Genomic DNA, 72,089 nt, shown 5'->3' with positions numbered 1-72,089 from the left:
AGGTGCTGTCTAAGCTACAAGTAATTTTTCTGATTGAGAGGCAAATAGAACCTGATAGAAGGGGCTTGATAATAATCTGGTGGGCTTTAGGCCTTGTAAGTTAAGAGGCCCAGACCTATCTATCTCTTCCCATGGGGTATATCCTAAGGGAGGTGTGAACCTCCTAGGGGAAGGCACTCTGTTGACTTTCATTCCTTGGCTGGCCTGGGAGGAGAGCTGGCCAGTCTATTTAAATAGACTATTGCAATAAAGATCAGGACAATTGCACCAGAGGAGAGTGGCTGAACTCAATCATGCTGAATGGATGGAAAAATGATTTTCAAGTACTAAGGCGCTCTAATGGAAAACTAGTGGAGGACATGGAGGGAGGCTGAAAAGAGTGATTAGGTCATCTATGTTTTCCAACTGGAGCTTATTGAAGTAAGGTGCCTGGTCTCCAGAGAGACAGGGAGAAATGGGTGCCACTTCCTTACATTATGATCATGTTGTAAAGGGATGAATTCAATATATTTAAGAAAGACATTTATGAGGGATGGAAGATGTATATTCCTAAAGGACAGAGAAATAACAGAACTGCACATTTTCTAAAATAAAATCTTCAAGGGTGGTCAGGGGCCTACGCTCAGGAAGAGGCCTGCCTCAAGTATTTCTTCTTGGTCACTGATAACCATGATGGAAAAATTGAGACTAAACTGAGCTTTCTTCCAATCCAGGGACTGGAGGCTGGAGGCTGGGGAAATTGGAGAGATGTTGCTTACAAGGTACAAATGTTCAGTTATGCATGGTGGATCACTTATAGATATATAACTATAGAACATTAACCATAGTTAGATATACTGTACTATGTACTTGAAATTTGCTAAAAAAGGTGATTTTATGTGTTCTTACCCCCTCACCACACACACACATATGTACATTGTTCCTAAATAAGGTGATGGGTATGTTAGATTGGTTTTGAGTCATTTTTTCTAATGCATGTGTATATGAATGCATCACTTTGTTCACCTGAATAATGTACATTTTAATTCTCAATAACACTGGAAAAAAACAAACTTATCTTTGCTAACTATATCAGGTCCTTTAAAATTCCAGGGCAACTATTTTGATCAATAAGGTAGATGTGAACGGAAGACCATAGAGATATTCTGGTTTACTGGGGGGGAAAGTGACGATGTTTGAAAATGAATCCATCAGACTAATTCTTGCTTGTAGGTTCTTTGCTGGGGAGGAAGGCACTAGAGATGGCATGCGGGGATAAGGATAGACATTAGATGGCTAATTGAGGGAAAGAAAGAGCAGGAAAAATACTTCTTTATTTGAATTTTTACTTATGCTATTCCCAGGACTTTCATGATTTCTAACTACAAAATGTTTTAGAAATGCATTTTTTACTTCAGTATTTAAAATTTTACTAGGTGAATATTTTCCTTGGGATATTTCAAATGATTCTACTAAAATGAAATTGTATACCTCTTTTATGGTGCAGCATGAATTCTAACACAGATCACACACAATAGTCTTAGATGTGGGTTTTAGCATCAGAGGAGGGACCATCAAATACTAACCCCTATTTTGTAATTTTTCAGTTCTCAGACACAAACAGCCATAACTCAATAAAGTGATATATCCAAAATCTTATTCATTTATGTTTTCTATGCATGTGAATTCCTTCCCATGAGGGTTAAGCAGTTTTTAAAAGCATCAACTTTCTCTCTCTCTCTTCTCTTTCTCAGGTTTATTTATTTATTTGAAAGTTAGAGTTAGAGACAGAGAAAGAGACAGACAGATAGACAGAAATATCGCTACCTAGATGGCTGCAAAGGCCAGGCCTGTGCCAGGCTGAATCTGGGAGCCCAGAGGTTCATTCTGGTCCCCACATGGCCACCATCTTTTGCGGCTTTTCACAAGCCATTAGCAGAAAGCTGGATAGAAAATGGAGCAGCTGAGACTTAAACCATCTTGAACTGGTACCCAAATGGGATGCTGGCATCACAAGCAGTGGCTTTACCCACTACACCACAATGCCAGTCCTGAGAGCATCAAATTTCTCATGCCACTAGGGAATCCTGCACTGCACACATGGTGCATCCAGTCCTGGTGGATAAGAAGTATTGATGCGCTTTTTAAAAATGCCATATTTGTTACAGTGGAATAAATCAGGACATTAGAAGAATGTAAAATTCAGCATTGATTATCTGATTTCAGTGTTGAGCTGTGTAACTGGACTACCAGAATCATAAAGATACTTTTCAATTCAAATGGACCTAAGACTGCATGCTCCATCATTTCAGTAACTATTCACTTCGTGTGAACATTCTGCCACATCTTTTGAAAAGCATAGTATATAGAATTCACAACATCTTTTGGTAAATTATTATTTTTCAGTTATTTTCATGTTTTCCTTTCAGTTACTGATAAATATGTAATAGAAACTTAATATGGTGTTATTTAATAGAGAAAATAATTTTAGTGGCACACAACTGATGAAAAGCATTTAACGATTGCAGGTTTTACAAGAATGTAAATGGAAGGTGAACCAACGGCAAAGGAAGACCTCTCTCTCTCTCTGTCTCTCTCTCTCACTGTCCACTCTGCCTGTCAAAAAAAAAAATATTGACTGAAAATGTTGTAGGCAGGCATATAGAATAAAATTGATCAGGTTTGTGAGCTGTAAGACCTCATGTAAGACCCTGTGTGACATCATGCCCCTACCTGGCCATACCTGGGTGCCCACCGGCCAATCAGGCTAATTAACCACTCCCCTTTGGAAGTGGATTAAAAACCTGGGACACAGTGTGCTTGCTCTCTTCTTTTGGCTTTTTGGCCTTTTTTTATTTTTTAAAGATTTATTTATTTATTTGAAAGTCAAAGTTGCACAGAGAGAGGAAAGGCAGAGATACAGGTCTTCCGTTCATTCCCCACTTGTCCCTGTTTGGCTGCAACTGGAGCTTTGCAGATCCAAAGCCAGAGCCAGGAGCTTCTTCCGGGTCTCCCAAGTGGGTGCAGGGGCTATCTTGTACTGCCTTCCCAGGCCACAGCAGAAAGCTGGATTGGAAGAGGAGCAGCCGGGACTAGAACTGGCATCCATATGGGATGCGGGTGCTTCAGGCCAGGGCGTTAATGTATTATGCTGCCTCATTCATTTGTGCTGGTATTCAGAATTCTCTGAATATTAGGCAAGAACCCACACAGGCTTAGTAATATTGGGAATTTATTAATAAGCATACCGTGATATCATATGGTACCCCATATTCTGATATCAAAAACTTTTAATTACAACTAAATTTCCCTGGGTTTTATAAGTTCTAAATATTGTCACTAGGTGCTATTTTACTATAAATAGATGTGTGTTTATCACCTTATGAATGAGGATTCACAACCTAATAGATTCTCTTTTAACAATAGGAGAATACCATTAGCTTTGTTAGGAGACTCAGCATCCAGAACACATTTTAAATAGTCTTCCCAGTTTCACAATCACATACAGATGAGATAGAGGACATTCCTGATAAAGAGAAAAGTGTTGTGGGTCACATTTCCTATCCCTTTTTGGATTGTTTTCTGGCCAGTAGTGCCACTTCTGTTTGTCCTGATCCAGTTTTTTCCAGATTATATATCAATACAGTTTTACTTGACTGGTACAATAAGCTAGAATGAAAAACCTGAGGTTTTCGAATCATCTATAAACTTAAATTTACACCTAAATATGGTACAAATTAAGAAAAATGAATGAACAAAATAATATGGAACAACATTACCCAAAGGCAATAATAATAGGATTAAAAAGTTATTGTATCAAGTCATTTTATTAATATTAAAAATGATTTTTAAGTTGGAAAAGGTATTGCCAATTGTTAGTTACATTTTGATCATTGCTACATTTTTAGTAAACAAAATTAATCCCCCTTTTATACATCACAACCTTTTGATTATACTATAGCATAATTATCATAAAACAAATGTGATTAATTTTCAATTTTGTCATTTTACTCTGAGAGTATCTGGATTATCAGGTTTGTGAGGACATAATTATGCAGAAGTATTTCACTTAATTGTAAATAAAAGAAAGTAGTCAAAGAAAAAGTTAGGTATACAAATAAACTTAAAGCTCTTCTTGGCAGCAGAGAGGCCTTCCAAGCAAAGTGGGAGAGATATCAGCATTCAGTCCAAGAATATCAAGTCAGAGAAGTCAGGTGTTCCCTGGAGTACATGGAGCTCCTTGAGGGATGGGCTCCAACCCTGCTGCGGAAGTGGAACAGTACACCACCGTTTTTCCAGGAGATATTTTTTAAGTTCTTTATGACTCTTTGTCTTACCTTTAACTTTACAATCAAATACCCTTGGAAAGCATAGAATTCATCTTTGCCTGTGTTTATAGCTCAAATATGTACTTGGAATTTCTATTAAGAATAAAACATTATCCCCACTTTGCCTGAATTCACACAGGAGTGATTGTCTACAAGACTACACTTCATTTACTTTTTAAGTGTGCCACTCTGGAAATGATTTGAATATAATGAAAATATTATTAAATTCACTTTTGTTGAGCAGCATAATAAGCCTCACTTTAATAACCCACATGTAATCCAGTCATTTGCCTCCTTGAAGAACATTGTATGCGTGGTGGCAAAGGTAAAAGAGCTCTGAATGTGCCATTTCTCCCATTTCAATGTCTAACCAAAGCCAAGAAATAATTGTAGCTATGACACATACACTGTTTATTAAGACCAACTCATAGCACTATATTTATACTCTGGGTGGGGAAATACTAAGTGGATTGAAGCTTAAGAATGCCTTTATTTTACAACTTTCCTGGTAAGAATAGCATAAAGGGATGTAAAAGTGGTAGAAATTCTAAGAAATCCTGGGTAATTATAAAGAAAGGTACACTAAATTATAGTGTAGTGTGAGGAAATTTTAGAAAAAATGTTCCATGTTATTCAAACTGGCAAAACCCAGATTGAAAGGTTGTGCTCATTCAGACCTCTTCAATCGCAAAATAATAATTAGTTTTATTTTGCTTTTGTTTAAAGTTCTTAACACAGATTTTCTTGGGGAGAAACCCATTCTTTGCTAAAAACTCTTGAGATTTGAAAATCCAATAATTAAAACAATGTAGGAATCAACACAAAACAAAGATATCTTTTTACAAGGAACATGATTTCACTATTCCATATTCCAGACTTAATCTCTCCCCAAATAAAGCATATTATGATGTTAATTTTTCTTTCAATTTGAATGCCATCCTTCAGAAGCACTCACCATTGTTAGAGCTGACCATTCTTCCAGAACAGGAACAAAGACATCTTTGCACACAGGAAGCTTCCCTAGGATCCCCCTGGGTTCTCAGCTTGATTGGTTCAATTTTGGGCTTTCTTCTTTGTCCCAGTAGAATCCAGTTGGAGGAAGAATCCTGCTGAGTCAGTTTATCAAAAAGGCCCACCGCTGGTATCTGAGAACACTTAATATCTTACCCCCTGCCTGCCTTCAGCAATAACCTTATCAAGGCAGTGTAGCCAGAAACCATTCATTCTTGATGTTTCCTCTGTAGTTTTCTATCCATAAATCCCCACCTTGCTTCTTGGTTGTAAATCCCTGCTTGTCCTAGTTGCATTCAGAATTAGGTTCAATTTCTTTTCCCAGTGCAAGGCTCTATGGCAGAGGTCCCTACCCCTATGATGATCATCTTCCTTGAAAAATAGTCAGCCTTAACATCTTTAGCAAGTGTCACAAATAATTTTTTTCTTCAGAGGGTCACATGGCCTCTGATTGCTTTCATTTCATAAATAATAAAATTAAGTTCATTCTTACAAAAATCTTTGCTTCTAAAACGATTTGGCTTCATTCCCCTGTAGTCCTCCAACAATCCCTGGTTCTAACAAACATATTCTTGATTATACATAACTACCTATATTCAGGTGTAGATACCAAACTTCTTCAAACTTTTGCACTGCTCCTAAACCTTCCTTCCCTGGATTTCTTTTCTAAGTGAATACTAGAGCTTTCTTTTCAACCCAGAACATGCAAGATTGCTTTTGATCCCTTCACATCGCAAATCTGTCAGATTTTCTTTCTTGATCACATTCAGGAAACTATCAGATTTGACCTGGTTTGCTTGGGAGGAGCTATGAACTGAAGCTTTCTATAGAGGTTATGCAGGAAGCACACGGCGTCCTGTTTTGAGTTATTGACCAGATTTAGGTTTGCTGAAAGTTCTGAAGCAGTGGTCCTCAACCTTGTCTATACATAGGAGGTACCCAGGGAACTCTAAAAAGTACTCATGCCTGATTCCCACCTCCCTGGGATTCCGATTTAATTGATCTAGGGTGTGACCTGGGCAAAGGACTGTCTCAAAAGTCCCCCAGGTGATTCTAATGTGCAGCCATGTATGAGAAGTATGTCTCCTAGTTTGTAATTATCTTACAGAGAGGAACTTGGAGTTGGGAGGCCATGTGGATGATAGAAAGGACTCTGGAGAACTTCAGGCAGCTTTTACTGTATGGAACTGTCACACAGCTTCTCTCTGCAACCGTACTTTGCAAACCTCAGAGATCAGTTACTTGGGGAATCGTAAAATGTTGACTGAGATGATGATCTACCTTTATCAATCTCCCATTCATAAGCCAAGATGTCCTTTGAAGGTCCATAGCATAATTAATTGTAAATCTTCTTTAAATTGGATCTCTTTTAGAGAGATTTCTATTTTTCGTAACACTGTGTCTTCAGAGCCTTGTGGTGTCCCTGGCAGATAGTTAAAATTCCCTACAGATTTGTTGAATGGATATTAAATCATAAGCAAGTTTAGTGAATTATTTAATGTTTATTCATTGTCATGTATTTGAAGGGCAGAGAGAGAGAGCTAGAATGAGAGAGAGAGAAAGAGAAAGAGAACTTCTATCTGACAGTTCATACCCCAAATGCCTACAATGGCTAGGGTTAGGCCAAGTCAAAGCCAGGAACCTGGTACTGCATCTGGGTCTCCCAACATGTAGCAGGGGTCCAAGCACTTAGGCCATTATCTACTGCTTCCCAGAATGCATTGGCAGGCAGATTGATTAAAAGTGGAGTAGCTGGAACTCAAACTAACACTCTGCTATGGGATGCACATGTCCCAGGTCATGGATTACCCCACTGTGACCAATCCCTTGCCGTTATTGAATTATTTAACATTGTGTGTGTAATGTACTCAGTCTTTATTAGATGAAATAAATAAAATATTTTCACATGAATGAATGCTAAGTTTTCTTTTGTAGAGTTTTAAAAATGAATATTTCTCTTGCATGGCCCCAGATATACTCATTTGAGACCCAGGACTCTGATATGGCGTCTCTATTTTCTCCTTTCCTCTTTCCCAGGAACTTCTGAAGTCAGTCACATGAAAGGTGGCCTGAAAGATGATAATTACACTGAATTATAGGGAAGCATTGCCATGATAAAACTGCGTAGACTTAAGCAGGTCGTCTCTATCTAAAAGCTATTACCTCGGGGTTACTTCTGCCCTCTGGAGGAACCAAATGATGCTATCAGGTTATGGTAGTTGCGGCACTGCCAGATTACTTGAGGACAAGTTCCCCTTACAGCAGCCAGGTCATTTTCTCATCAGTATACAGTCAAAGACTCACATCTGACAGTTTACCTGGACCCTTAGTATGTCTGGATCTTCTAATTTGGAGAACAAGGGTTATTCTGATTATTGCAGCTGCCCTTTTTCTGTTCTTACGTGATTCCTATTAATGCTCTCTGTCCTCTTTTCCACCACTCTCCCTGCACCATCGTGATGAATTTTCTAAAACCCACATTGACAGTTGTGCTAAAGTCTTGCACTGGGCAGGTGATGCATTCCAGAAGTCACCCTCTGGATTACACAATTATCATGTATTAATCTGAGGGTCACTCCCTGTCCTTGACAACACGGGCAACATGTGTGATTCACAACCACACCTGTAATTTTCCTAGATGACTGTGGCTACTCAATTTATATTTTTGCCAGTACCATCTTCCTTTTCACCTTTGTGTATAGGATCTCTGATCATCATGTTCTATTTTTAAAGATGGTACAGTCTCTTAATCCCTTGATGTATTTATCCCTTGATGTAATGTTGAACTGCCCCCACAGTCCACCTGCTTCTGTCCTTTTCTCCTATAGATGCAGCTGGCTTCATGTTACATCATTTTAACAAATTGTCTTAGTTTCACACTCAATTTCCTCCATTTTATGTCTTTCAATTAGAACCAATATATTTCCAACTCTATATTTATCTAGATGTACACTTGTCTAGGAGAGTAGTCATAAACTACATGGTCTATTGAGCATATGAAATGTGACTAATTTGAATTGAAATGTACTAGATATGTGAAATAGATCCTAGAGTTAGGTGATTAATCTGGAAAATAATAATGTCAAATCTCATCAATAATATTTTATATTAATTACATGTCACATGATAATCTTTTCTGAAAGCTGAGCTAAAAAGCATACACTGTTAAAATTAATTTCACATTTTTAAAATTTTTCTTTCTATTTATTTTCACATGGGTCAAATTCTGACTTTAAAAACTATCACTGCCTTGTAGTACAGAAAGTTCAGTCACTGTCTACAATGCTGGCATCCCATGTGGGTGTCACTTGAGTCCCAGCTGCTCCACTTCTGATCCAGCTCCCTGCTAATGCACCTGGGAAAGCAGCAGAGGATGCCTCAAATGCTTGGTCTCCTGAACCCATGTGTGAGATATGGATGAAACTACTGGCTCCTGGCTTCTGCCTGGTCCAATTTAGGCCTTTGCAGCCATTTGAAGAGGGAACCAGTGGGTGTAAGATCTCTCTGTCTTTCCCCCTCTCCCTCTGTAACTCTGCCTTTTCAAAAAAAAATTTCAAATATATTATCAAAGCCTGGGTCTCACCCTGAGTTTCTCTTTGGAAACAGAATATTTTAAAAACTCTCCATGAAATTTTAGTATACAATTAGGTCTGAGAATGACTCTTCTGCACCAGTGTTTCTTAACCTTAATGTGAAAATGAATCACCTGAGGGTTCTATTAGAATGTTGGATTCTTGTTCAGCTGAGAAGTCCACATTTACAAAAATCACCCAGATTAGCCAGATGATGCTGCACCTTGCTGACATTTTAAGTAGTACATTTCTACAATACTAGACCACTGTTCATAGAAGCAGAACCTCCAACATCTCGTTTACTATGCAAATTCTAACATCTCTAGCATCAACAGAGCCTTCCTCTATTGATCCTAACTCCTTTGCAAAAGTTCATCCCTCAACTTAGATTTCATACTCAGAAATCCTAATGAAGTCTCCACATCTGCCTTGTACCATTGCTTCTTCCTGTGTACTCCTGGAATTGTCCCACCTGCAGTTAAAAACAATACTCTGTGTGACACTGAACAGATGAACTCAATGGGGGTGGTCTTGAAATCAATAACAAAAATTGCTAATGAAGAGTAAGTACTGAAAACCAATCCTGCTAGAAATAGTATCACTCCCCTACTTCAAAATGGACATTACAACAAAGAAATATATACACCATGCATGTATTTCACCTTCTCTTCCATTGTTATATTAGCCAGAAAAGCAAAAAGAACCAACAATACGAGGCTGTATTCATGCCATAGCTGTCAGAGGCTTGCTCTTTTGTCTTTTCACTGCCTTTCCTTCCAACTCCAAAGGAGTAGAGGCTTACAATAAGAAGGAACAGATGGGATCTGAGATCCAGACGCTTCCCCACACACACCTGCCAACACACATCCTCGAATCTCAGGTTTTAGGGTGCATTTTGAGAGAAGCCTTTTGACCTATCTATAAAATTATTGGCTTAAAATAAGTATAACTGGGTTTTAATACAAGAATAGTGCTGCAGAGATAGCACATTGAGCCATACAGTTAAGTAATTTTGCAAGGATGTCTTGAAGGGGAGGGGATCATACAGCGCAAAAAGAAGGAAGCATACCAATTTGGGGAACAGAAATCGTTTTTTTCTTTGAGACTTTGCAGTTTGCCAGTGATGCTGATCTGACCACGGATTAGTCTTTTGATGGTTACATCGATCCTTCTAATTACTCTGCTCCAGCGCTGGATGTCTTTACCTGGAGCAGCACAACTTTCTGCACCATTATCCTGCCTGTGTTTGAAAGAAATGTTATTAGTGATAGATGTATAGATTCTTATTAGTGATAGATGCATAGATTCTATATTTCCCACTATAATTTCTCTCAGTCAGACTATTTCCCTTCTATTCATGTCATCCACTTATACTTTTCCATTAAATTTTGGATTTCAAGAGTGTTATTTCAAATTTTTTTTTAGTTAATTCATTTAACCATTCATGAATTTATTTATTTATTTATTTATTTATTTATTTTTGACAGGCAGAGTGGACAGTGAGAGAGAGACAGAGAGAAAGGTCTTCCTTTGCCGTTGGTTCACCCTCTAATGGCCGCCGCGGTAGCGCGCTGCAGCTGGCGCACCGCGCTGTTCCGATGGCAGGAGCCAGGTGCTTATCCTGGTCTCCCATGGGGTGCAGAGCCCAAACACTTGGGCCATCCTCCACTGCACTCCCTGGCCACAGCAGAGAGCTGGCCTGGAAGAGGGGCAACCGGGACAGGATCGGTGCCCCGACCGGGACTAGAACCCGGTGTGCCGGCGCCGCAAGGCGGAGGATTAGCCTACTGAGCCACGGCGCCGGCCCATTCATGAATTTAGTTGCAAATCCTTACTAAATCCCAACCTATAACCCAGGAACTAAAAATCAGAAATAAATAAAACACATTTCAAGAGACTTAGGTTCTCCATTAAAATTTTTGAAGCTTTTTAAGTCAGGACTTATTTTTGTCTTTTAAAGACAGAATGATGGGGCCAGCGCTGAGGCGCAGCACGTTAATGCCCTGGCCTGAAACGCTGGCATCCCATATGGGCTCTGGTTCAAGACCCGGCTGCTCCACTTCTGATCCAGCTCTCTGCTATGGCCTTGGAAAGTAGTAAAATATGGCCCAAGTCCTTCGGCCCCTGCACCCGCGTAGGAGGCCCAGAGGAAGTTCCTGGCTCCTGGCTTCAGATCAGCCCAGCTCCGGCCATTGTAGCCAGTTAAGGAGTGAAGTATCAGATGGAAGACCTCTCGCTCTCTCTCTGTAACTCTGACAGTCAAATAAATAAATATTTCTTTAAAAACAGAAAAGACAACGACATGCAGAGAAAAAAGAGGGAAAAGAGAGATATGTTTCATCCATGGTTCATTCCATGTAACAGCCCAGGCTGTGCCAGTCCCACGCCTGGATTCAGAAGCTCCATCTGGCTCTCCCACGTGGGTGGCAGGGACTCAATTATTGGGTCATCATCCTCTGTCTCCTAGGCACATCAGCAGGAAGCTAAATTGGAACACAGGGTATCCTGGACTTGAACTGTCACTCTGATTTGGAAGGTGGGGCTCCCAAGCAGTGGCTTCACACAATGCTCCACCCTCCCAGCTGTTTACAGACATAGCTCCATTGTTCTTCATCCTGTTTTCATTTGGAAATTATCAGTTCTAAAGCATACTTTAAGATGCTAGAATTATTTTAAAAGAGCTAAATAGACATTTTTCTCTAATGTATTTATGAAAGAGCTACAGATATTTAAAAGTAGATGCGTTTCTTATCTTCCTGGGAGATACACCTGTCCATTAAGCACACTTCTTTAAAGATATCATACTCTCAGTTTACCCTTGGTCACAAACTGACATACCACACAAGTAATGGATTTAAAGATTCAAGACCTCTCACCTTTAATGATCTCACTTAGATCCTATCAAACATCTCTATGGTCACAGACTTTTGTTTTAAATTTTAAAGCATACTTTAGCCAAACGTAGTTAAGATTGCTAATTCTATTATAATTTCCCTTCACTACATCTCCTCAAGTGATATTCGACAGAGTAGAACCAGGCATTTTGAGATGAAAATGAGCTGGAAAATCTACAGTTTGAATACACCAATACAAAGCGTTGTGGAAAGTTTCAATAAAAGAAGTAAGAAACTACAAACTCCTGAATGAAAAGTACTTAGAATTATTAAATATACTTAGTGCAGACCTGAGAGAAATGTGGATGAAATTAATGGAATGCAAAACAAAAGTAATAAATTAAAATAATTCTGACTCTGAGACACTAATTATAATGAAAAATTATTTCAGATCATGCCAACACAGTAATTCATGTAAAAGAGGAGATAAATTTGGAATATGAGTAATTCATAGGATTTTGTATTTTTTGATAATCCAATTAATGAAGTGGAGGGAATCAAATAAACACATTAGAAAAATATATTTGAATTTATTGCCAGTGTGGCATGAAATACTAATGTGGACAAGGATAACTTACAACTGAATGCACTGAAACCAACGTATAGACAAACTGGCTAATGGTTATCTCCAATTTAGAATAGAAGGAAATTTGAAGTGCTTGTAAATGCTACATCTTATATGCAAAAGATTCTCCAGTATTTTTCTCAAATTTATAAAAATTTGAAAATATACCTGACATTAAAAATAATTAGAAGTCACTAGAGATGACAAATAATGAAAAACTGCTTACTCTGTGAGACAAAATTTTGAATTAACTTCTATTTTCATAATCGAAGACATTAAAAAATTACAGTCAAATTAGGAATCTTCCAAAGAAAATTAAGTCAAAATTTTGGGACAGAAAATATTATAAAATGTAATGTGAAATTGATTTAAAATATATTTTTGGACTATTGTGATGTGATATTATTTAGCCACTGTTCAGGTTTTTTTTAAATTTTATTTATTAGAAAGACAGAGTTAGAGAGAGCAGTATAGACAGAGAGAGAGAGAGAGAGAGAGAGAGAGATCTTCTTTTTTTTAAATTTTTTTTTTTGACAGGCAGAGTGGACTGTGAGAGAGAGAGACAGAGAGAAAGGTCTTCCTTTTGCCTTTGGTTCACCCTCCAATGGCCGCTGTGGCTGGCGCGCTGCGGCTGGTGCACCGCGCTGATCCGATGGCAGGAGCCCGGTGCTTCTCCTGGTCTCCCATGGGGTGCAGGACCCAAGCACTTGGGCCATCCTCCACTGCACTCCCTGGCCACAGCAGAGAGCTGGCCTGGAAGAGGGGCAACCGGGACAGAATCCGGTACCTGGACCAGGACTAGAACCCGGTGTGCCGGCGCCACAAGGTGGAGGATTAGCCTAGTGAGCCGCGGCGCCGGCTAAGAGAGAGATCTTCTATCTACTGGTTCACTTCCCAAATGACCACAATGGCAAGAGCTGAGCTCATCCACAGCCAGGAGTCAGGAGCATCTTCCAGGTCTCCAAAGAGGGTGCAGAGGCCCAAGGACATGAGCTATCCTTCACTGCTTTCCTAGGCACATTAATAGAGAACTGAATTGGAAGTGAACATCTGGGACTCGAAACAGTGCCCATATGGGATGCCAGTGCTGCAGGCTGGGGCTATAACCTGCTGTACCACAACACAAGCCCATGCCACTGTTCAATTTTAAGCAGTTGCCATCTACTGTCACCACTTAAATAGCCATGAATGACTTCACTTTATAATTTTCTAATATTTTTAATTGTTATTTATATTTATTTATTTGAAAGGTAGAGAGAGGGGAGGGGAGGGGAGGAGAGGAGAGGAGAGGAGAGGAGAGGAGAGGAGAGGAGAGGAGAGGAGAGGAGAGGAGAGGAGAGGAGAGGAGAGGAGAGGATTCCTTTTTAAAGATTTGCCTATCCCTGTAAGCTTCAGTGCTTCAGTGCTTACAAAACTGGATTTGCATTTTCTTTTGTCTTTTTTTTTTCAGGCTTAACTGAGCATATTAAAAACAAGAAGCATGCAACAAGAATATATAAATGTGCAAAAGAATCTCACTTCAGCTTTATAGTATGTGAGATGTTTCCAAAGAGGTGATTTCACATTCAAATCTGACTGAAACCAAAATTAATCCACTGAAGCCCCCTTTTTAATTCAAAAGAGTTTTGTGTTCAGTGGACATGTGACTAATGGATTAAGTTGCTGCTTGGTTCACCTGCAACCTATGTCACAGCACCTGGCTTCCAGTCTCAACTAGCCTGCTTCCTCAGTTTCCGTCTCTCTGGGAGGCAGCAGTATTTGGGTCTGTGCCATCCACATGGGAGATCTCTTTGTGGTTTTTTGTTGTTGTTGTTGTTCTTGTTCTTGTTCTTGTTCACTTGTTTTGTTTTTAAGATTTATTTATTTGAAAGACAGAGTTAATGGGAGAGGCACAGAGCGACAGAGAGAGATCATCCATCTGCTGGTCCACTCCCCAAATAGCTGCAGTGGCTGGAGGTGGGCCAGTAAGAAGCCAGGAGCCAGGAACTACTCCCAGGTCTCCCATGGGGAGGCAGGGCCCGACATACTTAGGCCATCCTCCAATGCTTTCCCAGGCACATTAGCAGGGAGTTGGATCCAAAGAGGAATAGAAGGGTCTTGAACCAGCATCCATGTCAGATACTGACACTGTAGTTGGCAGCTATATCCACCAAGTCACAGCACTGGACCCCAGAGATCCCTTTGAGTTCTAGGCTCCTGGCTTCACTGTTGCAGGCATTTGGGGACAGAACCAGTGGGTGGAAGATATCCGTTGTTTCCCTCTCTCTGTTGCTCCACCTTTCAAATATAATGGAAATAAACACATAAAGATGTAAAGCAATCAATAGTTATTTTAAATATTACTTTATAAAAATATGCAGCAATTAAATTTTGTTGAAATTTTCTAAAATTCCCATTCTGTGCTAGGCACTGTTGAGGGTCTTTTGTAGGTCTCAATGACACCTCCTTGATCTTTTCTTTCAATAGGGCTTGGGAGTAAAGTAAAATAATAAACAAATATAATTGTTGATTGTTGTAATGGAGGAAATAGAGTCTTTTGATGCAGCATAATGGGAAAAGGCAATGGTATTGTAGATAACATGGTAAGACAAGTTTCCCATGAACATAAAGTATGTGCTAAACCCAGAGGACAATCAGGAGACAGTCATAGAAAATCCCAGGAGGGAATTCATACATAGGAATGAGCAAGCACAAAGTCCATGCTAACAGTACTATCTGGATATTTTAGCTTTTATGCGTTCTGAATATTCTTGCTGTTGCATTTTTCATTTGTTTTCATAAACAGAGTTAGATAACTTTTCCCCTATTCATATAATATTCTTCATGAAGGATACCTAAATATGTTGATGAATACCTAATACACATCTACTTTAGCCCATCATCAACACTTCAATTAATAAGTCTCAAAAGACTTCCAGCATCCTGCTTAAATGAACTTCCATGAAACTTAATATTTTCCCTGAGTTAATTATGAGAAAACAACATATGATGAGACCTGACACCTACTTGCATCACTAGCAAAAGAAGAGTCCTTGTTAGGACTATGACAAGACCAATCGTGACCTTAGTGCTTTTTGAAGAAATTTTATACTTGACAGCTTGCTGAAAGAGCTCTTTGAAAAGTAATGCAGCAATTAATCACCTTCATAATTGATAATGTATCCTATAAAATGATTTCATTTGAGGACAGACAAATAAAGGATACCATTTGGAAAAGTGTAATGAATTTGAAAGACCGAAGACATTTGAAATAGAAAAGCATGGTGTGAGCATAATAGGCTGTGCAAAGTCTATTAATATGCAGTTGCTGTTGGTCCCGGGATACAGGACAAGGTCTCAGGAGTCACTGACCTGAGTTAAAATGCCAGTCTTTCCACATACTAGCTCTTTGTCCTTGAAAAAGCATTCAAATCATCTGTGCCTCAGTTTCTCAACAACAAATTCTGAATTCTGATAAGAATACTATTTACCACAAAGGTTTATTGGAAACATGTAATACTGAACTTTGTCAGCCATAGCTATTATTGTTAGTATGATTTTTATTTAAATGCCAAATATCCTGATTTTTTTTAGCTGTTTGGAACAACTGCAAAAAGTGAAAGTGCACGCTCTGCTGAGGGTTTGCAAAAGCATGTAGTCTTCAGGCAATGATATTATCTTGGTTAGGGTTCTCCGGAGAAGCAGAACCTGTAGGAGAGAGAGTTTCCTATCTATCTACCTATCATCTATCTACCAATCAATCATCTGTCTATCCATTCACGTGTATCATCAGTATTATATGTGATTTATATATATTGCAGTAAAATTTATTGTATAGGCTCACATGATTATTAAGACTGAGCAGTCCCACAATTTTCTGTGCTCAAGCTGGAGACCCAGAAAACCAGCTGTGTTGACCAACCGTCTGAGAGCTGGAGGACCAAAAGTTTAGATACCTGGTCTGAGCCTGAACACCTAAAAACCAGAGCACTGAGGGCAGAAGACTGACCTGCCAGCTCAACAAGTCAGCCAGAAGTGAATCCAACCTTCTCTGCATTTTTTTTTCTATTCAGGATGTTAAGGGGTTTAGGAAGCCCCCCTACCTGTGGTATGGCCATTGGCTTTACTGGGTGCACCAGCTCAAACACTAACCTCCTCTGGACACATTGTCACAGAGACACCTAGAAATAGTATTTAACCAGTTATCTGGGCTTCTCAGGGTCAGGATAAGTTAACAAAATAAAATTAACCTTCATAGGTAATGATGGTAATCCTTCATCCTTTGGCTGAAATTATATTTTTAGAATAATCTAAATATAATACAGTACATTTCAAATGTCAAATTACCATAGAGCTTATATCTTCCATTAAAATGACTTTGGTAAATTGGTTCCCCTGAAATTTACCATCGTAACTCACTATTACCGTGGAGATTCTTGGTCCCATAAAAATGCATGTGATCAGACCTCAGGGTCTCTCAAGGGTCTAACCCTCTCCTTCAAAAATCTTGTCCTCCTCTGTACCTCAGCATCTCCACCCCAAGTCAGTTGAAGTCTTTGGATTATCAATAACAACAGCCCCTCTAGAAGCTCATTTTAAAACATCCCACTCTCATCATCATCAGATCACATTCCAAGGCTTTTTCCTTAGTTTCAATGAGAATAAATATTTAAAGTCAACCAGAATTTTTTAGGATTTACAGACTCACTTGTTCATACTCTCTCACTTCTGTCATTTTCTCACTTCTTTCCCCCCAGAGTTTAAAGTCCAATTATTATGACTGTTTCCTGGCTTGCAACCGCAACTCTCTTGCACCTCTTTAGCTTTGTCCTTGTTTGGCTAATATCTTCCACTCCACCTACTGTGCACCTGTACCTGAAACTATGCAACTGAACAGAACATAAGCAAACACACAACCAGGGGGCTGGCGCTGTAGTGTAAAGGGCTAAGCCTCGCCTGTGGTGCCAGTTTTCTATATAGGTGCCAGTTTGTATCCTGGCTGCTCCTCTTCTGACCAAGCTCTCTGCTATGGCCAGGAAAGTAATAGAAGATGGTGCAAGTGTTTGGGCCCTTGTTACCTATATGGGCGAACTGGAAGAAGTTCCTGGCTTCAGCTGTTGCAGCCATTTGGGGAGTAAAACAGAGGATGGAAGTCCTTTCTCTCTGTCTCTCCCCATCTCTGTCTGTAATTCTCTCTCTCAAATAGATAAATAAATATTTTTTTTTAAAATGAAGGAAGGAAGGAAGGAAGGAAGGAAGGAAGGAAGGAAGGAAGAAAGAAAGAGGGAAAGAAAGAAAAAAAAGAGGGAAAGAAAGAAAATATACAACTACACAACTAGCTGACTGGTCTCACCAATCTGGCATCCTCCTGATTGTTAATTCAGTCTTTAATATTCACAGCAATTGCACAGTGTTTTATTTGTTCAATCAAACACATGTCTTTGAGACTAATCCATGATGTCTCATCTCTGCATCTCCAAAATGTATTTTCCCCCTGATAAGGACTTAGCTTTATCTTCCTTTGAGCAAATGATACTATCAGAGTACAAACTCCATAGACTCCATAATGACAACATTATCTACTGGTCTGTAAATATGCTAATATAATAGAACAGGTGTACTCTCTGTGGCCCTAGAAAGGGCCAGCATTGTCATCTGTGCCCTTTTAATTAATTACATAAGGACTTGACTCCAGCAGCTTTCCCTCACCACAGCCATTAACCTGTCACTCTTCTTAAATTCCTGCCATGAGATTACACTCCATTGTATTCACATCATTTTAAATATCTACTAACTTTATTATTCTCTCCAATTATCACCCAAGCCTCTCCTGTTCTTTACAGTTGAGTATATAAGAATATGCCATAAACAGCTGGGTTTTCACTTCTCATTCTTTCTTGAAAAATTCCAGTTATGTTTTCATACCTCCAACCATACCCTCCAACAGCTCTTGCCATGGTCACCAGTTATCTCTACTTTGCTATGTCCAATGTTCCATCTTATAGTTCCTACTCGCTTTTGGCTTCTTAGCCTTTGAGATTCCCAACACTTTGACTTTTCTCACATGGATTTAAACATTAACTTATTTTATTTTTCTTCCCATTTCTTTGCTCTTAACTTCTCTGCCTCTTTTTTCCAATCTTCTGAACTTCTATGTATCCATATTTCTCTGACTCCTTCACCATGGACATGTATAGAGCTTTGCACACTGTATGTCAAAAAACAGAAACCTGAAGTTAACTACACTCCTGCTAATGACTCCATATTTTGTGCATACCAATTTTATAGCTCTAGACTTATTTATCCAAATGTTCCTCTGTATCTCCATTAGGTTGTGTTATAGGTACTTTAAATATAAGTTGATTTCCCCTAGACATAATTCTCTTGAAGTTTGCATTCTGCAAGTGATTATTTATTAATTTCAGTAATTCAGAATTTAAGTCAAATACTTGATTCCTCTTTTTATTTTTTTTTCACATGCACTGGTTCCACTGTCAAATCCTATTTTTTTTTCTGTTTTTAAAATATATTTAAGTTGCAGTAACTTCAAACTGCCTCCATTACTATCACTTTGGTGAAATCTACCATCATCTCTTTGCAACTCCTTACAATAATCTTCTGATTCCCTTAGTCATCCCAAGCTGCCCTCTCTTCCTCTCTTCTCTCGTCAGAGAAATTGTTGGAACATGAGGATGGGCTTTCTCTTCTAAAAATCCTACAATGCCCCCATGTCTCTCCCTTCACCCTTCCAGTGGAGGTCAAAGATATTATAATGGCTTCATGTTATGTGGCATTATTCTCTCCCCCATTGTGTGCCTGAGCTCTTCTAATGCTTTTCTCCATGGCATGCTCTGCTGTAGCCATACTGCCCTCATCCTCATGCCTTCTCCTCTCTAAAAAATAGTTTTAACTCAGAAAATTTTAATTTTCTTTTCCTCCTGCTTTAAATACTCTTCCTATATCTGTTAATGTCTGTTCTGGAGTTCAATCTGGATTTTTTTCTTTATGTATCTATATATCGTCTCTCTTTAGTTATGTTTCATCTCCATTAAAGTCATGAGCTGAGATCTGGGTTTCAGTTATTGTGTTGTTAAAATCTAGAATTTTTATGTGTTTCTTTTAGTGGCTTTTCTCTTATCTGACACATTTCTCAATCTGGATTTTCGTTTTGTGAGTTTGTTAAAGATACTTGCAAGTATGTATCTATTATTTTCTCTCTCCCTTTCTCTCTGATATTCTCTCTTCCTTCGCCTGGCAGGTTTAGATAAATTTGATTGAATGCTGGGCATTTTATATGTAAAATTTTTGAAATAAGTTGATGATTACCTCCAGATATAACTTTAGAAGTTTCTGAATCCATTTAAACATATTTCAGAGATTAACATGGTTTTAATTTGATTTAGTTTCTTCAGGGACCAAGACACTTTTAGTTCACTCTTGCTTTTAAAGTGCATACTTTTGGTGTCTCAGCCAAAAGCTCAAAAGGGAATTAAACAAACATGCCACTTTAAAGGGCCTGACATGTGATTTACATGCTCTTTATCCAATAATATTTTCAAATATGCTGCTGAAGTTGTCAGACTCATGGCCACCTCTTCCACAGCAAGCAACTACTCTCAGGGGAAAACCACTTTCACATGCTAGACCCACCTCTCTAGGTTCTTAATTGTTTTATAGTTTTTGTACACATAGCTTTCACAATCTTGTTCATTCTCTGGTAATATTAAACAAATCTTTAAAAATTCATCAATTTATCTGTATTTTCTTAGTAGGGTTGTTGGTTCTAACTGCTCTATATACATTAGATATATTTTTCTATTATTTCTTTATCTCTTATTTTGCCTTTCTTTCTCAATTTCAGCAACCCTTTCCTACTTTCAGACAAAAAAATATTTTTACATATAATGTAAATGCAAATGAAGTTACATTTTAGAAATCTTATCACTTTGAAGAAAGTGATAATGAACATCTCTGAATTTACATGCTGGTGATATAATACCAGACATCAAGTCACTGAAAAACTGGAAATAAAATTGAAAAAAAATAACTGATTTTTTGAAGGTCTGGGATTAAAGTATAGCTTTTGACTTTTTATCCTTGCTCTCTCCCACAAGTTTAATTTATTAGCAAAAAGAATTGCAAAATTTCTTTTTAAGGCAATAAGTGAAATCATTTTAGATCGCCATAGCTGTGCTTCTGGCAGGTATAGAGTGAATTAGATTTGGAAGCATTAAAGCAGAAGTTCTTTAAGCTTATACAAATGACGCTGTACCCAAAGGTGTTTCCAAAGACAAGGAAACAAATTTCTTTTCATCATGTCCTACTCACCATTCTTTTTTATTTTTAATGAATATCTTAAGTTCCCGATAGTCCCTGTAACCTGAATTGAGATTGAACATTGTGATTTATAGCATATTTGCTAAGATCTGAGTAAAGAGTCAATTAGACAGGCACTCAGCTGTCACTGGGTAAACTGAGAAACAGATTTTGGAAATTTAGTCAAATAATTCAGGACCAAATCTAATGAGACGAGGCTGACACAGTAGAGTAGTATTGCTGTCAACCGTCGTCACTGATATGGAATAAAATTAGGTTGGTATGAGACAGATAATGTATTTTAAAAAGTCATTTAGGATGTTCCAAGATGGTGGAGTAGGGAGGGAACTTACTGCTTTGTTCTAGAAGAGGATAGTTTAAAAAAAAGTAGAGAGAGTATAGTCTTTTGGAAGAGTTGGGAGAAAATGGCAGAGGAAATTCTACACAAATTAGAGGGACACGTTAGACCTACGTGGAGTGCATGGACATTGACGGCTCAGGACTCCAGCAGCCGAGAGCTTCCACACCGGTGTGGGAGAGTGATGGGAGACTAGACTGCAGCAGCCCACGCCAATGGAGATAAAGCTTCAGGAAGAGCCCAGAGGGAACCCGGCTTGGAGCCCCCTAGTGGATAGTGTCCCTACAAAACTAGAGGGAAAAAAAAAAGAGGACAAATTTCTCTCTCCCTGATCACATTACAAGCATACGTTTGGACATTTGTAACAGCTGTGCCAGCTTGTGTCTATGCCCAGCAATCAGCCGAGTGGAAACTCCTGACTCTGGTGGAGAGAACTAAGAGGGGGCTGAGTGCTTGTGACTGTGGGAGGCTTGTGTGCTAGAACTGTAAAAAACAAAAACAAAAACAACCAGGCAGGATGGGAGGACTCACAGTGTGGCTGGGACTTTGGGCAGTCAATGTGGAAGACTCCACATGTTCAGGGATTCCTGGTTATCTGGTAAGGGGCATTTCCAGGGAATTTAAGCTTACACTGACGACTGAACAGATCCTTTGTGTGGTCCTGGGACAGAGCAGACAAATATCACACCCACCAGGGTTAGTGCTCAGGCACTGGTCTCCTTTGATGAGAGGAGCTCAGCTGAGCAGAATAAATCTCCCTTCTGATAAAAAAAAAAAAGAGAAGATCTACCAAGCCAAACCTGGGTGTGTTACCTCAGACATGCCCTTCACCTTGGAAAACTGACCAGAGCTCCCTGACTACACCCACCACACGCCTCTAGATATTCACTGAAGTAGACACTGCACATATCAACAGAGGTATTGTACAAAGATAAAAGCTGCCATGGTGGAAAAAAAAATAAAGAAGAAACCAAAGAGTATCTCTACAAATGCTGAATAAAAATGCACCAATTCAAGAAACAAGAATAAGGAAGACAACATGATGCCCCAAAAAGAACACAACACTCCAATACTAGATTGTGAAGATGATGGGACTGAAGAAATGTCAGAAATGAAATTAAAAACATTGACCATAAGATTACACAGAAGTAATCAGAAGCAAGTGCATTAGCTACTGAATTCTGTACATGATATGAAATAAAATTTCTCCCACGAAACTGAGATCTTGAAGAGAAATCAAAATGAAATGAAGAATTCAATAAAACAAATAAAAAATGCAGTGGAAAGCCTCAGAAACAGAATCAGTGAAGCATAAAAAAGAATATCTAACCTAGAAGATAAAGCACAGGAAATTACACAATCTAATCAAAAACAATAAGAGGAAATTAGAAAACTAAAAAACACTGTTGAGAATCTATAGGATACTAACACAAGACCCAGCATATGGGTTCTAGGAGTTCCTGAATGCATAGAAAGAGAGAAAGAATTAGAAAGCCTTTTAAGTGAAAAAATAACAGAAAACTTCCCTAATTTGGAGAAAGAAAGAGACATCCAAGTACAGAAAGCACATACAACTCCTGACACGACCAGAAAAATCTTCACCATGACACACTGTAATCAAGCTCACCAGAGTAATACATTAAGAAAAGAGTCTAAAATGTGCACTAGAGAAACACCAGAGTACTCTCAGAGGGTCTCCAATTAGATTCACAGTGGACTTCTCTTCAGAAACCCTACAGGCTAGGAGAGAATGGCAAGATATATTCCAAGTATTAAGAGAAAAGAAATGTCAGCCGAGAATATAATCTATCCTGAGGAGCTCTCATTTATGAATGAAGGTGAAATAAAGACCTTCCATAACAAACAGAAATGGAAAGAATTTGTTACCATCCACCCAGCTCTACAGAAGATGCTTAGGATGTGCTGCACACAGAAACACATAAATATTACAAAAGAAGATAAAGGAAGGAAATCCTCAGTAAAAGTTCAAGGAAAATTCCAAGGAAAAAATTGGAATATATTTGGAAAAATGGCAGGGAAAAGTGATTACTTATCAATAGTCACCTTGAATGTAAATGGCCTCAACTTTCCAGTTAAAAGGCACAGATTGGCTGAATGGATTAGAAAACAAAACCCATCTATTTTCTGCCTACAAGAAACATATTTCACTAACAAAGATGCATGCAGACTGAAAATGAAAGGATGGAAAAAGATATTTATGCCAAGAGAAATCAAAAAGAGCTGGTGTAGCCATCCTAATGTCAGAAAATATAGACAAAACAAAAACTGTTAAAAAATACAAACAAGGGTACTATGTAATGATAAAGGGATCAATTTAACAGGATGATGTGACTATTATAAGAGTATATACATCTAATTACAGGGGACCTGGCTATTTAAAAGAAATGTGAATGGATCTAAAGGGAGACATAGACTCCAATACAATAGTTATAGGAGCCTTCAATACCCCACTTTCAGCAACGGACAGATCAACCAGACAGAAATCAGCAAGGAAACTGCAGTTAATTGACACTACAGACAACAAGGAACTAACAGATATCCACTTTTCATCCTAAGTTGCCAAACATACATCCTTCTCAACAGTGCACAGCAAAGGAACACTCAGGAAAGTGAATTGGCACCCGACAGAATGGGAGAAATTATTTGCAAGCTATGCAACTGATAAACAGTTAATTAATAACCAGAATCTACAAAGAGATCAAGAAACTCCACAACAACAAAACAAACAATCCAATTAAAAGATGGGCAAAGGATTTAAAGAAACATTTGTCAAAAGAGGAAATACAAATGACCAAAAGAAAAATGAAAAAAATCTTCATAATAACTAGCTGTCAGGGAAATGCAAATCAAAACCACAGTGACGTTTCACTTCACCCCAGTTAGAATGGCTTTTATACAGAAATCAACAGACAACAAATGATGGAGAGGATGTGGGGAAAAGGGTACTCTAATCCGCTGTTGTTGTGATTGCAAACTGGTATAGCCACTGTGGAGGACAGTATGGAGATACCTCAGAAAATTGACTATAGACCTACCATTTACCCCAACCATCCCACTCCTTGGAATTTACCCAAGGGAAATGAAATCAGTAGATAAAAGAGTTATCTGCACCCCTATGTTTATTGCAGTTCAATTCACAATAGCTAAGACATGGAACCAACCTAAATGCCCATCAACTGAAGAGTGGATAAAGAAATTATGGAATATTTACAGTATGGAATACTACACTGTGTTAAAAATAAAAGAAATCTGGTCATTTGCAACAAAATGGATGAATCTGGAAGACATCATGCTGAGTGAAATAAGCCCCACAGGGACACATACCATATTTTCTCCCTGATCTGCAAGAACAAATGGAGCACCTAAAACATAATCTGCAGAAGTGAAATTGACACTTTGAGCAGGGATGACCTGTGCTGCCCTTGTCTTGACTGTTGGGAAACAGTTCTTTCTTATTTGCCATTTCTTTCTCTTCATACTATATTTTGAACTCATTACTTAACATAGAATTAATCATATGTGTATAAAGTCGATTGAGCTTGGATCTCAGTAAGAAATAAGAGTGGGAATTTGAGAGAGAGGAGGAAGTTTGCAAATGTAAAGCTGTATAGTTCTGCATACATTCCTAAGGGCTAACTTCTAAGGATACAGTTTAAAAACTTGTCATGGGATACCTAATCCCATTAAGCTGGGTGATAAAAATGTCATCTTAAGTGTTAAAGTGATCATATTAAGTGTTAAAGTGAACAAATAGATAGGTTTAAGTATTAGTGACCATATAAATAGGATCAAATGTCAGATAATTATAAAAGACAAATTAAAAAGGAGAGAATATTCCAACATGGGAAGCAGTCCACACAGCAGACTCATAGAATGGCAATTGCTTTAAGTAACACGGTGACCTCAGAATCAGCCCTCAAGGCTTCCTGGTCTGGCTGAAAAGCCCACAAGAGCATTTCAGATATGAAAAGCCAAGACACTGTGGTAAAAAAATATTCTACATGAAGGATCTCTGTGAGTGAGATCCCAACACAAAGAAATGGCCATCAAAGAAGGATGTACTTTTCTCTGAAGAGAGGAGAAAACTTCCACTTTGCTTTTGGCCTTGTCTAAATACTGACAGTTTATGGATTCAAAAGTCTTCCATAGCCTAGGCAGCTCATGTCAAGAGCCATGGGTGATCACTGACATCATACATTAGAGTGTTAATTATTAAACCAATGAGTTTTATTATAAGAGTTAACTGTGATACTTGTTCTCAAAAAGTTTTGTGTATGTGTGTGTACATGTGTGTATAAATTGTTGGAATCTTTACTTAGTATAGAGTTGGTTTTGTGTGTACAAAGTTAATTGAAAATGAATCTTTTTTTTTAGTTTTTTTAACTTTTATTTAGTAAATATAAATTTCCAAAGTACAGTTTATGGATTACAGTGGCTTTCCCCCCATAACTTCCTTCCCACTCGCACCACTCCCATCTCCCACTCCCTCTCCCATTCCATTCATATCAAGATTCATTTTCAATTATCTTTATATATAGAAGATCACTTTAGTATATATTAAGTAAAGATTTCAACAGTTTTAACCCACACAGAAACACAAAGTGTAAAATACTGTTTCAGTAATAGTTATAGCATTACTTCACACTGGACAACACATTAAGGACAGATTCCACGTGAGAAGTAAGTACATAGTGACTCCTGTTGTTGAATTAATAATTTGACACTCTTGTTTATGGCATCAGTAATCTCCCTAGGCGCTAGTCATGAGTTGCCAAGGCTATGGAAGCCTTTAGGGTTCACCGACTTCGATCTTATTCCGACAGGATCATAGTCAAAGTGGAAGTTCTCTCCTCCCTTCAGAGAAAGGTACCTCCTTCTTTGATGGCCCCGTTCTTTCCACTGGGATCTCACTTGCAGAGATCTTTCATTAGTTGTTTTTTTTTTTTTTTTTTTTTTTTTTTTTTGCCACAGTGTCTTGACTTTCCATGCCTGAAATACTCTGATGGGCTCTTCAGCCAGATTCAAATGCCTTAAGGGCTGATTCTGAGGCCAGAGTGCTATTTAGGACATCTGCCCTTCTATGAGTCTGCTGTGTATCCCGTTTCCCATGATGGATCGTTCTCTCCCTTTTTGATTCTATCAGTTAGTATTAGCAGACACTAGTCTTGTTTGTGTGATCCCTTTGACTCTTAGACCTAGCAGTGTGATCAATTGTGAGCTGAAATTGATCACTTGGACTAGTAAGATGGCATTGTTGGATAATGGAACTGGGAAGGAGAGAGCGAGGAGGTGGTGGGGTGGGAGGGTGTTTGGGAGATATGGTAGGAAGAGTAACTGTATTCATAAAGTTGTACATATCAAATTTGTATTCCTTAAAATAAATTATTTAATTAATTTTAAAAAGTAATTTATTTTGACATTTATCATCTATGCAACAAAAAAAGCATTTCTGACCCAAGGTACGTAAAGATGTACAAAGGCTTCAAAATAAAAATAGGATAAAAAGCAAAGAGCAGTAGACTAAACATCTTTGTTAAGAATTACCATATCTCTTTTCTGGAATTTCTTTTTGTAATACACTCTACTAAACCAACAGAAAGAAAGCATTTAAAGCTGAATCATCACTGGTGTGTATAATACAAAAAGCAAAAAAAAAAAAAAAATGCAGAGACCAAGCTACATGAAAATATCAATGAAGAGTGTCAACTAAGACTCAAACACTTAGAAATTAGTATCATAGAGTGAAATATGATGCATTTTGGTCATTCCTTAAAGAAAAAAATTGCTATCTACTGCTGCTTCTCTTATATACTTTCTGTGAATGTGGAAAACAGAGAAAGAAAGCTCGAAAATTCTCTAGGAGTTTTGTGGCTGCATTGTACAGGAGAACTGGGAGAAGATGAAGACAGAAGACTAAAGGGCATCTCCACATATGTTGCACTCAAATGGTGTGTGTGCATTTGTATGTTGTTTGTGCATATTCTTCCATAAAAGGTATTATCTATGTAGCACTAATCATCTTTAGTATCTGTTGACACATGCACTTAGCAAAATGCATTTCTTAGAAATCTGGAAAAAAAAAACCTCTCTACCACGAAAGGAGAAGCAGATTTACTGACGTTTGTGTTAAGGACTTCAACATATTAAGATGGCAAACTTTCAGACAAAGCCAACAATATAATTAACTTTAAAATATTTTTGGGCTTCATTGTTTCTTATTTTGCTTAACTGTTTCCACTTCTGCATATCTTCCTCTATATTTTTTTCTCTGATCATTTTTTTTCATTAACCATTAGTGGTGGTACTTAATATAACTGAAAGTTCAAATAATTGATTAAATTTATTAATTACTCGTTTATCCTAAGAATAGATTGAAGTACATTAATACATTAATTGTTTATGGTTATGTTTGATGTCTTAAGGCTTCCAGATTGGACCGTAGCACCACAAACCTGCTGCTATGAAAAGATAGTGTAGATGAGGTCAAAATCTCTAAGCAATTGACAATAAATCAGCCTGGGTAGGCCTAACTTACTTAACAAGGAAGACTTAGAAGGGGAAATCTTTGCATTACAAACTTACAGTTATTTTCTTGAAATTGAAAACTTTTATGAAATAAAATGAGAACAAATAAACAAAAGCAAAAACAAAAACAAAAAACAAACAAACAAACAAAAAAAAAACAGATGGCGGACCTCCCCGGGGATGGATGGGGACATGCAGGATGAGAGACAGACAGTAAAACAGATGGTGACAGAGAGACACTCTTGCCTCCAGATGACGTTGAATCCGTCCTCCGATGGCTGGTTGGCCATATTGTGTCACATCTGTGCCATTGCTATCTGAGTCTAATCTGCTCTCCTTCCTCTCTACTTTACAGACTACCAGACAACAGACTCATCTTAGGCTTAATTAACTGAAGCAACCAGGTAAGCCAATTTCTCTCTCTCTCTTGCCCCCTCATCCCCTCTCTCTTCTCCACTCTCCATTACCCTCCTTGCTCTGCTTCTTTGGTTAAACCTTGACAGATAATTATGTACTGCTTTTTTTTTTTTGACAGGCAGAGTGGACAGTGAGAGAGAGACAGAGAGAAAGGTCTTCCTTTTTGCCGTTGGTTCACCCTCCAATGGCCACCACAGCTGGTGCACCGAGCTGATCCGAAGCCAGGAGCCAGGTGCTTCTCCTGGTCTCCCATGCGGGTGCAGGGCCCAAGGACTTGGGCCATCCTCCACTGCCTTCCCAGACCATAGCAGAGAGCTGGCCTGGAAGAGGGGCAACCGGGACAGAATCCGGTGCCCCGACTGGGACTAGAACCCGGTGTGCTGGCACTGCAAGGCGGAGGATTAGCATATTGAGCCACGGCGTCGCCTGTACTGTTTTTAATTTAAAAAAAAAAAAAAGCGCTTATATTTAAAGAAAACTGTACTTCGAGTTTAAGCTTCCACAAAGAATTTTTAACACATGTTTCCATTGAATTTCATCAAGAGATAGGGAAATCATTTTCTTTACTTTCCAGATTGACCCTGGTCAAGATCCATCGCAGTGATTTTTTTCAAAGGATCTTAGGGAAGGAGATTATTCTCACATTACCCTCAGGCCTGCTGCCTCGTAATGCAGTCAATTCATCACTCTTCCAGAGAACACTAAATGTGATAGAACTTATGAAACAAAGGAAATGTTCTTTGTAAAATAATTTTCATTTTGCTATAGGGAATGTGATTGAAATCTTTGTCCCAATTCATAGTTATATGTACATTTGTAGAGTAAGTGTATTCCAGTAAATTTACTACAAATTATAATTAAATAATTCATTTTAGTATTTACCACAATAGTATGTAGATTTTGCATAAAACAGGATTAAGCTGAAATATGTAGTGAAATGGGTATGACAGTGGTTTGCTGGCACCCAAAAGAATGTTATGCTGGTCTAGATTTTAGCTGCTGAGATTTTTCTCACCTACGATTCATGTTCCCAGTGAAGCAAGTTCTGACCTCAAAATCTCTCTGTCATTCAGTCCAGTGCTCTTGTGGGCCAGAATAATATCCCACATGCATAATGAATATTTTAATAAGCCTATGATTCCAATTTCAGAAATTAATTTTCTCTTCCTGCTTCATAATAGTGCACATTGCCTAGAGGAATTTAACCCTAACTATTCTAGCCTCAAAAATCTCAAAGATTTAGTATTATGCTTTCATAAAATTCACTAGATTACTATTTCAATACTGTATATAGTATTCACATGATTATTTCTGATGTTTCAGAAAAAATGAATTATCTATATGCAACAATGCACAGGATACTTTGTCAAAGTATGGGTTTGATTACAGTACTCAAATAGTAGCTTTGTTTTGAGTTATTCTTTATGTTGATGAAACACAAGCTTCTCTCTTTGAGGAAAAAAAGAATGCCTTCATATTGGAAATAGTTTTGTCAATTATTCATAGTAGTGAGTCTCTAAAAACTAATAAACACTTTTAAATGATCGCCAATGTGAAAATTTATATATATGTGTATATATATATATATATATATATATATATAGTTTTTCTATGACTTAGTTGTATGAAGAGAAACATGCCATACTCCTTCAGAACAGTTTCAATTCCTTTTATGAAAATATATCCATGTTGTTTAACTGTTATTTAAGAATGATTTTGTCTATAATAACAGAAAACTAATGCAAAGAATGTCTTCAATAAATACTAATTTATTTTTTCCACATAATTTGAAACTTAGGTGAATGTGGCCATTCACCTGTCCCTTAGTGATCAGGCCCCCCATGCTGGGTAGACCTCTATTTCCACAGTTACTAGATTGCAGAAGAGTAAGACTTCAGCTTTTCCTGTGTGTGCTCAAAGAATAATGAAAAAGAAAGCCCAAGGAGAAAAATGCCTCTACAAAGCAAAATTTTACTTTGATTTATTATTGTCATTATTTGATTTTGCAAGATACTCTGCCAGATTCCACTGGTATCTCATGGTGCACTTTTTTTTTTTTTGTACAGGCAGAGTGGACAGTGAGAGAGAGAGAGAAACAGAGACAGAGAGAAAGGTTTTCCTTTTTGCCGTTGGTTCACCCTCCAATGGCCTCTGTGGCTGGCGCATTTCGCTGATCCAAAGCCAGGAGCCAGGTGCTTCTCCTGGTCTCCCATGCGGGTTCAGGGACCAAGGACTTGGGCCATCCTCCACTGCCTTCCCGTGCCATAGCAGAAAGCTGGCCTGGAAGAGGGGCAACCGGAATAGAATCCGGGGCCCCAACTGGGACTAGAACCCGGTGTGCCCTCACCGCAAAGCGGAGGATTAGCCTGTTAAGCCACGGCACCGGCTTCATGGTGCACTTTTACACTGGTGCACTTTTATGGATCCTATTGGGAATGAATATTATTAGATGGAGTATTTAACTACTTCCTACATTAGGACAAAACAAATAAGAAGGTAATAAATGTTGAGTAGTCAGATTGTCAGATCTTGTCACTTTTTTTTTCCCTGCTTTGTAACAAACAACCTCAGAATATGGTGCTTATGACCATAATTATATTTGATGTTTAAGTTGAAAGTCAAGAATTTAGGAAGTGCCAGATTCTTTTGCCTCTGTCCCATAAGGTGTCAGCAAGGATGGCTAGAAATAGGTTATAAAGCTATTGATTAATATACATAGATCATGAGAGAGATCCAGCAAGGAGCAAGGTGAGTCACTTTTTGCACAGCCTTAAACCTGAAGAATCAAGCAGAGCTCTCTGGCCACACCCATCACAGCCTCTAAGGATCCATCAAAGCAGACAGTCCACTTAGAGGCATAGTATAACGAGAAAAAAACACCACAGCAAAAAAAAAAGAAAAATTATCTCCAACATGCCAAACAACAAATGTAGAAGCCGAGGTAACAAGAGCAAGGAAGACACTATGATGCCCCCAAATGAACAAGACACCCCAATCCAAGATTATGAAGATGAAGAGATAGAGGAAATGCAAGAAGCAGATCTCAAAAAATTGATAAGAACATTAAGAAGTTCTCAAAAACAAATTCTTGAACTACAGAAATCCTTAATGGACAAGATAGAAAATCTCTCCCGTGAAAATGAAATATTAAGGAGGAATCAAAATGAAATGAAACAACTAGTAGAACATGAAACTGTGATAGTGACAAAAAACCACAATGAAATGAAGAACTCAATAGATCAAATGACAAACACATTAGAAAGCCTTAAAAACAGAATGGGTGAAGCAGAAGAGAGAATATCGGAATTAGAAGACAGAGAACAGGAAAGGAAACAGTCAAGTCAAAGAAAAGAAGAAGAAATCAGAAATCTAAAAAAATACTGTCAGGAATGTACAGGATACTATTAAAAAACCCAACATTCGGGTTCTAGGAGTTCCTGAAGGCATGGAGAGGGAGAAAGGATTAGAAGGCCTTTTTAGTGAGATACTAGCAGAAAATTTCCCAGGTTTGGAGAAGGCCAGAGACATACAAGTGCAGGAAGCTCATAGAACCCCTAATAAACATGAGCAAAAGAGATCCTCACCACGACATGTTGTAATCAAACTCACCACAGTGAAACACAAAGAAAAGATCCTAAAATGTGCAAGAGAGAAACGCCAGATTACTCTCAGAGGATCTCCAATTAGACTCACAGCCGACTTCTCATCAGAAACCCTACAAGCCAGGAGAGAATGGAGAGATATGGCCCAGGTACTAAGAGAGAAAAACTGCCAGCCCATAATATTATATCCTGCAAAGCTCTCCTTTGTGAATGAAGGTGAAAGAAAGACCTTTCACAGCAAACAGAAATTGAAAGAATTTGTCGCCACTCATCCAGCCCTACAAAAGATGCTTAAAGATGTGTTACATACAGAAACACAGAAACACGGTCACCAATATGAAATAAGGTAAAGAAAGGAAACCTCACAGCAAAGGATCACAGGAGTCTCAAACCATATATTAGAAAATATCTTTGGCAAATTGGCAGGGCAAAGTTACTCCATCTCAATAGTCACATTGAATGTTAATGGCTTGAACTATCCAGTTAAAAGACACCGATTGGCTGATTGGGTTAAGGAACAAAACCCATCTTTTTGCTGCTTACAAGAAACTCATCTTTCCAACAATGATCCATACAGGCTGAAAGTGAAAGGCTGGAAAAAGATATACCATGCCAACAGAAATGAAAAAAGAGTGGGCGTAGCCATCTTAATATCAGACAACATAAACTTTACCACAAACACTGTCAGGAGAGACAAAGAGGGGCACTATTTAATGATTAAGGGATCCATTCAACAGGAAGATATAACGATTATCAATGTATATGCACCTAATTACAGGGCACCAGCTTATCTAAAAGACTTGTTAAGGGACATAAAGGGAGACTTAGACACCAATACAATAGTACTGGGGGACTTCAATACTCCACTCTCAGAGATAGACAGATCAACAGGACAGAAGATCAACAAGGAGACAGTAGATTTAAATGACACTATAGCCCAAATGGATCTAACAGATATCTACAGAATATTTCATCCTACATCTAAAGACTTTACATTCTTCTCAGCAGTACATGGAACCTTCTCTAGGATTGACCACATACTAGGCCATAAAGCAAGTCTCAGCAAATTCAAAAGAATTAGAATCATACCATGCAGCTTCTCAGACCACAAAGGAATGAAATTGGAAATTAGCAACTCAGGAATCCCTAGAGCACGTGCAAACACATGGAGATTGAACAACATGCTCCTGAATGAACAATGGGTCATAGAAGAAATTAAAAGAGAAATCAAAAATTTTCTGGAAGTAAATGAGGATAACAGCACAACATACCAAAACCTATGGGATACAACAAAAGCAGTGTTAAGAGGAAAGTTTATATCAATAGGTGCCTACATCAAGAAATTGGAAAGGCAGCAAATAGATGAGCTTTCAAGTCATCTCAAGGATCTAGAAAATCTGCAGCAAACCAAACCCAAACCCAGTAGGAGAAGAGAAATAATTAAAATCAAAGAAGAAATCAACAGGATTGAATCCATAAAAACATTACAAAAAATCAGCCAAACGAGGAGCTGGTTTTTTGAAAAAATAAACAAAATTGACACCCCATTGGCCCAACTCACTAAAAAAAGAAGAGAAAAGACCCAAATCAATAGGATCAGAGATGAAAAGGGAAACATAACAACAGACGCCACAGAAATAAAAAGAATCATCAGAAATTACTACAAGGACTTGTATGCCAGCAAACAGGGAAATCTATCAGAAATGGACAGATTCTTGGACACATACAACCTACCTAAATTGAGCCAGGAAGACATAGAAAACCTAAACAGACCAATAACTGAACTGACACAGAAATTGAAACAGTAATAAAGGCCCTCCCAACAAAGAAAAGCCCAGGGCCAGATGGATTCACTGCTGAGTTCTACCAGACATTTAGAGAAGAACTAACTCCAATTCTTCTCAAACTATTCAAAACAATCGAAAAAGAGGGAATCCTCCCAAATTCTTTCTATGAAGCCACCATCACCTTAATTCCTAAGCCAGAAAAAGATGCAACATTGAAAGAGAATTACAGACCAATATCCCTGATGAACATAGATGCAAAAATACTCAATAAAATTCTGGCCAATAGAATGCAACAACACATCAGAAAGATCATCCACCCAGACCAAGTGGGATTTATCCCTGGTATGCAGGGATGGTTCAACATTCGCAAAACAATCAACGTAATACACTACATTAACAGACTGCAGAAGAAAAACCATATGATTCTCTCAATAGATGCAGAGAAAGCATTTGATAAAATACAACACCCTTTCATGATGAAAACTCTAAGCAAGCTGGGTATGGAAGGAACATTCCTCAATACAATCAAAGCAATATATGAAAAACCCACGGCCAACATCTTATTGAATGGGGAAAAGTTGGAAGCATTTCCACTGCGATTTGGTACCAGACAGGGATGCCCACTCTCACCACTGCTATTCAATATAGTTCTCGAAGTTTTAGCCGGAGCTATTAGGCAAGAAAAAGAAATTAAAGGGATACAAATCGGGAAGGAAGAACTCAAACTATCCCTCTTTGCAGATGATATGATTCTTTATTTAGGGGACCCAAAGAACTCTACTAAGAGACTGCTGGAACTCATTGAAGAGTTTGGCAAAGTAGCAGGATATAAAATCAATGCACAAAAATGAACAGCCTTTGTATACACAGGCAACGCCACAGCTGAGGAAGAACTTCTAAGATCAATCCCATTCACAATAGCTACAAAAACAATCAAATACCTTGGAATAAACTTAACCAAGCACGTTAAAGATCTCTACGATGAAAACTGCAAAAACTTACAGAAAGAAATAGAAGAGGATACCAAAAAATGGAGAAATCTTCCATGCTCATGGATTGGAAGAATCAATATCATCAAAATGTCTATTCTCCCAAGAGCAATTTATACATTCAATGCAATACCAATCAAGATACCAAAGACCTTCTTCTCAGATCTGGAAAAAATGATGCTGAAATTCATATGGAGACACAGAAGACCTCGAATAGCCAAAGCAATCTTGTACAACAGAAACAAAGCCGGAGGCATCACAATACCAGATTTCAGGACATACTACAGGGCAGTTTTTATCAAAACAGCATGGTACTGGTACAGAAACAGATGGATAGACCAATGGAACAGAATAGAAACACCAGAAATCAATCCAAACATCTACAGCCAACTTATATTTGACCAAGGATCCAAATCTAATCCCTGGAATAAGGACAGTCTATTCAATAAATGGTGCTGGGAAAATTGGATTTCCACATGCAGAAGCTTGAAGCAAGACCCATACCTTTCACCTTACACAAAAATTCACTCAACATGGATTAAAGACTTAAATCTATGACCTGAAACCATCAAATTATTAGAGAGCATTGGAGAAACCCTGCAAGATATAGGCACAGGCAAAGACTTCTTGGAAAATACTCCAGCAGCACAGGCAGTCAAAACCAAAATTTACATCTGGGATTGCATCAAATTGAGAAGTTTCTGTACTTCAAAAGAAACAGTCAGGAAAGTGAAGAGGCAACCAACAGAATGGGAAAAAATATTTGCAAACTATACTACAGATAAAGGGTTGATAACCAGAATCTACAAAGAAATCAAGAAACTCCACAACAACAAAACAAACAACCCACTTAAGAGATGGGCCAAGGACCTCAATAGACATTTTTCGAAAGAGGAAATCCAAATGGCAAACAGACACATGAAAAAATGTTCAAGATCACTAGCAATCAGAGAAATGCAAACCAAAACCACAATGAGGTTCCATCTCACCCCGGTGAGAATGGCTCACATTCAGAAATCTACCAACAGCAGATGCTGGAGAGGATGTGGGGAAAAGGGACACTAACACACTGTTGGTGGGAATGCAAACTGGTTAAGCCACTATGGAAGTCTGTCTGGAGATTCCAGAGAAACGTGAACATAACCCTACCATACAACCCAGCCATCCCACTCCTTGGAATTTACCCAAAGGAAATTAATTTGGCAAATAAAAAAGCCATCTGCACATTAATGTTTATTGCAGCTCAATTCACAATAGCTAAGACCTGGAACCAACCCAAATGCCCATCAACAGTAAACTGGATAAAGAAATTATGGGACACATACTCCATAGAATACTATACAGCAGTAAGAAACAACGAAACCCAGTCATTTGCAACAGGATGGAGCAATCTGGAAAACATCATGCTGAGTGAATTAAGCCAGTCCCAAAGAGACAAATATCATTTGTTTTTCCTGATCGGTGACAACTGAGCACCAAAGGGGAAACCTGTTGAAGTGAAATGGACACTATAAGAAACAATGACCTGATCAGCTCTTGTCCTGACTCTAGATGTACAATGTAATACTTTATCCTTTTTTGTATTTGTTGTTGTTGTTGTTGTTCTAGTACTAGTGGTTGAACTCTGTAATTAACACACAATTATTCTTAGGTGTTTAAATTTTAACTGAAAAGTGATCCCTGTTAAATTTAAGAGTGGAAAAAGAGAGGGAGGAGATGTACAATTTGGGACATGCTCAATCAGACTTGCCCCAAATGATGGAGTTAGAAATGTGCCAGGGGATTCCAACACAATCCCATCAAGGTGGCATGTACCAATGCCATCTCACTAGTCCAAGTGATCAATTTCAGTTCACAATCGATGCCTCTGATAGGTCTAAGAATCAAAGGGATCACACAAACAAGACAAGTGTCTGCTAATACTAACTGATAGAATCAAAAAGGGAGAGAAAGATCCAACATGGGAAGAGGGATACACAGCAGACTCATAGAATGGCAGACATCCTAAACAACACTCTGGCCTCAGAATCTGCCCTTAAGGCATTCGGATCTGGCTCAAGAGCCCATGAGAGTATTGTAGGCATGGAAAGTCAAGACACCATGGGAAAAAAAAAGACCTAAATGAAAGATCTCTGTGAGTGAGATCCCAGTGGAAAGAATGGGGCCATCAAAGAAGGAGGTACCTTTCTCCGAAGGGAGGAGAGAACTTCCACTTTGACTATGACCCTATCGGAATAAGATCAAAGTCAGCGAACTCTAAAGGCTTCCATAGCCCTGACAACTCATGAATAGAGCCAAGGGAGATTACTGACACCATGAACAGGAGTGTCAAATTGTTAAGTCAGCAACAGGAGTCACTGTGTACTTACATCCCATGTGGGATCTGTGCTTAATGTGTTGTCTAATGTGAAGTGATGCTATTACTTGTACTGAAACAGTATTTTTATACTTTGTGTTTCTGTGTGGGTACAAACTGATGAGGTCTTTACTAATTATATACTGAATTGATCTTCTGTATATAAAGATAATTGGAAATGAAAAAAAAAGCAACCTGGTGTTAAATTGGAAATGGAATAGAAAATTAATTTTAAAAAAATATTATATATGATCTCTGTCTTTAATGTGCTGTACACTGTTATTTAATGCTATAACTAGTACTCCAACGGTAGTTTTTTCACTTTGTGTTGCTATATGGGGCAAACTGTTGAAATCTTTACCTAATATATACTAAACTGATCTTTTGTATATAAAGAGAATTGAAAATGAATCTTGCTGTGAAGGGAGGGGAGAGAGAGCGGGAAAGGGGAGGGTTGCGGGCGGGAGGGAAGTTATGGGAGGGGGGAAGCCATTGTAACCCATAAGCTGTACTTTGGAAATTTATACTCATTAAATAAAAGTTTAATAAATGAAAAAAATATACATAGATCATCATTTTTTTTTCTGGAAATTTCGCAAGGTTTAAAAACAAAATTTTGTTTTGGAACACAAAGGAATCTCTAACTTGGAGGGAATGCTAGAGGGAATTTAAGGCTGGCACTTGAGTCTCCCACTGACACAGAGGGATTTATTAAGCTTAATACAGCAAGCAAATACAGTACTAAGCCTCCAGAAAGCATAGGAGAGTTTTTACCAGTATTAGAGTAGTAAAGGAACAAAAAAGGATAATGGAATCTTCCAAAAAAGAAAGAACAATCATTTCCCTGCTCTCAGTGGGGAAGCCTGCTAAAATAGACTATAGAGGTAGGGATTAATCAGAAAGAGAGTCTTTGAAAAACTACACTCAAACTTGAGTCAGTTCAGTTTCTCCTTCATGTATCTGACAAGTAATAGACTAAAGGAAAATAAAATTTAAAAATCTTAAAATTTTCAATGATGAGCATCCTTATAAGAAGACAAGACACACACACACACACACACAAGGAAGAAGGCCATGGGACTGTAAAGTCAGGCTGATTTTGCAGCTATAAGCCAAGGAGTTTCAAAGTTTGGCAGAAGAGGCAAGGAAGGAAAGTTTCTTTCTTAGGAACTCAAGAAGGAGCAAAGCCTATAGACACCATAAGAGTGGAATTTGAGCTTACAGAAATCTGAGAGAACAATTTCACGTTGCTTTAAGCCACTCAGACTTCAGGAGTTTTTCAAGCGAAGCTGTCTTGTTAAGTGAGCACACTAGCATTTAATTATGTGTTACCAGGAGTGTTAGGAATCAGACCTAGGTAGGGATGTTGAGATGGTCGAGATGCTGCTCGGGACAATCACATCCCATATATGAATGCCTGTGTTCAAGTTTTGACTCTGCTCCCACTTCTTGCTTGCTTCTAATATGCAGCAAGAGAAATAGCCAGAGATGACTCAAGTGTTTGAGTCCCTGCTACCTATTTGGGGGAACCAGATTGAGTTCAGGGCTCCTGGCTTTGGCCTGGCACCAATTCTACTATGGCAGGAATTTAGAGTGAACCAATGGGTGGAAGATCTCTCTTTCTTTCTGTCTTTTTGAATATATAAAAAAGAAATGTATAAAAATTTAAAAAGGAACCAGATCTAGAGAAATATCAGTAGTGTATTTAGACCAACAAATGACACAGTAATAATTATTCAAGATAACTATAAGAACATGTGGTAGAAAAATACAACATGCTGGATACTTTTCTCAGAAAATTTAACAAGTTAAAAATGGTCAAGTGGAAAGTCTAAAAAATTATGAAACTAAATAATTTTAACAATATATTTGAGGCCAGCGCCGTGGCTCACTAGGCTAATCCTCTGCCTGCGGCGCCGGCATTCTGGGTTCTAGTCCCGGTTGAGGCGCCTGATTCTGTCCTGGCTGCTCCTCTTCCAATCCAGCTCTCTGCTGTGGCCCGGGAAGGCAATGGAGGATGGCCCAAGTGCTTGGGCCCTGAACTCGTTTGGGAGGCCAGGAGAAAGTACCTGGGTCCTGGCTTCGGATCGGCGCAGCAACCATTTTGGGGGTGAACCAACGGAAAAAGAAGACCTTTCTCTCTGTCTCTCTCTCTCTCTCACTGTCTAACTCTGCCTGTCAAAAACAAAAAAACAAAACAAAAAAAAACAAACAAAAACAATATATTTGAAACAACTGAGTAGAACCAGGAGAAAATTCAGTAGGACACATTCAATTTGAGCAGTATATAGAAAAAGACTATAGTTTAAAAGTTAACTAGACTTTTTATTTTCAATGAAAATAGTAGATGAGCATACATTTGAAATGCATATTTGAGGAGCCTTTAAAAAGTTCACAAATGGAATTAAAAGATAATGAAAATTTTCCATGAACTTTTTTGAAGCTCCAACATATAAGGAAAAAAGTGCTGAATAATACATTTTATGTATTCATGTCAAGAACTTAAAAAAATAAGGAGACACTAAAAATAATGTAAAATAAAGAAAAAAAAGAATTTTTACAAATCAATATAAATCAAGAAGTCTAAATTTTAAAAATGGGTAAAATCATGAATACACATTTATAAAGTGTATATGTGTGTATATGTGTGTATATCTATAGGCATAGATATAGGTTGTTTAACCATATTAGTTAATAGCAAAATATAAAACAAAAAGTCACATGTGATACCACCAATGAAAAAGAATGATAATCAAGATTAAGCAAGTATGGCCAGCGCCGCAGATCAACAGGCTAATCCTCCAACTGCGGCGCTGGCACCCCAGGTTCTAGACCCTGGGTTGGGGTGCTGGTTCTGTCCCAGTTGCTCCTCTTCCAGCCTAGCTTTCTGCTGTGGCCCGGGAGTGCAGTGGAGGATGGCCCAAGTGCTTGGGCCCTGCACCAGCATGGGAGACCAGGAGGAAGCACCTGGCTCCTGGCTTTGGATTAGCGCAGTGCGCCAGCTGCAGCGCGCCGGCCGCAGCGGCCATTGGAGGGTGAACCAACGGAAAAAGTAAGACCTTTCTCTCTCTCTCTCTCTCTCTCTCTCTCTCTCTCTCTCTGTCTAACTCTGTCTGTCAAAAAAAAAAAAAAGGATTAAGCAAGTGTTAAGGATGTAAAACAATTGGAGTATTCAAGCAATACCCATGTTACTTTAAACTTTTTCCTTTTTAATTTTTATTGATTTATTTTCAGTTGAAAGACAGAAAGAGAGAAATTGAGAGACAGAGAGAGATTTTCTACTAGCTGGTTAACTCTTTAAATGCTCACAATAGTGAGGGCTGAGCTTGGAAGAAAGCACATCGTCCCTAACTCCAATAAGGTCTCCAGTATGAGTGGCCTGGACTCAAGCAATTGAGCTTTGATCTGCTATCTCCCAGAGTGCAGAGCAGACAGTGAGATTGAACAAGGCATGCCAGTCCTACATGTGGCTTCCCAAGTGGCAGCTTAAGCAGCATGGCAAATGCGTGCCCCTTACATGTGAAGATTTTGATGCATATTGCAATATAGCAATTTCCAGTGTTAGGCAAACACTGATCAGAATTGTTTAGCAAAAGATATGCACAGGGGTGTTCATAGCAGTGCTAATCATGATAACCAAAACCAAAATCACAATTTTCACAAGTTTGAATCTTATGATCATTATGTTGAGTGGATGAAGACAAATATTTATAAAGTGAACAATTACATTAACAAAATAAACCAAAATTAAAGCTAACCAGAAAATCTATAGTGTTAGAATTTTAAATAACAGTCATTTTCATGTGTGACTTAATTCCTGAGAGAGGCAGAGTTGATTTTTTTGAGCCCTTGCCATATTCGCTTTTTGTTCTGAATGCTCAAACATGTTTGGTTTCATTTTGTTAAAATTTACTTGTGTGCCTTTCTGAATATATATGTATGAATATATGTATGTATCATCATAGAAAGTTTATTTTACAGTTACCAACTGATAGAATTAAAAAGGAGAGAACAATCCAACATGGGAAGCGGGATACACAGCAGACTCATAGAATGGCGGATGTCCTAAACAGTGCTCTGACTCAGAATCAGTCCTTAATGCATTCGAATCTGGCTAAAAAGCCCATGAGAGTATTTCAGGCATGGAAAGCCAAGACACTGTGGCAAAGAAAAAAAAAAAATGACCTAAATGAAAGATCTCTGTGAGATCCCAGTGGAAAGAACAGGTCATCAAAGAAGGAGGTACCTTTCTCTGAAGGGAGGAGAGAACTTCCACTTTGACTATGGCCTTGTCTAAATAAGAATAGGAGTTGGCAAACTCAAGAGGCTTCCATAGCCTTGGCAGCTCACGACAAGAGCCTTGGGTGATTACTGACGTCATAATAAGAGTGTCAATTGTTAAATCAACAAGAGTCAATGTGCACTTACTCCTCCTGTAGGATCTCTGTCCTTCATGTGTTGTACTATGTGAATTAACGGTATAACTAGTACTCAAACAGTACTTTATACTTTGTGTTTCTGTGTGGGTGCAAACTGTTAAAATCTTTACTTAGCTAAGTTGATCTTCTGTATATTATGAAGATAATTGAAAATGAATCTTGATGTGAATTTTATGGGAGAGGGAGTGGGAGATGGGATGGTTGTGGGTAGGAGGGAGGTTATGGGGGGAAAAGCTGCTATAATCCAAAAGTTGCACTTTGGAAGTTTATATTCATTAAATTAAAGTTAAAAAAGAAAGTTTATTTTACAAATAAAATAAGTGCAATATCGACTGATAGCCACAATGACCAAGGCTCATAGGCCAGTGATAGAGAGCAAATCACCAACAATTTGGAGCCAGGTAGATTTGTGTTGGAATCATAGCAGCATAATTTCTGTGGTGTTAGAAAATTATTTAGCATATCTGAACATAAATGTAATAATATTAATAGAAAATATTAATATTTGTCCATGGCATGAATTTATATCTATATTCTTCAATATTATTAGAATTTACATCGTGATGGGCCTAAAATGTGTCCATTTTTTTTAAAAAGTGCAGAAATAAATAAAAACATAATTTTCATTTGGATTACAAAAATGTTTTTATTTCTTCTTTATAGTCAATGCCAGAAACTATGCTAAATTCTGAAATGAATTTATTCATAGCTTTTTCTTAGGAAGAACTTACAACTTATTAGGGGAAATTCAAGAAAAACCTCATGCTTCATTTAAAAATACAAGTTCCATGATAACATGAATCAAGTTTGACTTGTATAAAATCTTAGTCTCATGGTCTGTCACAGAAATGTTTATGGTACTGAGTAACAGGCATTAAATATTCATGAATGAATGAATGAGTGGATGAACAAATGTGTGAATGAAAACTATCCTGACAGAAGACGTCACGTGTTGTAGTAGCAGAATGAGGGATATTGTGTACATGTATATCGAGGAGGGTTAGAAGGCCTCCTGCACTAGAAAGCAAATTTAATTTAAAAATTAAAACACGTAAAGTGTTCATCCCCTTGTGTGGTGAGAGACAAAATTGTGGGGGAATGTAACAAGAATCAAAAAGTATTTAAGCAAAGGAAACATTGTAAATCACAAATACTGAGTTCTTTTTCACCTGCTAAATAACAGAAAATTGTAGCAAGTTAAAAATGAGAGATACAATGTTCCTTCAGCACTCTATCTCTAAGTCCTTCCTGCAATCATGATGAGCTGATTCACCATTTTGAATGACTACCTTGGTCTGCTATTCTGCTTAACTTCCTAGGACTAGGAATCTTGCAAATTCAAAGCTACCTTACTGTTACTCATCCCTTTGGGGTCTGTAATTTGGCTGAACAACTAATTGATGCATTTAAACAAAAATAATAGAAGCTTAACATTTATAATTCATGAGACACTGTTTCAAATGTCCAGACCCAAAAACTGGATACTTTGAGAATCTGAAACTATGTGAGAATTTAGGGATACACAGGACTCTGGCCGGTAAGACAGCTCCAGGGCTTAGCTTTACTGTAATGTCCTCTGCTACGTTTGCTTGATCTTCAAGCACTGCTGGATACTGGAAGAATTCTCTAAGTAGCAGTTCTGCACATGATTCCTCATATATACCTCACTTGGTATAGAAACTCATTGAGGCCGTTGATTTTATTTCTTTTCTTGAAGCCTTTGTCCCCAACAACATTCTTTGTAATTCGTACATTTATTAACTGAATGTGTACAAAATGGCCACAGCCTATTTTAAAAGACTTGATCTGCTGACAATATATGGTTTCTTCAGACATACAGTTTGTAAATTTGTTTTAAATGATCATGCACTTGTTCCATAGTTGAGTTTTGTGGCTAAATTAAGGATTCATGATTCCAGTATGAAATCATCTTTTTTTTTTTTTTTTGACAGGTAGAGTTAGACAGTGAGAGAGAGAGACAGAGAAAGAAAGGTCTTCCTTCCGTTGGTTCACCCCCCAAATGGCCGTTATGGCCGGCACACTGTGCCAATCCGATGCCAGGAGCCAGATGCTTCCTCCTGGTCTCCCATGCAGGTGCAGGGCTCAAGCACTTGGGCCATCCTCCACTGCCTTCCCAGGCCACAGCAGAGAGCTGGACTGGAAGAGGAGCAACCGGAACAGAACTGGTGCCTAAATTGGGACTAGAACCCGGAGTGCTGGCACCGCAGGTGGAGGATTAGCCTAGTGAGCTCATCTTTTACCTAGAAGGTTATACTTTTCACCATTAGTGATTACCAACCACATCAAGCTTGATTGTGGCTGGCTTAGACCTCTTGCAGCTTGGGATGCCTTAATGAAGATGTGATGCAGGTAGAACAATCTGTGGTCTTAAGCCCTTGATGAATCCATTAATAAGCAAAATTAAAGAAACTTTGGAAGACATGAAGCAAGCCCTCCTATTCAGTGAATGGAAAGACTACTTGGAAAAAGGAAAGCTGTCTGACTACTTGGCAGCAGCATCTAGAGGGCCTTGGTGAAGAGACATGGTAAATATGTAATTGTGGCACACAATATTAGAATACATAATTAGCACACTAAATTCATTGATAAACATTAATAATGAATGTAAAAATACTGTTTCAGTACTAGTTATAGCATCACTGCACATTAGAGAACACATTAAGGACAGATCCCACATGGGATGTAAGTACACAGTGACTCCTGTTGCTGACTTAACAATTTGACACTCCTGTTCATGGTGTCAGTAATCTGCCTAGGCTCTAGTCATGAGTTGTCAGGGCTATGGAAGCCTTTAGAGTTCGCTGACTTTGATCTTATTCCGATAGGGTCATATCAAAGTGGAAGTTCTCTCCTCCCTTCAGAGAAAGGTACCTCCTTCTTTGATGGCCCCGTTCTTTCCACTGGGATCTCACTCACAGAGATCTTTCATTTAGGTCTTCTTCTTTTTTTTTTTCTTTCTTTTCCATGGTTTCTTGGCTTTCCATGCCTACAATACTCTCATGGGCTCTTCAGCCAGATCCGAATGCCTTAAGGGCTGATTCTGAGGCCAGAGTGTTGTTTAGGATGTCTGCCATTCTATAAGTCTGCTGTGTATCCCTCTTCCCATGTTGGATCTTTCACTCCCTTTTTGATTCTATCAGTTAGTATTAGCAGACACTTGTCTTGTTTGTGTGATCCCTTTGATTCTTAGACCTATCAGAGCCATCGATTGTGAGCTGAAATTAATCACTTGGACTAGTGAGATGGCATTGGTACATGCCACCTTGATGGGATTGTATTGGAATCCCCTGGCACATTTCTAACTCCATCATTTGGGGCAAGTCTGATTGAGCATGTCCCAAATTGTACATCTCCTCCCACTCTTTTTCCACTCTTAAATTTAACAGGGATCACTTTTCAGTTAAAATTTAAACACCTAAGAATAATTGTGTGTTAATTACAGAGTTCAACCACTAGTACTAGAACAACAACAAATACAAAAAAGGATAAAGTATTACATTGTACATCTAGAGTCAGGACAAGAGCTGATCAGGTCATTGTTTCTTACAGTGTCCAATTCACTTCAACAGGTTTCCCCTTTGGTGCTCAGTTGTCACCGATCAGGGAAAACAAATGATATTTGTCTCTTTGGGACTGGCTTAATTTACTCAGCATGATGCTTTCCAGATTGTTGCAAATTTTCCATCTGGTTGCAAATGACCGGGTTTCGTTGTTTCTTACTGCTGTATAGTATTCTATGGAGTACGTGTCCCATAATTTCTTTATCCAGTCTACTGTTGATGGGCATTTATGACCCTATCGGAATAAGATCAAAGTCAGCGAACTCTAAAGGCTTCCATAGCCCTGGCAACTCATGACTAGAGCCTAGGGAGATTACTGATGCCATGAACAGGAGTGTCAAATTGTTAAGTCAGCAACAGGAGTCACTGTGTACTTACATCCCATGTGGGATCTGTCCTTAATGTGTTCTCTAATGTGCAGTGATGCTATAACTAGTACTGAAACAGTATTTTTACACTTTGTCTTTCTGCGTGGGTACAAACTGATGAGGTCTTTACTAATTATATACTGAATTGATCTTCTGTATATAAAGATAATTGGAAATGAAAAAAAACAACCTGGTGTTAAATTGGAAATGGAATAGAAAATTAATTAATTTTTTAAAGAAAAATATTATGTAGGATCTCTGTCTTTAATGTGCTGTACGCTGTTATTTAATGCTATAACTAGTACTCCAACAGTATTTTTTTCACTTTGTGTTGCTATATGGGTGCAAACTGTTGAAATCTTTACCTAATATATACTAAACTGATCTTCTGTATATAAAGAAGAATTGAAAATGAATCATGATGTGATTGGAAGGCTAGAGGGAGCGGGAAAGGGGAGGGTTGTGGGTGGGAGGGAAGTTATGGGAGAGGGGAAGCCATTGTAACCCATAAGCTGTACTTTGGAAATTTATATTCATTAAATAAAAGTTTAATAATAAAATTAATGAATACAATACTGCATCTGGCATTGCCATTTAGTTTCTAGAATTAATTTCATTTACTCTTTATAGCAATGTTTTTGTTTGGTTGGGATTGATACTTCCCTCTAGGACAAGCTTGGATCCGATTGGCATACTACAGAAAGTACAATAACACTATGCACCCAGCAAACAGCTCCATCGCACACAGCTCTAAGCCATTCATCAGATCATAACAGTCCCCTGACTATTGTGATGAGTTCGTATCATAAAAGCAAAATCAGACAGTTTAAGACACACTGAAAAATAGATAACTTTATGTCTGCCTTGACCAAAATGACTTGTTAAACACATGTACAATGCAATGGAAAAATTTCAGAAGTGTGAAATTTATTGCAAGACACCTGCCTTTGTTGTTTTGTTTTGTTTTGATTGAGTATGAGTCACCATTATTTATACTATGCATTTTTAATGGAGGTGATGCTGTCTCCAGTGGGGTGAAAATTGTTTCTTATGGGAGTGAAAAATAAAATTAGATATTACAACAGTATGTGGCCCTGCAAGAATGTTACTTATGTAGCATAACTGTGAAGCCATACTTAATGGGGAAAGGACAATTAGGAAAGAAAACTTCATAAAAGCAAGTTATTTAAAGTTGGAAGTGATACTGAAGCAAGAAAATCTCAGAAACATTTTTAGAGATCACAGGTGGTAACAGACAAATTCCCTGCTACATTTTGATGGTGTCTTCCCATTCTCCCCCCCCCCACATCTACTTCTCATTTTAGGTGGCATATGCAAGATCCTTTTGTCAATATTTCAAAGAATCCTTTAACTAGGAAGTCAAGTGTACACCAAATAAAATGGTAATATATTCACCAAAAGATTTTATATATTTCTGGGGTCATTCTCAATCACACAGTGGACTTGGCAGACAGGGACAATTTTCCCCAAGAACTGAGCAGTGTGGGGGTTACCAGAAGTGCTAAGTAAAGCCATGTGTTGAGTTGACTGGCTTTGCAGGGGATGAGGTTGTCACATCACATCCCCGTCTGAGTGGTACAAGTCACTGTCAGAAATGTCAGCACGAAAGGTAAGCAGAGGATAAATCTGGTCCTTTTCAGCAGTTTCTTGTCTCTGTGAAGGCCACTGTTATCAACGGAACAGGATCCCTGTCCTTGATTCGTTCATAAATCTTCTGTCATCAAATCCTGATGACTCTAGTTCCTAAATATCCATTTTCATCCCAGTGTTTCACCTATCATAGCACCACTGCTTTAGTTCAAGATGCTTGTCATTTTTTATCTTGGATACTTTGATTGCCTCCTAATGTGTCTCTGTACCAAATCACACAACTCATTCCCCTCATCAGTTTTGTGCACTGCAGCTGATATTCTTACATACTGTTTGATTACATACCTGATTAAAAATCTTACTTCAAAAAGCTCCCAGTAAACATACAAAAGAAATCCAAAGTAAACAATAGGAATATGTATGGAAAAAGGCAGGGCAAACTTGTTACTTATCAATAGTCACCTTGAATTTAAATGGCTCCAACTCTCCAGTTAATAGACTGACTGACTGAATGGATTAAAAACAAAACCCATCTATGTTCTGTCTACAAAAAACACATCTCACCAAAAAAGATGCACACAGACTGAAAGTGAAAGGATGGAAAAAAATATTCCATGCTAACAGAAACCGAAGAAAGAGCTGGTATAGCCATCCTAATATCAGACTAAATAGAATTTAACACAAAAGTATTAAAAGAGACAAAGAAGGGCACTATGTAATGATTAAGGGATCAACTCAACAGGAAGATGTGACTATAATAAACATATATGCACCTAGATACAAGGCACCTGGCTATTTAAAAGAATTGCGAATGGATCTAAAGGAAGATGTAGACTCCAATACAATAGTAATGGGGGCCTTCAATACTCCACTTTCAGCTATGGGCAGATCAAGCAGACAGAAAATCAGCAAGGAAACAGCAGAGTTAATCAACACTATAGACTGAATGGACCTAACGGATATCTACAGAACTTTTCATCCTGCAGTTGCTGAGCATACATTCTTCTCACCAGTGCATGGAACTTTCTCTAGGCCTTAAAGTAAGTCTCAGCAAATTTTTAAAAAAATTTAAAAAAATCAAAATCATACCATGCATCTTCTCCAATTACATGGAACATGACAATATAGTCAAGAACATAAAGATGTTCTTTTAATAAAATAGGTTATTATTCCAAGAAGTAAATATATTGTGTTAATGTAATTATATTTGATTTTTAATTGTGATTTAAAAATTAAGTAAAATAAATCTGCATGTGTTTTTTATTTTACTATAAAAAATCCTGATGCAACTTTTCACTCTTCTTACTACAAAGTTCAGAACAACCATACTGGTCATTTCTTTCAGTATAATAATTGTCCTGCACTCATGGTAGAAAACCACACACCTTTATTACCTAGAGTTTCTGTGGGCCAGGAATCTGGCTTAGGATCTCTAACTGCCATGGCCAGTGCCCTTGTCTTCTCAAACCTTGATGAGGAAGGATTTGCTTCCAACTTCACTCGTGTGGCTGTTTTCAGGCTTCAAGTTTCCACATGTTATGGAGAGTAGATATCAGTTCCTTCTCATGTAGTAGGTGAGCTGAGAAAAGAGACAAGTTGAGGTGGAAGTGATAGCTTTCAATCTAATCTTTTATTTATTTATTTATTTATTGATTGATTGATTTGACAGATAGAGTTAGACAGTGAGAAAGAGAGATAAAGAGAAAGGTCTTCCTTCCATTATTTCACCCCCCAAATGGCCGCTATGGCCAGAACTATGCCGATCTGAAGCCAGGAACCTGGTCCTTCCCCATGGTCTCCCATGCGGGTGCAGGGCCCAAGCACCTGGGCCATCCTCCACTGCCCTCCCGGGCCACAGCAGAGAGCTGGACTGGAAGAGGAGCAACCGGGACTAGAACCCAGCGCCCATATGGGATGTCGGTGCAACAGGTGGAGGATTAACCAAGTGAGCCATGGTGCCGGCCCCTCAATCTAATCTTATAAATAGCATCTTATCCTTCTTATAATAGTCCTAAGCTCAAACTTGATGTCATGAATACCAGGAGGCAGGGGTAACTGGAGATTCTGCCAGTGGCTGTCAACCATACCCTCCTCTCATGACTCTCTATAATCAGGCCCTGACTCTCCTTTGCGACTCATCTTAACACACACATCCCTTGTTCTTCCAGACTGCCTGATGTCTACAGTCCCTTCTGTTCCCCATGCTTTTTGTTATGGTGTCAGTGTTCATATTTTTATCTTCTTGAAAACCCTTCCTTCCAACTGTATGGTAGGTTGTGCTTTAATTTAATTAATACTACTACTCATCATGTTGATTTTGAATTAATTTATTATTTCCTATTTTTATTGATTCCCACATTAGGGCTTATGAGTAAGGTTGCCAGATAAAATACAGGTTACTTAGTTAATTACAACTTCAGATGGAGAAGGAGGACTCCCAAATTTTTGGAGATTTCCTAATTTAGGGTGACATGATAGATACTCATCCTAAAGATTACTTGTTCTCTTTATCCAGAATTTAAACGTAATTGCATTCTTGTATTTTCCTTTGCTAAACATGGCACAACTCCTTGGGAGGGACATCATAAATTTCCCAATTTCGCAAGTGTCTGATCCATAGAAGACATTCCATAAATACTCATTGCATCAATGAGTGATAATAATTTGCATTATTATGGGTTTTCAGAAGAAATGAATTCTATAACCAAAATACAATCTTTATTAATTAGTTTATTAGTTACTTCATTCAGAAAGATGTACTTCCTGCACTTTTAGGCAGATTTTGTTTTTCCAGTGAACTGATATAATCTATTCATCATGAGCTAGTATTTTGTTCTTACTTTCTCTTCATTCAGCAAATCCTGGCTTTATCATTCTCTGTCCATAAGACAAAACAAATTTGCTTGTGAATTCTTAAATTTTTTGTATTTATTTGGAAGGCAGAGACATTATGTGCCTATTTTCCCCAAATATCTGCAGCAACTGAGGTTATGCCAGTCCGGTCCAAGAAGCAGGAATTCAGTCCAGTTCTCCCACATGGGTGATAGGGACCCAACTACTTGAGAGAGCACTGCTGCTTCCAAGGGCGTGTGCTTGCAGGGAGCTGGAATGGAGAACGTAGCTGGCATTCAAACCCTGGGACTCAGCTATGGGACATGGGTATCACAAGCTATGTCTTAACAACTGGGCCAAACATCTGCCCCTACAAATTTATTTTAAAGATATTTGAGGGAAAAAAATTTAAAAATGATAAGTTTTATAATTTTGCGCTAGTGATGTCTTTATGTTAATTTTTTTCATCAAAATGACCAAAAGAAAATACTGATGTGTGGTGTATCAACGAGAAAACAGTAGCACAAAGGTCTCTTTACCCTTAAAAGGTACTAAGGAATCTCCTATTAATCTGTTCTTCTCCCTTATCACACACATATTTTAAAGTTACCAAGACAAAATATGTTGTTGAAGATGAAAATAGGAAGCCTCTAAAAATTACTAAGAATTTGTATTCTTTTACATTTTCAACCTATTTAGAGAACTAGCCAACCCACCATAAATAAAGGTAGTTGTGACTTCGTTTTCTTTCATTTTCTTTTTTTTTTTTATTTGACCTGAAGTATATAAAAACAACGTCTAGGGATAAAATGAATGTGTAGAATATAAAGAAATGTACTGAGCAATGATTTAAATCTTTATCTCTCACAAGAAATCATAATGAGCCTAAACAACTTGAGATTAGGGCATGAAGGCTTAGAAGGCTTGCTGAGCAAGAGTTGGCAAATTTGCAGTGCAACCCCTCCCCAAACAGGCGGCATCGTTTAATTACTGGTTCAACGCAAGGTTAATTACTACTATCATCTGTCACATTCACTTAAGGCTTCTTTGGGAAGATATTAACAATGTACTGACATTGAAGAGCTTGGAATTTCGATCAAGTAAGTGTGCCAAGGCAGGAAGCGTATGCAGGGGACTCCCTTACACAGTACGCAGGCGAACGTAGATTTACTGCAGCACTCTGCCAGGTTTAGCTAGTATAAATAATGTTTAAAACCTCATAAAAATGTGTAATTTCATGGCTGATACTTTATGCCTCCTAATAGAATTCTGGTGAGGAATAATGCAGGTTTGGAAGATTGCTAGTCAAGATAGCCAATAGGTCCCAAATTGAATTTAGGTGAATACTTTTCAGAAGTGAATTTAAGATTATTTTAAAGGATATTCTGAATCATTATAGTAATGCAATTAAGCAATATTTGGTCCTGGGCTAAGGGAAAGCTTCATTCTGGGGTACACTTTAATATGACCCATCCAACCTGGTGTGCCTGTTCTTCTCAGGAAGTGTACCCTTGAATGTACAAATTTCAAATTGATTAAATACTTGGAAACATGACATCAATTTAAAAATAATAAAACACACAACTATGTTTTGATTGATTGGGAAAGAGTCAGCCTTTTTCATCACAGACTCAGGATAATTTAAATGTACTGACTCAAGAAGCCATTATTGCCCCAGATACATCTAGATTCTGTTTATGAGAATATTAAGGGAATAAATGCTCAAATTTGGAAGAAAAATAGATATTATAAGAGGCAGGAAACATGTCACAAAATTCTTACTAGGGCTTTTTAAAAAATACTTGAGGGACTGGCGCTGTGGCATAGTGGGTAAAGCCGCTGCCTACAGTGCCGGCATCCCATATGGACACCAGTTCGAGTTCTGGCTACTCCATTTCCAATCCAGCTCTCTGTTATGGTCTGGGAAAGCAGTGGAAGATGGCCCAAGTGTTTGAACCCCTGTACATGCACGGGAGACTCAGAAGAAACTCCTGCCCCCTGGCTTTGGGATGGCCCAGCTCCAGCCGTTGCAGCCAACTGGGGAGTGAACCAGCAGAGAGCAGACACCTCTCTCTCTCTCTCTCTCTCTCGCTCTCGCTCTCTCTTTCTCTCTCTACCTCTTCCTCTCTGTAACTACCTTTCAAATAAATAAATAAATCTTTTAAAAAAACCACAAGTATTTCATTTGTGAAACTAATGATATAAAATATTAGATATCCAATTGCAGTTCATCTATTATTCTTTTCAGTTAAAATTGTTTCTTTTTTCTGTTTCTGTACAAACACATATTTATATCTTCTTTCCCTTTTGCACTTTATAAGAGAAATTAGATGTTGCTGCTTCTTACTTGTATATTAGAAAGTAATTATATCAGGGCTGGGATTGTACCATAGCAGGTTACGCTGCTGGCTGATATGCCCATGTGGGCATGTGGGGGCTGGTTTCTGTACTGACTGCTCCTCTTTCAATCCAGCCTTCTGTTAGTGTGCCTAGGAAAGCAGCAAGTGCTTGGGCCTCTGCACATGCATAGAAGAGCCAGTTTCTCCTTTTTCCTGGCCCAGCTCTGGTTCTTGCAGCCATTTGAGGAGAGAACCAGAGGCTGGAAGACCTGCCTATTGTTTCTCCCTCTTTTTCTGTAACTTTGCCTTTTAAATAAATGCATAAATCGTTTTGTAAAAAGTGCCACTGTATCTTGATATTCTTCTTAAAGGATTTTTTTCTCTCAGTACATGTAACTGTTCTGAACTCACCTCACTGACTCCTCCTTCACTTTCATTCTCTTCTGAATGTCGGGAAGCACTAGAGCCAGTTGCACAGATCCATACACCTGCCACAATCTCTCGCTGATGGGAGACATGTGTAGAGCTTTCCACTCAATTCTCACTTAATTACCAAGCAGACATAAAAGCTATCATGTCCAAAACAGTAGTCATGATCCTGTGCTTCTCTGCAGAAGATTGCCGTGTGCAAGATCTTCAGGGCTACTGTTTACCCACTTCTTGATTTATAAGGCTAAATATAACAAGTCCTGTTCTCAGTGAGTCTACCTGTAAGCTCAGCCAAATAGGATCACATCTCTCCATAGCCAATGCTGATATTCTGGTATGTCTCCATTATCTCCTGCTTGCCTCGTCAGTTTCTTATATGGTCTGGATGCCCATTTTCCTGCTTTTCCTTCAGTCTGTTTTCCATCCAGAGTAAATTTTTGGAAATAGAATAGAGCATGCTGTTCCCTTAGTGAAAACAGCTTCTCATCTCCAAGTAAAAGTCACATGTTTTAATGACCAACAGGGACTCCCAGGTATGTCTTCCGTAACCTGATTTCTTGTCCCTCACCTGCTGTTTTCTCAGCTACTTTTGATACACTGAGTTTATGCTGTTCATAAAACATGTGGAGTTCATTCCTGCCTCAGGGAATACTTGCTTCCCCTTCTGTCTTGAAGATACCTCCTTGATGTCTTGAAGATATTTTATAATGCCTCAGCTGTACACATTATTCATGTCTTTTCTCAAATGTCACCTTTTCAGGGAAACTTTCCAGACTACTTCATCCAAAACAATATGATCTCAGTCAAAGCGGAAATTTGCACCAGAAATTTGAGCAGGCAAAGGTGTTAGTCAATCATGTGGAAAGAAAGGAGCATGGCCACATTGAATCTGAACTCAACTCCACTGCACTAAAAAGCTTAGGGTTTTTTTTTTTAATTAAACTTTTATTTAATGAATATAAATTTCCAAAGTATAGCTTATGGGTTACAATGGCTTCCCCCTCCCAAAACTTCCCTCCCACCCGCAACCCTCCCCTTTCCTGCTCCCTCTCCCCTTCCAATCACATCATGATTCATTTTCAATTCTCTTTATATACAGAAGACCAGTTTAGTATATATTAAGTAAAGATTTCAACAGTTTGCCCATATAGCAACACAAAGTGAAAAAAAAAATACTGTTGGAGTACTAGTTATAGCATTAAATAAGAACTGGGGTAAAGGAGAGATCACAGGCTGTCCATGTTTACCAGTTGGTTTCTCCTGTCTTCATAGTTTTATTTATTTTTACAAACTGAGGGAGCCTCTACGTGACTGTGTATATCACTTGCACACAGGACAATCAATCTAATTGTGGTTGGGAGATAAAGCATCTTTGTTACTACCTTTTTACACCCTTTGGGGGTAATTACATTCCCTGTGTTTCTTACAATAAGTGCTGCCACCAGGCCTCTAATGTTCTGGGTTTCTATTATCCCCATTGCAATGAGGCAATTTCCCTTAGTAAATTACCAAGGGCATCTTCCACTGAGCTCCTCAAACACTTTTATACTGTCCTCATTAGGTCATTCATGCTGACTTAGTGAAATGATGAGTTCTAGAAAAGTGGGTGAGGTCTCAGATATTGTAGTCAATTTTTTAAAGCATCCATGCAAACCTCCTGACTTTTTGTTCAATACCACATCAAGGATGTTCTTACTGAGGGCCATCTTCATATATGCTTCAAGGCACAGAAGCATTAGACTAGTAGGACTGGTCTTTGCTTTTGGCAGAATATTTAGTCAAGTCCAGATGTATATCCTTTATCAATCAATTCTTCCCTATGCAGTTTATATTGTACCTCTGCTTATTATCCAGCAACATAAAGACCTACCCCTAAGTATTCCTCAAGGTGCTGCATATGATATATATGCTAATTCCTCTTAAAGCAAGACTGAGTTTATCCATAAATACTGAGCCATACATAGTCTCTAGTCATTGGCCTCACCACTACTACACACCCTATCACAATTAAGTACAGATGAAAATTTAGTTATTATCATGCTAGACATTATTTTAGTATTGACTTCAGATTTCTTGGGAAACTCTTAACATCCTGGTTGTATGTTTTCTGGGGTGATTTGCTACTACACTCTTATCCTGGTTGTCTTAGGAAAGTGAAGTAGCTGTGAACATTTATGGGTTGCCAATACTTTATTTAGGTGAAAAATCCCAGGGATGGGATGAAGAAGAGATTTAAAGTAATCAAGGGGGAAGGAAGGGAATATACAAGAAAGTGTATTATTGAGTTTCATGAAAAACCAAAGTCTTCAGTCTGGTTGAATGTCTTCAGAGAGACTGAATAAAGATACTGCATCTCTCATCCATAGTTTGAGGAGAGGAGGGGAAGCAGGAGAAATCCAGTGTTTCTTGTTGGTGCCTGGTATAAGTTCAATGAATGAAAACAGCGCCATCTTGACCCCAGGTGAGAGATGAGGTGGTGTGCACAGTGTAGGTGAAGATCCCAAAGTCCGGTCCCAAGGACACTGCTAACACAGGAAGGGAAACACAGCAAGTGCACTGAGATATGACAGACATAGTCCATGACCCATGTAGGTTTTATCGATAGCAATGCCTGAATTATGTTATTAATTAGTATTCATTAATTTCATACCTAATAACAACAAAATATTGAAAAACAACTTCAACATGACAGAGGGGAACAGGATAATCATAAATAAAAACATAAGGGTTATGCTGGGTAAAAATGTACATAAGAAAAAATGTATGGTAAGGCTATCACACACAGGTAAAGTGCCAAGGTAGAAAGAAGTTAATCACTTAAACTGTTTGCTTTCTTACTATCACCAGGCAGTATCCATCATGTGTGTATTTCACATCTTGCTGAGACTGACAGTTCAGCCATTATGCAGAGTAAACTTGTAATAGTTTTTATAATTGTTATTGTAATATGTAAAACAACAAAGCAAAACACATGTAAGGATAATTAAAAGCAATTATCTGCAGGATATCAACTTTTTTCTCAGTCTTAGTTCAAGTAATAGAAAAATAGCATTTACAGTCTCCATCAGGTAACACTTTTCAATTTCATATAACAACGTATTTATTAGAGCAGAATGTTATCTATTATCTATACTACCTATAAAGCAGAATATAATAGAGTAATATTTTTGTTCTAGATTAGCAACTAAATTGTTAATCGTTTATGAAACACACATTGTATGTGATTTTGCATAGCAGAGAAATGAGAAACTTTAGAAAAGATTAGGGTGAACCTTGGAAGTAATACTCACTGGGAAACTACATGAAACTCCTGCAATATGTCAATGAATACAAAGCATACAGTAGTTCTAATCTTAGCAACTAAAATCAGACTACAGTTAAATAAAAGGAAAATGTTCATACATGAAATAAAAATTGCTTTTAAAATTTTAATTCAAAAGCACTAGTTCATCTTTGACATAGATTTCTACACAGACTTTGCTCAACTCATGAAAGGAAAAGCATTCTAGGTCTTTCTCGTCCTTCAGATAATAAGTACACTTGAAACAGGTTTACAATATCTGCGCCTTGTAGAACGCTGAAGTAGGCAGAACCAGTGTAACCTTGAGACTTCAGTGTCTTTCCTTTGTGTGTATGTTTTGGGTTTGAAGAAGAAGATAAGAGTTTACATTTAAGTTTGTAACTGGAACTTTTCCCCCTAGATTTAACACAATATCTATCAATCACATGCCAAAAGCACTTTATAAGGAGAATAAAGTAGAGGAGCTATTTTCTGAATTATTTAGTTCTTGTCACTCTGCAACTGACAGTATCTTTATATTCCCCCACATTGTATAATTTGTGCATATAGAAGTTACTTTGTCCTCAGATAGTAAAAGAGGATAGGCCAGTAAGAATATATGCTTCCCACACAGCAGTGTTAGGAACTTAAGCAAAAGAACACAAGAATGTGTTCTTTTCTTAGCCCTAAAATTTTTGGAGATGTGTTCTCATGTCTTTGTCAAGTGACTCAATCCCACCTTAAAACGTCAATGCATGTGCACAGCAAACATTTTACAAAAGGTGTGCGAGGCTGCCATCCCCAGGATGCATTTCCTCCTCCTCCTCCTCCTCCTCCTCCTCCTCCTCCTCCTCCTCCTCCTCCTCCTCCTCCTTCTTTTTTTTTTGTGAAAGTTCCACAGTTTTATATTTGACATTTGAGTCCATGGTTCATTTTGAGTGGATTTTTTTATAACGTGTAAGCCTTACATCAAGGTTCATTATTGTTCCTGTGGTGACCAGTTAGTCCAGCCTCTGTTATTTAAGAGATTATCTTTCCTTCAGTGAAGTACTTTTGTATTTCTGTGCTTATTTCTAGATTTTTCTCTTTTGGTACATTAATCTGCTTGTTTATTCTTCTGCCAAACACATGTCATTTTAATGACTTTACATCTGGAAATGGGGTAAACTGATTTTTTTCCATTCTTTTTCAAAAGTATTTTATTCTGGTTCCTTTGTCTTTTCATATAATTCTAGGACAATCTTGTCCTTATTTACAAAGACATCTTACCAAGATTTTGGTAGGAATTGCCTTTAACCGATATATCATTTTGTGGAGAACTAACATCTTTACTATGTTGCATCTTCCAATTCATGAAAATGTTATTTCTCTGCATTTCATTGGTTTATGTCTCCTTTGATTACCTTCATCAGTGATTTTAGTTGTCAGTCTACAAGTCCTGTAGATTGTTTTAGACTTAAAACTAATTATTTCAGGGGAAGGAGAGAGATGAGAGGGAATTTTCTGACAGAATTGATTCGCACAACTATGGGGGCTGAAAAGTTCCACACGAAACCATCTGAAGGTAGAGAGCCAGAGAAGCCAGGGGCGGGACTCTGTCCATATCTGAGCAAGTCTAAGAACAAGGGGTGCCAGTGGCATAACACCCAGTTGCCTGAGAACCCGTAGGGCTGCTGGTGCCAGTCCCAAAGTCAAAGGCCTGAGAACCTAGAATACTCATGCCCAAAGGCAGAAGAAGAAAAGAGTCCCGAGAGAGAGAACAAGTTTTTCTTTCCTCTGCCTTTTTGTTCTACATGAAGTTATAGCAGATAGATGGCAATACTGTTTTCCAGTAGATTTTTCACCAACTCCCATTCCAGTCTCCTCTGGAATTCTCTCACACACACCTAAAATAAGCCATCACACAGGAGCAAATCACTTCATTCCTTCCAAAATACTTGTCTTATTTCCTTTTGTGTTATTATTGCTTCTTGAATTGGTTAGAACTTCCAGTGCTTTTCTAAATACCAGTACCAGGAAGTCTCGTGCAGCAGCCTTCTGAAGCAGCCCAGTTGTCAGCCTGCTGGCAGGCAGCTTGCTTTCCAGTCTCCCTCCCGCTGTCCAGGCACACGCAACGTCATGCTCCGCAGGAAGCTCAATGGTGGTTTATTTTCTCCAAACACTCCTCCTCCTTAGAAAATCTCCAGTCTGGAAACCCATATCCTGCTAGTCTGTGTAGGACCATTCAGACAAGTGTAAATCAATATTTCTGGTAATGTTTTACTGTAAGTTTCCCCCTATTTTTAACTCCTTCAGTTCCGTTATTTCAGTAAATAAAATACTTAAGCGTTCATTTGGAAGAAAGATATAGTTTGAGTCCCGTACAATTGAACAATCCTAAATGTATTTCTATTTGATAGCAGAATATGAATCCTCAACTCAAAAACCTCTTAGCAAGAAAATATACTCTTAAAACTGAGACAATATATTCATCTTTTAACACCAAAGACAGAACACTATATCTCCATGTAGTAAAAGTACGTATGGTTCCATCTTTCTTTTCTTCAGTTTTTCCCAGGAAATCTCAGTCACAGGAGAGCTATTTATTCTGAAATTCTCATTTTATTTATTTATTTTTTAAGATATCTGTTTCTCTTTCTTAGCTGTCTGAAGTGGTGTTCTGCCAATAACAGACTTTTTTCCACCACTTTGTCATGGCTTATCACCAATAATGAGCTACAAAATTGTAACTCTTGGAAAGATTAAACAGGGGAACATGTAGAGAAATCTCAAATTCTCTGTCAGGGAAATTGGAGCCCAAACATACCAGAATTCAGACTCCCTGTCCCTTTCAGTCTCTCCTGGTTCCTTTGCTGAAGAAAATTCTGTCAAGCAAGACATCTGGAAACATTATTTAAGAATTGTGAAATATATTTAAGCATTACTTCTATTCTTATAAGCAATCCTAAAGCCCCATTCTCTTATGAGATTAAAGCGATGGAGTTACTAATTTTATTTTTGGCATCTAAGAAACGTGTTCTCCCAAGAAATAAGAAATGGAGCTATGATTTTTTTTTTCTTTTTTCATCTAGTGGATGCATGGTAGAGAGAAACTTGGCAAGATCTCCCTCACCTCTAAAATTATTATAAAATTAGATAAACTGCCATATGCAGAAACAAAAGCCATAAAATATCTTGAGGATGCAAGAAAGTAAAACACTTTTTTTCTTCAGTTTTGGTCATACTCAGTTTCCAGTTTTGCTCTAAAGAGCAAACACAATATGTGTTTCACAGTGTTAACATTTTAAGTTGCACACCTTCAAATTGGATTAGAGTTACAAAAGGTAAAATGGTTTTAGCACTTGGAAAATTCTTTGTTTTGGAATTTCTTCTAACATTGAACATGATAGTGAAAATATAAAAGTTAAAGATTTGTTTCAGTAAAGACATAGAAACATCAAATTAGATCTTGAATATTTAATTAAATAAATCTGATTACCTTAATTAGATAAAACTATCATTTCCACAAAATTTTATTCATATTATTCTGTAGGTATGTTAACAATAAAATTTCAGAAACAATAACATGAATTCCTGATTCTATTTTCAGTTTCCAATGTTTTTAATGTACTATTTTATAAAATGAATATCCTAGTAAGGATTTACTTGACAGTATATGCAACAGTGTAGGGGAACATACAAATACATCATAAATCAGAATAAAAATTGTCATCTGTGTATGTGTGACTATGTCTCATCAGAGAGCATGCAGGAGATAATTCAACCGAATCAGGAATCTGCAGATTTGATTGTCCATCTAGGAATATTTGTACTATGTTGTATAAATGTAAAAATTAATAAAATAATTGACAAGCTTCTCAGACCAAAACAATTGGTTGCTAACAAATGTTTGTTGAATTTCATTCACCATGTGAGTTCACCGAGTATAGGAAGGCAGAAATGAAAATAAGAATGATATTTGCAACACTTCATGGCACACAGTAGTTCATGACAATCCACCCACATGCATGCATGCAAGTTTCTTGGCAAATTCAAATGACTATTTAGCTAATGTAGATGGTGAGAAGAGCTTTATAAATAACATGGAGGGGAGAACAGCTGGCTTAACATTCAGATTATTTACATCAGTTGTATCTGTATCTCCATGGGAAATATTTGCAGAGGTATGTGTGTGTTTATTTTTGCGTTTGTTTTTAAATTGTTTACCTACCTATCCCTTTCCTACCAAATTACTTACTAATTCCTAATATGTTTGGGTCAAGGGATGTGTTTGTCCCACTTTGAATTACCAGTACCTGGTGAGCCCTGATATGTGGTGGAATGTTAATGAATTAGTTATGTAACACCAGACTGTTCTGTGTATGAAAGATATTGTATACTGTATATATATATATCCTCCATACAATGAACTATGGTGCAATAACAAATATGTGAGCAGCAAATACTAGGTATTGCCTTTTTTCAACATTTCAACTATTTTTTGGAGTTTAATTTGTTGTTATACAGTTTCTACTGTTTCTGTTTACAAAATTTTTGTCATTTCAACATAATAATTTTTTAACATAAAAGATTTTCTGGATACATTCATAAAAGTTTGTTCAAAAAACATCCATTTATGTAAAGCAATGCCAGTTTTGTTGTGAAGCTTGCCTCCTTCCCACACAGGGTCATTGTCTGGAATGAGCACAGTAGATTCTCTACTTCAGTGATATGTGAGACATGAACGCCTTCTATTCACCATCTTTGTGGTGCTTAAAAACAAAAATTAAACTATGGAATGCAAGGAAGACTGATGTTACAAATAAACAATCAGACATACTAAAACCGAAAGAAGGACCTCTTGCTGTGGTAAAACCGCTGCCTTGAGGGGCCTAGCATACCATCTGGGCACCGGTTAGAGCTCTGGCTGCTCCACTTTCTGATCCAGCTCCCTGCTATGGGAAAGCAGTGGAAGAAGTTCCAAGTGTTTGGGCCCCTGCACCCATGTGAGAGAACTAGAAGAAGCCCCTGGCTCCTGGCTTCGGACAGGCTGCGTTCCAGCCATTGGGAAGTGAATCAGCAGATGGAAGCCTTCTCTCTCTCTCCTCTCTCTCTCTCTCTGTAACTCTGCCTTTCAAATAAACAATAAATAAACAGAAAAAAAATCTACACCTAGGATTATTATTTCAGACAACAGAAATTAATTACAAAAGAAATAATCTTGAATGAAGCCAGAGGATGGGGTGGGGGCAGTTTTCCCCATACAACAAGATGCTATCAGAATTACATCACATTTTCATCTAAAAATATGAGGGGACTTGTAAAAGCAGCCAATAATGGATCAGATGGTTGGGACCCTGCCTCCCAATTAGAAGACCCACATTGAGTTCCCAGCTTTGACCTGGCCCATCCCTGGCCATTTGTGAAGTAGGCTAGGGAATGGGAATTCTCTGTCTTTGTCTCTATGTCTCCGCCTTTCAAATAGATTTTTAAAATTTAAAAGCAATGAGCAATAGCTAGTTGTAGGAAGTGATTATATTTTCTATGTTTTAAAACACTGAATGCTTCTAGCGCATGGATAAGTGAAATAAGTAATAGTAATGCTCTAAGGGATGAGAGGAAAGAATTGAAAACTGATGTAAGCTACTTGCCCTGCAATTAAAGAAGTCCTCTATGCTGTTATTAAAGGTGGAACCAGATATATTTACAATGTATATTGTCAACTCTAGAGCCTCTGAAAAATTTTTGTAAAATATAATTAAATTGCCAAAAAAGGAGACAAACTAGAATTCTATAAAATACTCAAACAAAGGATGACCTGAGAAGAGGCAAGATGAAATGAACTGGAATAGATAATGGTAAACATTTATGACTACAGTAGCTGTTAATCCAGCTGTATGAATAATGACTGTAAGTGTGAATGGTCTAAATGTACCAGGTAAAAGTGAATGTCAGAGTTGATTAAAAATTTTAAGTTCAAACTATGTATTACCTACAAATAACCTAATATAAATATAATGACTCAGATTTGTTGAAAGATAAAGAAATTTGTCTGAGTCTTTGCTCATGGTGCTGTAAGAACAAAGTACCAAGGACTGGGTTGCTTAAACACTTATTTTTCACAGTCACAGTGACTGGAAAATTTAAGATCAAGTTGCTGCAGCTTCCATTTTTGGAGAGGAACCTTTTACTGCCTTCTTGCTGTATCCTCACATGACCTTTCCATGGTGTTTTCTTGTGGACAGACCTCTCTTTTCCCTCTCTTTCCCTCCCCCCAACCACCATCTTTCTTCTTATAAAATAACCAATTTCATCAAATCTAAATCTGATCACTTCCCACAGGTCCTACCTCTAAATATCACCATATTTTATCATTTTGGGGGGGTCATAAGTCACATTCAACCCACAATATATACTTACTTTAATTTAAAAACAGAAAGCTAATTTCTAACAAAATGGGCTTAGGAACAAAGGAATTCTCAAGGATAAATAAGGTGATGCACAACAACAAAAGATTTGGTTTTCCATTTATGTATAATTACCCTTGACATATATCCACCTAACCACTGTACATCAAAATGAGGGTTGCAAAAATGAATAGAAACTGTAAATTTCTTGTTAGAGATGCCCCCTGCCTTTACCTGGCCAGCTCTCCTCCCAGGCCAGCCAAGTAATGAAAGTCAACAGAGTGCCTTCCCCTAGGAGGTCCACACCTCCCTTAGGATATACCCCATGTGAAGAGATAGATAGGTCTGGGCCTCTGAATTTACAAGGCCTAAAGCCCACCAGATTATTATTAAGCCCCTTCTATCAGGTTCTATTTGCCTCTCAATCAGAAAAATTACTTGTAGCTTAGACAGCATCTTTCTTAGCTCCTCTAATAATGACTCTGTCCTTTGTTCTAGGCCCTGTCTAGTGCACTTGGGCCTCATTCCTTTGTAATCATAACCTCTACTCTACCACCAATGGCTCTACTCCCAACCTGTGTGTACTGATGGTCCTCTTCCCCACTTAATGCTGTATAATTGTTCAAACCTGGTAAATGCCACTCTTAGGATCATTGGTTACTATCCTCACTCTGTCTTTTATGACCTTGTCTAAATATGATCAGAGTCGGCAAACTTGGAAGGCTTCCATAGCCTTGGCAACTCATGACGACAGCCTAGGATGGTTACTGGCGCCATAAACTAGAGTGTCAATTTGTTGGGTCAACAACAGGAGCCACTGTGCACTTGCTCCTCATGCGGGATCTCTGTCCTTAATGTGCTGTCCATTGTGATTTAATGCTATAACTAGTACTCCAACAGTATGTTTCACTTTGTGTTTCTATGTGGGTGCAAACCGTTGAAATCTTTATACTAAATTGATCTTCTGTTTATAAAGAAAATTGAAAATGAATCTTGATGCAAATGGAAGGGGAGAGGGAGCAGGAGAGGGGAGGGTTGCGGGTGGGAGGGAAGTTATGGGAGGGGGAAGCCATTGTAATCCATAAGCTGTACACTGGAAATTTATATTCATTAAATAAAAGTTAAAAAAAATGAATAGAAACTATGATGAGAGACTTCAAATCCCCTCTTTCAGTAATGAGTAGATCAAGAAGGCAGGGAAATATACTCATCAACAATACAGAAAGTTTCTTGTCTTGGGGAAGCTAATGGAGAGAGACAAATATATGTTTAAAATATATGGCAGATCAAATACAGATAAATGACTTCCAGAAAAAAATCAGGGAGGGAGACAGACCACAAGCAAGTGAGTAATATGATCTAAATTTAAACAACAACAACAAAAAATGACAGTTTAGGAAGCACCTAAGAAGTTGAAATCTAAAACAAGCTAAAGGGGGAAATCTGTAGAAAAAGTATTCCATGCAGAGGCAGCTGGTTCAAAGGCCATTGATGAGTTCATCTGCTCGACGTTCTCTACTTAACTACACCTTCTTAATAATGGAGTGCTTACGGTATGCTAGGTGAAAAGTGACACCTACTTCATACTTATTACTATGTTTAATCATGGCAATAACCTTTAAAAGATGACATTGCTCCCCTTGCTGAAAATGAAAATCCCTTTCAAAGAACCTAAAGGGTCTCATTTTAATCCAGGGTACATTGCTGGTAGTGGGAGGGCCTGGTCAAACTAATTTTCCAGGCTTTCAGGCTCACTGGTGTTCTGTTTTATATCCATGACTCTTCCTTCTTAAATGGAATCACCTAGCAGTCACTGCATACGCTATCACTTCACTCCCAGTCACCTTGAAATTTGTGACAGTATATATCACGGTTAGGTATAAAGGAGATTATTTAATGAAGCACAAACAAACTCTATTTATAAAATGAACCTGAAACACAAATATAGATTTTGCAAACCTGCTGAGTTACCTTACTGTATTAGGCAGTGAAAAGTAAATGGCTATGACTTGCTTTTTTTTTTTTTTTTCTGTTGAACATCAAACTTTTAGACTACAATTATATGAGACTTCATCAAAGCATAAAAGGTTTCACCAAAGGTCTGTTTCTTTTGATCAAATGTCATCTGTTATATGACTTATTAAACACATAACAGATTCGATTTGATCTTTTAACATAAGTTACAGAGATTATAACAGGATAGTCTGAGTCTACATTATATTACCATTAAAAAAAAGGTTCTTGTAAAGTAGCTAGTGGAAATATATAACTCAACTAAAAACTTCTTTTGAACACCTTTTTGGAATAGTAGTGAGAGTACAGGAACAGTAAGTAAATTTAAAGTAATGAATAATCTATTTCAAATAAGAAAAAGTAAACTCCACTGGATCTGTGATCTAATCACTTATATTGGAAGAGCATTCAATCAGCATTGTGGTGCTTACACTTTAAAACCACATTAACAAACCCATAATTTTAAAAGTGTAATAAACATTGTAGAATGACAACTCATGAAAGTAACTTCATAAAAAATCCAATAATCTTGAAGGGTATTCACAAACTGCCCATTCTCAGTGATGACATCAAATAAAATTGACTAAGAAGCATTGTTCAGTGACATTTTTTCAAGGTTGTATTTTCTCTCCTTAATGGATAGCTATTTGTAATTATTCACAGTACCATGTCTACTAAATTATGTAAAAATTAATATGATTTGACAGATGAATGGATGAATTCCTGAAAAACTTCATTGATTTGCTGGCCATTAAACCACATGTAGCTAAGCAGAATATATAGGTCATAGACATACTTGTTGAAATTTCATATTTCATTTTATGAAAATAGTTTTTCTCAACTTGACCAAATCTAAGCACTTAAAATCACAGATTGGCTGAACATAGATTACTTAATATGCAAGATGTTCAATATTCCCCTAAAATAAGGCAATCATTTAGTCAAAGGGATAGGATTTAATCTTTATTCCATATGTGGATGTTATTGCTGCTAGATAATGTGTATTAATCTTATATTTTAGAAAAAATGAAATCTATATCACCAATTATTTTTAATTTTCTTAAACACTAAATGATAGAACAAGTTATTTTATTTATGAGGAAATTTAGATCTGACTTACATGCAATAAAAGGTCTTCCCTGTGTTCATAAACTTAGTAATATTTTAGGTGACTATGAATATAAATAAAATATACATCATACAGTATATTAATATATAGTGCGGTACACTTTAATGTAGATTATATGATATGATACCTATTCATAGGTAATCACATCAATATAAAATGTAAATACTCCTCACATAAGTGTAACATCACTGGACTATTTAAAATGTTACATGCAGTGCATGCCTGTTTCTGTTGGGATTAATGTCTACAGCTTCATAAAGGCTTATAATTAACTTGTGTAAAAGAGTTATACAGTTAAGTATTCTGCATGGGAGGCTGCAACACTCCATAGATGGAAGAAAAAAAAAATGTTTGATCAAGGTTACACCAAGATTAACTCTATCTCTGAAATAGTGAGCCGGGGATGTTTAATATCCACACAGCAGACAAGACCTTGGTTTGCTGGTCTCACCTGAAGGAACCTCACATATTCTGTCCTATAATTAATTTACCTCAGAAAGGATGAAGGTTAATACTGCTGGGGTTGGCAAGGAATTTTTAAATTCAGGTGTACACTCAGGAGAACTCAGTGTGTTGTCGTTTGTCCTCATTTTAAGCTATAATTCTTAATACAAGTTATTATAAGTGTAATTAAACCATTTTTCATTCATCTTTCATTGCTTCATCCCTCCCTATTTTCCTTCCTTCATTCTTTTCTTCCTTCCTTATATGTTTTCTCTCTCTCTCTTTCTCCCTTTCTCTCACTCTCCTTCTCTCCGCCTTCCCTTTTCTGTATTTCATTAATTTTTTATTATTCAGTTGTATCTTAGTAAGCACATTAACACATTATGGAAATAAATGACTGTTGATTCAAGTTATGACATGGTTGTGTTTTGGACCTAGCTCCCAGAACTTAATTGAGATAGGAAAACAAAGCATTTATTTACTCCCAAATTAGTTAATTAAATAAACTAAATTATTCATTTTCTAGGAAGAAAGGTATAAAGGTGAAATCCATGAGAAATCATCTCAAGATTTCTTGTGAAATTTCATGTTCCTAAAGCCTGTTCAAGTGAATGAATCCATATCTGAAAACATGATGGATGAGATATGATACTTGTTCTCTATGCTTTAATCCAAGCTCCATTTTGTTTACTTTGGCACAATAGTCCTTTTTTCTTTCTGTATAGTATATTTTATGAAAAAAGGCTTAAGACGCTTTAAAAATTATGTCTAAGATTTTAAAATAATTAATGTTCACAGCATGTTCTTTTACTCCCAAATCCTGCACACTAAGCGCAGCAAACAAGCAGAACTGAAATGTGGAAATACCATTATTATGGGGACTTTCTTATTGTGGTGACTACCTACATACATTATTAAATATAAGATGATCCCATTCAGGTTCACAATAAAAACACAAACATTAACTATCTCTGCAGGAGATGCCATGGAACATGTTCTATGTTTCTTTTGAATGTATGCACTCTTCTTGTGCTTGAATTAAGGCTGCATCATTAAGACTATGCTTCTACAGCATAGAGCCTTCTGCCAAATTGGGAAAATGTATTTATTTTACGAGTATTGGTAGTATACATTTGGGGTAACATTGTACAGAAGGTAAACCACTGTTTGCAAAGCAGACATCTATATCAAGGTGCTTTGAGTCCTGGCTTTTTCTCTTCTTTTTTTTTTTTTTAATTTTTTGACAGGCAGAGTGGACAGTAGAGGGAGACAGAGAGAAAGGTCTTCCTTTTGCCGTTGGTTCACCCTCCAATGGCCGCCGCGGTAGGCACGCTGCTGCCGGCACACCGCGCTGTTCCGATGGCAGGAGCCAGGTGCTTCTCCTGGTCTCCCATGCGGGTGCAGGGCCCAAGCACTTGGGCCATCCTCCACTGCACTCCCTGGCCACAGCAGAGAGCTGGCCTGGAAGAGGGGCAACCGGGACAGGATCGGCGCCCCGACCGGGGCTAGAACCCGGTGTGCCAGTGCCACAAGGCGGAGGATTAGCCTAGTGAGCCGCGGCGCCGGCCCGGCTTTTTCTCTTCTAATCCAGCTTCCTGCTACTGTACCTCAGCCCAATACTTGTTCCCCAGCCACTCGTGTGGAAGACAAGGATGGAGTTCCTGATTGCTCTCTGTGGTCTGGCCCAGTCCTGGCTGTTGTGGCCATTTGTGCAGTGAACTAGTGGGTGAAAGATCTCTGTCTCTCTCTCTCTCTGTCTCTATTGCTCTGCTCTTCAAAAAATAAAGAAGTCCTCTTTATTTAGCAAGAGTAAAAGCAAAAATGTGATGAGGACTCAGTTGTTCACCACAACACTTACATCATGTGGTTTCTGAATAACTGAGAATCTATGGACATTGATATTTTTATCATTTATTTTTTATTTTTTGACAGCCAGAGTGGACAGTGAGAGAGAGAGAGAGACAGAGAGAAAGGTCTTCCTTTTGCCATTGGTTCTCCCTCCAATGGCAGCCGCAGCCAGCGCGCTGAGGCCAGTGCATTGCACTGATCCGAAGCCAGGGGCCAGGTGCTTCTCCTGGTCTCCCATGGGGTGCAGGGCCAAAGGACTTGGGCCATCCTCCACTGCACTCCCAAGCCATAGCAGAGGGCTGGCCTGGAAGAGGGGCAACCGGGATAGAATCCGGCGCCCCGCCAGGACTAGAACCCAGTGTGCCGGTGCCGCCGGTGGAGGATTAGCCTAGTGAGCCACGGCGCCGGCCTGGACATTGATATTAAGTTTTGTCACAACATACCAGTGTGATAATTGTTTCATATATTTATTGTAAGTAAAGTTATGTAACATTACTCTTAGACATATCCTTGCACATTGGTTTGAGAGATGTTTTTGGGGACATTTGGCAAATTGTTACAATGTGTAAATTGTGATGTTTAATCTTGGCAAGAGTTTGCAGTGACTTCTTTGAGCATGAAGATACAGAACTTCTGACTACCGTGTTTGATCACTTTAACCAATTCCATTTATTCCACAAGGGTTGTTAATTAAATGAATCATGTCTGCACTGAAACATTTCATGAGAGATTTCTATGAGTACATTACTGTGCTAGATGCTGGAGAAATGATGGATTTTATTTCAGCCTTTGAAAATGTTATAATCTAGCAGGCACAGTGTGCATTAATATGCAATATAGGGGCCAGCATTTGACCTAGCAGTCAAGACACCTAATATATACCCAAACCCCATCTCAGAGTGCCTGGGTATTCCTGACTCTGGCTGTAATTGCAGTCTCCTGCCCAAGCAGAGTCTATGAGGCAGCAGGTGATGGCTCAAGTAGTTGAGGCCCAGTCCTGTGTTTTGAGTTCATTTGAGTAGTGAACTAGTGGATTGGAATGCTATTTCTATCATCTCTATCTGTATCAACTCTCTCTCCCTAACTCTGTCTTTATGTCTCTCTCTTTCTCTATCATCTGTATCTGTATCTGTATGTCTATCTCTATCTCTGTCTCTGTCTCTATCTCTCTATCTCTATCTCTGTCTCTGTCTCTGTCTCTGTCTCTATCTCTCTGTCTCTGTCTCTGTCTCTATCTCTTTCTCTTTCTCTGTCTCCATTTCTATCTTTATCCCTATCCTAACCCGAATCCCTGTCTCTCTCCTCCTTAAAGAAATTTTAAAAAAATGCACTGTGAAAGTCACATGGGAGAAATTAAGAGATGATTTTGTTATCAAGGAGCCTTAATTCTTCTGGAAAAGGTGTGTTTCTCAGAGGAATTACATTTATGCTGGGATTTGAAGGAGAAGGGATTGTCAGTCACTAAAAGGACAAATGTTCAAGGCATAGACAAGAGCCTTGAACAATAATGTGCAATAATGCTGAGCTAATGTGTGAAATAGATGTTATGGTTAGGGCATAGAAAGTCAAGAAAAATCTGCCTAAGATGTGACCATCCAAGGACAAAAAGCCAAGCTTTTAAAAATTTTTAAATTTATATAAGGTGAACAAATTTCATGTATTTCATATATGTGGATTTAAGAGCATTGTGATACGTTCCACCCTGCCCTCAATCCTGCCCACGTTCCCAACCTCTCTCCTCCTTCCTTTCTTATTTCTTTATTTTAATATTTATAATTTAACTTTATTTTATAATCACAAGCTTATGCAAAAACATAGGTCAGGATGAATTTTTGAGGCTTTATCCAAAGAGACATTCAAGTCTAGAGTCAAGTTTCATTCAGGGTACAGGGCTTGTATGATCAGGCATATTCTGTTAGGGAATACAATTAGAAACAAAATCTCTTACAACCCAGAATACCATTCAACAGAAGTGAAAGAAAGTGAAAGAAGTGAAAGGAAACATTTTCTTTTAGGAATGAATAAGCATTAAACCAGAAAATAATGTGCATCATAGGCAATCTGTTAAGAGATTACAAAGATAGAATCTCTCCCTGTTATATAGCCAAGCAGATACAAACCATTATATATATTTTCTCATAATAAATAATAAGTAGTATGCACGGAAGAGGATTTGACAGCATCATTTGTTACACTGAGTTCTTCTTAAATCCGCTTGATGATTAGAGTGACCATCTGTGTTACCTAATTGGTTTATCCAATGAAAAGCCAGGCTTCTATCTTTATGACAGGATGTGGATTTTGAAGCAAGGTTTTAGCACAAGTTAGGCTATGAATCTATCCCAGAAATTGATGCATTTCAAAGAGATTGTTTGAATGTCTTTGAGGAAGACATTCCTGGATTGCTAAACTGGCAAGAGTCTTAGCTTTTGAGAAGATTTACATACATTTCAAAGAAATAGAGACATAATTTATAATTACAAATTTTCTAAAGTAAATGTTCAAATAAAAGTGAGTGGGGAAAAATCTCTTCCCTTATTTTCAACAGGAAAAATTAATCCTCTTATTTTTTAATTTGCATATGCCCTTAGAGCTTTTTTCCTATTTCTTAATTCCTTTTCTATTTTTATTATTAAGGTACAAATCATATTGACTCATCTCTGTCCATATACCAATATTACAGTCACAAATTTATGTACATTTTGAGCATGTCTTGGTGGCATATTTCTTCAAATTTGCTTATTATTTTAAATACATTTTAGGTTATTCTAGACCCTTTAAATTTCTTTATTAATTTTTGAATACGCTTATCAACTTATTCAAAAATGCCTTTTGGTGTTTTGAATGCCTGTTGGTGTTTCTGTTAATTCAGAAAGTATATTTAACCTAACAATATTGTCATCCAATTGTAATTTATAATTTTGTGTATCAATTTGTTCTCTTTCATTTCTTTCATCAATGATTCTTAGCCTTACCCATAGCTACCACATACTTTGTTGCACATTCTCTAATTTGTGAGGTTAATGTAAATTTTATTTATATAATATATGTACTTTATAAATCTTATATATTTTATATATCTTCCACTTGCTTGTTATTAGATAGAAATGCAATATTATTTATCTTGAAATATACAATTTTGTTAGTTCATTTATTATTCCTGGAAATTTCTTAAGATATCACAGGTATAATTTATGTCATAAAGACAGGTTTCCTCCTTCCCATCCAAATTCATGACATTTTTTGTTCTTGCTTCCTTTCAAGAGCCAGGACTTTCAGCACCAAGCAGAACAGAGACATCTCTATGACTGAGGTAGATAAGGTGTTGGGCAGCAGAATTTAAGGAAACATTTCATATTCTCAGGTGCAGACTCTATAGCTATAAGACCCTATCAGAGAATGTCACCTTAAGAAAGAGACGCCCCTCCTCCCCTTATTTGGTTGTAAGAGGGTCATTTCTTTGGAACTTACTCCTGTATAGTTGAAGTGCAGCCATCTCTCCAACTGAATATTTTCATTGTTAAAACAACAGCATACACAGCATTCTTAGTTGTAACGTGGTAATTATTATTTTAATCACTTTGGTTCAGGTTTGAATAAAAACAAATTCATGTCTAACTTTCTGAAGAAGCTCCCAGATTTTTGGTCAAAATTTATTTATGCTGTGTCAGAGAGTTTAGATCATGACCCTCTCCCATGTGTAATGCATAGTGCAGATTCTCATGTATCAGAATTGTCAGAGAAAATAGAAATAATTCAAAATGTAGATAAGTGAGAAAACCATCTTTTACCAAGCTTTTTTATGCCAAACACAACACTAGTTGCTTCATCTGCACATGTTCCATTTGATCCTGCCAATAATAACAGATATAATTACTCTCCACATCACAAGTGGAGAAGCTGAAGCTGTTGTAAAAAAAAAAAAAAAGTCATTTAAAAGCTTACTCTGAAGTATTGATATAAGCAATCATTGGGAGCAGATGTTTTTAATTTTTTTTTTTTTTTTTGACAGGCAGAGTGGACAGTGAGAGAGAGAGAAACAGAGAGAAAGGTCTTCCTTTTTTTCCATTGGTTCACTCCTCAACGGCCACCGTGGCTGGTGTGCTGCGGCCGGCACACTGCGCTGATCTGAAGCCAGGAGCCAGGTGCTTCTCCCATGTGAGTGCAGGGCCCAAGCACTTGGGCCATCCTCCACCACACTCCCGGGCCACAGCAGAGAGCTGGCCTGGAAGAGGGGCAACCGGGACAGAATCTGGCGCCCCAACCGGTACTAGAACCAGGTGTGCTGGTGCCACAGGTGGAGGATTAGCCTAGTGAGCCACGGCACCGGCCAGATATTTTTAATTTTATTATATACTATACACTGTTCACCATTGTATCTCTCTTTTTTTTTTTTTTTTGACAGGCAGAGTGGACAGTGAGAGAGAGAGAGAGAGAGAGAGAGAGAGAAAGGTCTTCCTTTTTGCCGTTGGTTCACCCTCCAAAGGCCGCCACGGCTGGCACGCTGCGGCCAGCGCACCGAGCTGATCCAAAGGCAGGAGCCAGGTGCTTATCCTGGTCTCCCAAGTGGGTGCAGGGCCCAAGGACTTAGGCCATCCTCTACTGCACTCCTGGGCCACAGCAGAGGGCTGGCCTGGAAGAGGGGCAACCGAGACAGAATCCCCCGCCCCGACCAGGACTAGAACACGGTG

Source organism: Lepus europaeus, chromosome 9 (genome assembly GCF_033115175.1).
Source record: "Lepus europaeus isolate LE1 chromosome 9, mLepTim1.pri, whole genome shotgun sequence".
NCBI lineage: Eukaryota > Metazoa > Chordata > Mammalia > Lagomorpha > Leporidae > Lepus > Lepus europaeus.
The sequence above is the reverse complement of the archived record's forward strand: the minus strand, read 5'-3'. Positions refer to the sequence as shown.